Raw genomic sequence first — 60948 nt, forward strand, 5'->3', positions numbered from 1 at the left:
CCGTCAAAAGGTTGCAAAAGGTGCCTTGGTTCATACTTATGACCATGACCTTGGGACACAGCAAGGGTCATAAGTACGAACCAGTTACCAAGCAACTGAATTCTGATCACATGATCATGAAGATGTTGCCAAAGTTGTAATTGTGAAAAATGGTCATGTCACTTTTTTCAGTGCCATTGTAACTTTGATCGGTCATTATATGAACTGTTGTAAATTGAGGACTATCTGTGGTCTTCTTTGTCTCCTAATAACTCCCAAGACAAAATTCACATTGCTCCTAAGGGTAGTAGAGCAGTTTTCTGTTACCATCGTTTTAAGTTTTTTCAACTTCGTAGTGTAACCAGCCTGAGGATTTCCTGGTTCATATTCCATATTAACTATGTCTCAACAGCGGTGAAATTCAAATTTTTTTACTACCAGTTCTGTGGGCGTGGCTTGGTGGGCATGGTGTGGCTTGGTGGGCGTGGCAGGGGAAGGATACTGCAAAATCCCCATTCCCTCCCCTTCCTGGGGGAAGGATACTGCAAAAACTCCATTCCCACCCAGGGGAATGTATCCAGGGGAATGTATCCAGGGGAAGGATACTGCAAAATCCCTATTCCCTCCCCACTCCTGGGGGAAGGATATTGCAAAATCTCCATTCCCACCCCGCTCTGGAGCCAGCCAGAGGTGGCATTTGCCAGTTCTCCGAACTACTCAAAATTTCTGCTATCGGTTCTCCAGAACCTGCTGGATTCCACTCCTGGATCTCACCCTTCAAGAATGCTTAATTTAGTGAAGTGCAAACTTGCTGACAATCTTTTTCATCAAAAATTGTAAGTTGGCTCCTACAATTGGGCAGGAAAAAAAATTCTAGAAGACCAACAGAGGGCAGCAGAGAGCTAGAGTTTTCTGCATCTCTCTCTCTCTGTTGCTATTTTTTTTTATTACTCCATCTATAAGGTAGAGATAGGCAATTAACATTTCCAGAATGGCATACAAATCCCTAACTCTCCAAAAGCTACAACCGAACTGTAATTTGTAAAAGGTTAGGAGGAAAAGTTAATACAGTGGAATCCTTATGTCTACTGCCTTAAATGCAGCAAATGTAATTAAGTCACCTGCATTTGAGACGTTAGAATGAAACGAAGTTCCTTCAGTGTAAGATTGTGGGTTGGCCTAATTCCTTTGATTTGGATCAGGTCCCTTTCCGAACCTCTAACCGAGGCCAGTTAGGTTAGAGGTTCTAACCTAACTGGCGTTAGGTTAGAACCTAAATTATATCTTATATAAGTTAGGTTATATAAGATATAAGGAAGCAGCGAAAGACCGGCCCACGGTGCCTCTGCCAGTGAAAATGGAGCTTGGCACTCCCAAGTTCTGTTTTTGCTGGCAGAGGGAGACTTTTGCAGCTGAAAACGGAGCTCGTGAGCCCATTTTCGTTGGCAGAATGCTCGGGCCACAACAGGTGTCCCCGACACAAGTGACATCAAGCTGGCCATGCTCACCCTGGCCACACCCACCCCGGCCCCCCAAGGTCAAGCACAACCCTGATGCGACCCTCAATGAAATCAACTTTGACACCCCTGGAATAGACTATTACACCTGATCAAGTAAGTCTCCGGCGGTAAGAGCGATCCAGTTCTCCTAGTTGCAAAACGTCTATTGGAGAGGGCATAGGTCATATGTCATATGACTACCTGTACAATAAAAGTAGTCCTGATCTATATGGCATCGGTTTCTTACTTTAAGGTAAAGGTAAAGGTTCCCCTCACACATAATGTGTTAGTCGTTCCCGACTCTAGGGGGCGGTGCTCATCTGTTTCAAAGCCAAAGCGCCAGCACTGTCCGAAGACGTCTCCGTGGTCATGTGGCTGGCATGACTAAACGCCAAAGGCGCACAGAACGCTGTTACCTTCCCACCAAAGGTGGTTCCTATTTTTCTACTTGCATTTCTTATTTGTTTTCGAACTGCTAGGTTGGCAGAAGCTGGGACAAGTCACGGAAGCTCACCCTGTTACGCGGCACTAGGGATTCGAACCGCTGAACTGTTGACCTTTCAATCGACAAGCTCAGCGTCTTAGCCACTGAGGCACCACATCCCTTTTTTCTTACTTTAGTCTACCTTATTTTTTCTTTCTTTTCTTTTTTCTTTTTCTTTCTTTCTTTTTCTTTCTTTCCTTCCTTCCTTTCTCCCTCCCTCTTTCTTTCTTTCTTTCTTTCTTTCTTTCTTTCTTTCTTTTCTTTCTTTCTTTCTTTCTTTCTTTCTTTCTTTCTTTCTATCCTGTGCTGCCCATCTCCTCTACAAGGTGACTCTGGGCCATTGGTGAAATCCAATTTTTTTTACTACCAGTTTTGTGGGCATGGTGTGGTGGGCATGGCAGGGGAAGGATACTGCAAAATCCTCATTCCCAACCCACTCTGGGGTCAGCCAGAGGTGGTATTTACCGGTTCTCCGAACTACTCAAAATTTATGCTACCGGTTCTCCAAACTGCTCAAAATTTCCACTACCAGTTCTCCAGAATCTGTCAGAACCTGCTGGATTTTACCCCTGCTCTGGGCTGACACAAAGATATCGGCATCACAGCTGTTTCCCACCCACCCTTTCAATAGGGACATAGTAATCATGACCATGTATATTGATAGCATTTTCATACCATTTATTTTAAGAAGACAGTTTACCAGCATCAGTGTGAAAATTCTATTAAGCCATTTCGAGGGGGATATAATTAAATCAGACAGCAGTCCCGATCATATTCAGAAGTTAACCATTATAGCCAGTAATACATTGCACATGTAAGATTTTTTTGCACACTCCTTTTATGACCACAATTGCCATAAATCTCTATAAAAAGGAAGAAATAAGAGCCATAAGCCATAGCCATCAATCATCCATTAAAAGCCCTTGGAGAATAAAAAAAAGGGCATTGGAATGTTGACTGAGTAATAAAAATGTTGGTCTTTTGATTTATTTTAAAACCTTCCTTTTAGCTCTGTCTAATTTTAAATGGCCTCAAGTGACTGAAGGTGTAAGGAAGGAGGGAAAAAATGGTAAATGAAAGCAGCTAGAGAAACACCTTTACGCACACTTATCGTACTTTACAAAAAGCGGCCATAAACAAAAGGGGATTTATCTGATAAAACCAGAAAAAGCATCTTCCAGGAATGCTTTCTTGGGAAACTGAGGCCTTAGATCTGCACAGGGCATTTTTAAGACTCTTAAAGATACACAAAGCGACACCTAGAAAAATACGGCATCCTTCACTTAATCCTCCAGGGAAAGATTGAAGGCAAACGAGGCCCAGGTAGAAGAAGAACGTCACAGCTTCAAAACCTAAGGGACTCGTTTGGACAAAACTCAGCAGCACTTTTTCATGCGGCTGTTGACAAAAATAGAATCGCCAACATGATCGCCAACATCCGATGACAGATATGGCAGGAGGAGGAGGAGGAGGAGGAGAAGAGGAGGAGGAGGAGGAGGAGGAGGAGGAGAGGAGGAGGAGGAGGAGGAGGAGGAGGAGAAGAAGACAAAGAGGAAGAGGAAGAGAAGGAGAAGGAGGAGAAGAGGAGGAGGAGGAGGAGGAGGAGAAGAAGACAAAGAGGAAGAGAAGGAGAAGGAGGAGAAGAGGAGGAGGAGGAGAAGACAAAGAGGAAGAGGAGGGGGAGGAGAAGGAGAAGGAGACAAAGAGGAAGAGGAGGAGGGGGAGGAGGAGAAGAAGAAGAAGACAAAGAGGAAGAGGAGGAAAAGAAGAAGACAAAGAGGAAGAGGAGGGGAGGAGAAGGAGAAGAAGAAGAAGAGGAGGAGAAGAAGAAAAAGAAGAAGGATACATTGAATCGTCACTAATTTTTATCTCTTATATCAATTTAATTTTTCCCCCTCCACTTTGTTTCTTATGCATTGAAGTTAATGCCCAATAAAACAAGGGCAAGTAATTGCCATGCAGGGTTTATATGCTGATTGCTTGTTTTCTTGCCTTGAATGAAAAATATGAATCTGTCTGAAAATTGGAGTGAATTCTGGATGCTTCTACCCTCCCCTGGTGCTGGGTGTGGTCTTCATTAGACTTCAATGTCTTCCCACTTCTGGGCTGTGAAAATCTGGATGAACAGTAGATGGCAGCAGCGAAGTGCCCATCTAAGAGTTTGCTGCCATCTACTGTGCATCTGGAATGTTGCAGTTCATCTATGTCCATCCTTTCAGTGTCTTTTGAAATATCTTGCTTAGCCATTAAATATGGTAGCTTTCTTTTACATAAGGATATTTTTAAAATGAGTAAAACCAGTGGCTAAAGTGCTGGCCAGGACACTGTGAGTTCTAGTCCTGCCTTACGCATGAAAGCCGGCTGGGTGACCTTGGGCCAACCACAATCTCGCCCAACCCATCTCAAGGGGTTGCTGTGGGGAAGATAGGAGGAGGAGGAGGAGGAAGGGAATTGAATTATACTTTATTTGGCCACGTGTGATTCAGCTCACAAGGAATTTGTCTCCAGTACAGGAGAACTCAGCGTACATACAAAGCCACGGAATAAACAAACAAACAACAACAACAACAAAAACAATTCCAATTAAATGGGGAGTGAAGAAGATAGTAAGGATAAATAATAATATGGGTAAATATATATAGACATTAGGCAGCACTGTAAGAATGGAATGGAATGGAATGGAATGGAATGGAATGGAATGGAATGGAATAGAATAGAATAGAATAGAATAGAATAGAATAGAATAGAATAGAATAGAATAGAATAGAATAGAATAGAATAATTTTTTATTGGCCAAATGTGATTGGACACACAAGGAATTTGTCTTAGGTGCATACGCTCTCAGTGTACATAAGGAGAATAAAACACATCAAGAATAAAAAGATACAACCTTTAGTGATAGTCAAGGTTATTATTAAATTATTAATATTAAATTAAGAATTAAGTTTTCAGCAGAGTGACGCCTTGGGAGGGGATCTGGGGTAATAGGAATGCTTGCTGCCATGAATTAGAAAGAAGGGGAAAAGAGGGAAAGGGGGGAAAAAGGGAAGAGAAGAGAAAAGGGGAGGGAAGAAAGAGAACGGAAAAAGAAAATTGGGGGGAAGAAAGGAGAAAGAAGGGAAAGGAAGACAGAAAGACAGAGAGAGGGGGGAAGGAAGGAAAGAGCAAAAGACAGAAAAGGAGAGAGAAGGAGAGGGAGAAAGAAAGAGGAGATAGAGAGAAGGAAGGAAAGAGAAAAAGAGAGAGAGAAAGAAAAGGAGAAAGAGGAAGAGGAAGAAAAAAGGAAAGAGAGGAAGGAAGGAGAGAAAGAAAGAAATAGTGAGAGAAGGAGAGAGAGAAGGAAGGAAGGAGAGAGAAATAGAGAGAAAAAAGGAGAAAGAAAGAGAGAAAGAGGGAGGGAGAAAAAAGGAAGGAAGGAGAGAAAGAAAGAAAGGGAAAAGGAGAGAAAGAGGGAAGAAAGGAAGGAAAGAAAGAAAGAGAAGAAGACAGACTTCAATGTAAGTTTTAACCCCCGAGTGCTGCTTTTTTCTCAAGCTGCCTTTGTTCAGGAGCGCTGAATTCCATCCCCCACCCGACCCACCGCGAAATCCTTTGGCTGCGCGCCCTGGACGCGCGATCCAAAGCCGGCAAACCCCCGCTGTGCGCTCCAGGCAAGAGCTCCCCGGGCTTCGGCGCTTCCTCCTTTCGGAGCCTCCCGGCTCCTCCCTCTTCTGGGGGCCGCCGACGGCTCCCTCCGCCGGCAGCCAATGGCCGGGAAGAGGCCGAGAGGAGGAAGCGAAGGAGCGCGGCCCCTTTTCTCTCTCCCTCTCCTGCCAGCCGCGGAGAGGCCGCCGGAAAGCTGCCCCTTCAGGCCGCCTGGGACTCTCCTCCGCGGGGAGACAGCCGGAGCTGCCAAGGATGGGGGTGACGCAGTCCCTCGGCTTGCCCCACGGGAAGGGCGCCTACCCGGTCGGCTGCACCGACGTGATGGTGGGCCAGACCCCCAAGGTAGGTAAGGGTGGGGGGGGGGCCCAAGGGCTGGGAAGCCGCTCCTTTCGGTCTGCCCCCTGCAGAAAGTTGGGTTGTCGGTTTGGGCTCAGCAAAACTGCGTGGACCACAACTCCTGTGTGTGTGTCTTAGCTTAGGGTGGGGGTTTATCCATAAGCCGTGGTTAACTCATGGCTAAGCCACAGGCTGTAAAACTCATGTGGACACTAAGACAGGGGTCTCCAACCTTGGCAACTTTAAGCCTGGCGGACTTCAACTCTCGGAATTCCCCAGAGTTGAAGTCCACCAGGCTTAAAGTTGCCAAGGTTGGAGACCCCTGTGCTAAGAGGTCAAGATATTGCTACTTAAGATTAGACCCACCCAGCTGCTCTGCTACCTATCTTTGTGATGTGTTCTCAGTCCCGTTTTCTCTTTCTTTCTTCCTTCCTTCCTCCCTTCCTTCCTTCCTGTCTATCTTCCTTCCTTCCTTCCTTCCTTCCTTCCTTCCTTCCTGTCTGTCTGTCTTCCTTCCTTCCTTCCTTCCTTCCTGTCTGTCTTCCTTCCTTCCTTCCTTCCTTCCTTCCTTCCTGTCTGTCTTCCTTCCTTCCTTCCTGTCTGTCTGTCTGTCTGTCTGTCTGTCTGTCTGTCTTACTTACTTACTTAGTTTGTCAAACATGTAAGAGATAGCAGGTTATGAATATGAACGTGGACAAAAACGAAGGAAATGAGTACAAATAAATGGGGACAGTAGGACAGGGACGGTAGGCACGCTGGTGCGCCTATGCACTCCCACTTCACGGACCTCTTAGGAATGGGGCTGAGGTCCACGGTAGACCGTTTGAGGTTGAAGCCGTGAGGGTTTGAGGATGTAACAACGGGGTCAGGTAGAGCATTCCAGGCGTTGACCACCCTGTTGCTGAAGTCGTATTTTCTGCCATCGAGTTTTGAGCGGTTTACTTTGAGTTTGTATCGATTGTTTGCCCGTGTGTTATTAAGGTTGAAGCTGAAGAAGTCGTTGACAGGTAAGATGACGTAGCAGACAATTTTGTGTACTATGCTTAGATCAGACCACGGCGGTGCAGTTCCAAATTATCCAAGCCCAAAATTTCAAGCCTGATGGCATAAGGGATTCTATTGTGAGTAGAGGAGTGGAGGACTCTTCTCGTGAAATACCTCTGGGCCTGCTCAATCGTATTAATGTCTGATATACAGTGTGGATTCCAGGCAGACGAACTGTATTCGAGAATTGGTCTGGCAAAGGTTTTGTATGTCCTAGTTAGCAATACAATGTTACCGGAGAAGAAGCTTCGCAAGATTAGGTTTACAACTCTTAATGCCTTTTTAGCAATGGTGTTACAATGAGCTCTGGGGCTTAGATCATTTGAAATGAGCACTCTTAGGTCCTTGACAGAATGAGGGTCGTCTACGAGGTCGTTTCTGCCCAACTTGTATTTGGTGTTCTGATTTTTATTTTTTGGTAAGCACCATGGAACTTTTGAAGCATCCTTCAGCCATCGTCCTTCACAGATTCAGATTTGGAAGAATTTCCGGTCCTCAAAGTAATTTACAGACAACACAATTAGTAGATATGACATTATCTGATCCCCTGTTCAAGTTGGAAGCCAGTCAGTTCTACTGCATTGAGCAAATCCACTCAACGAGGTAGTGATTTAATTCAGCCCCGTGGCTAAACTTAAAACCAAATAACTAATGGTGATTGTTGAACCCTCCTTTCTTCTTAAGCCATTCAGTGATGAATTGTTTAGGCTTGTGGTGTGCTGTGTGAACTGCAAAACGATTTACAGGGTTTCCCAACCATGACAGCTTTAAGATGTGTGGGCTTTAACTCCCAAAATTCTGGGAGTTGAAGTCCACCCATCTGAAAGTTGCCAAGGCTGAGAAACTCTGCCCTAATAGGTCCGGGGATCCAGGATTCTCATAACATGTAGGAGGTTTGCTTATTTTTGTCAACCTGGCCACAATTTTACACATTTCAGTTGTTACCGTTATTTGCCTTTTGCTTTACAAAACTCACAAACTTTTCTTGTGTGATGTCAACTCCGAGCGTTTTCTCTTACCTTTGGGAACTATTGTGTTTCTTCAGAGATGAATGCTGATTTGGTTTAAGTATTGCTGGCCTAAAGAAACGGCTACGTGAAGTGTTAATACCACTTGATAATGCCTTGGTAAGGCCACACTTGGAATACGGCATTTAGTTTTGGTCACCACAATGTAAAAAAGATATTGAGACTCTAGAAAAAGTGCAGAGAAGAGCAACAAAGATGATTAGGGGACTGGAGGCTAAAACATATGAACGGTTGCAGGAACTGGGCATGTCTACTTTAATGAAAAGAAGGACTAGGGGAGACATGATAGCAGTCTTCCAATATCTCAGGGGCTGCCACAAAGAGGAGGGAGTCAAGCTATTCTCCAAAGTACCTGAGGGCAGGACAAGAAACAAAGGATGGAAATTAATCAAGGAGCCTGAGTGGCGTAGGAGGTTAATGCCTCCTAAGGCAGCATTTAACATCCAGCTGCCTGCAATTACTGCGAGTTCAATTCTCACCAGGCTCAAGGTCGACTCAACCTTCCATCCTTTCTAAGGTGGGTAAATTGAGGACCCAGTTTGTGGGGGCAATAAGCTGACTTTGTATAAATATACAAAAGTATGAAGGCTATTGCTTAACGCATTGTAAGCCGCCCTGAGTCTCCGGAGAAGGACTGCATATAAATCAAATTAAAAATAAAAAAAATAAAAAATAAAGAGAGAAGCAATTTAGAACTAAGGAGAAATTTCCTGACAGTTAGAACAATTAATCAGTGGAACAACTTGACTCCAGAAGTTGTGAATGCTCCAACACTGGAAGTTTTAAACAAGAGTTTGGATAACCATTTGTCTGAAATGCTAGAGAGTTTTCCTGCCTAAGCAGGGGGTTGGACTAGAAGACCTCCAAGGTCCCTTCCAGATCTGTTATTCTATAGCCTGTTCAGGAATCTCTTACAGCACTGGGCAGATTGAGCCAGAGTTTCTGTATTTAGGTGTGACTGTTTCTTTACTTAGCTGTTCTGCTGTGTATTCATGGAATTGAAGGGTTGGGAGTGGTCATCTCAGTGCAACTACTATTAAAGCAGTATTTCTCAATTCAGCAATTATAAGTGTGGACTTCAGTTCCCAGAATTCTCTAGCCAGTTCCTGAAATTAAAAAGCAGTGTGCTAGAGCATCTCTGAAAGAAGCCCATCTGCGCTCTCTCTCTCTCTGAAAATTGAACTTCACTTACTCCTAAGTAACCATAGCATGGCAGCCAATCCTGTGTTGATTCAGAGGCAAGGCTTTCCATATTTGGCACGACGTAAGGCATGTTTCTCAAACTTAGTGACTTTAAGGTTGGACTAGAAGACCTCCAAGCTCCCTTCCAACTCTGCTACTCTGTTAAACGTCAAATCCCAGAATTCTGGGACTTGAAGTCCATTCATCTTCAAGTTGCTACGATTGCAAAACATGCACTTAAGGGGTTAGCAAAACCTTATCACGCTCCTTCAGAAATTAATCCAAAGCTTGTACCCCCCAAAGGTGCTTTTTCAGGAGGCGACTGGACTTTCTGTTTTTCTTTGAAGACATTTTGCTTCATATCCAAGAAGCTTCTTCAGCTCTCCGAAACGTCTTCAAAGAAAAACTAGAAAGTCCAGTCGCCTCTTGAAAAAGCACCTTTGGGACAACCATGAGCTGGATGACGGAGAATCTCCATAGATATAGCTTGTACAGCTCAGAAGGCTTAATAATGTAGATTTATTCTGGGATGGTCAGATGTTTTGGGATAGCACCCAAAGCACCTATTACTACTGGTGCTAACTTTACCTTTCTTTTGCCACAGTCATTCTACATCTATTTGCAGGTTTTTGTAGTTTGGATTGTCTCAAGTTCTTTTTCTATATTGTTATGACTCGTCGACAGTCAGCCAGATGTTTAAGTTAGATTTGCAACTTTTATCCACCTATCAAATTCTTTCCAAAGACAGATGTTGATGTTTAACAATGTTAAAAGTATCCTAGCAGGGTGTAAATGTTCTGAGTAAAGCTGCCTTTTGCAATTGACGAATGGGCATTTTGTCAATTGATGTTCAAGTGATGTTCCAGATGTTTTGGGATTGCGCTCAAGGTGCCCATTACTATTTATTAATTTTATAATTGATATTTTAATTGCCTTTAATTTAACCGCATTTTAGAGAATGATTAATAATTTAGTTTAATTTCTTTGAGTTTGATGAATTACGATTCTAAGTGTGAGGCTTTATTTAGAATTGAATCTGTTAGGTTTGATGGGATATAACTCTTAGAAGCGTATGTATTAGAATTAAAACCTTAATTGATAATTAGGTCCACCAAACAAGAGTCTTGGTAGTACAGTGGTCTAAAGCACCCTGTTATTAAGACCAGCTGCCTGCAATTACTGCAGGTTCGAATCTCGCCAGGCTCAAGGTTGACTCAGCCTTCCATCCTTTCTAAGGTAGGTAAATTGAGGACCCAGTTGTGGGGGCAATAAGCTGACTTTGTATAAATATACAAAAGGATGAAGGCTATTGCTTAACGCACTGTAAGCTGCCCTGAGTCTCCGGAGAAGGGCGGCATATAAATCAAATTAAAAAAAAAAAAAGAGTCTACTTCTAAAAGCTACTCTTTTAAGTGCCATCCATATAATCAAAGAAAGGAGAAAAATTTTAAAAAGCCTTGTTCACAGTCAGCATGATACAATTCAAAAGGGAAAAAAGGATCACGAAGAAAGAAAAAAAAAATAAGTTAATAATTTGTGACTTCTGCTTGTCCAAATAGCTGCTTTGGGTTAAAGTTGAAGAAAGAGTTGCATTAGTGCAGGGGTCACCAACCTTGGCAATTTTAAGACTTGTGGACTTCAGCTCCCAGAATTCCTCAGCCAGATGGGAGTTGAAGTCCACAAGTCTTAAAGTTGCCAAGGTTGGAGACCCTGCTGGCATAGTGTTGGTTCCGGACTGTGCGTGAATTCTGAATTTGCAATTATTTCAGATTATGTAGTGTAAAAAGGCTGCAGACTTGTACATATTTCTTGAGGTTGTTTGTTTGGATGACTCATAGTTACTAGGAAGGCCAGATGACTTTTGTTTCTCAGGAATGCAAAACAAACCCTGAAGGGACAATGTGCTAAGTCAGCCTTCTTTGAATCCTGTGCTCTGCCAGTGAATTCAGTCTATCCCTGCAAGCAATGTAGCTCAAAACGGTTCAATGGGATTAGCAACTTGGCCCCTGTGGAGAGCAATGGGCTGTTGAAAGCAGCTGTAAGCCCCTGTCTCGGTGGACGTGGTCTGAACTGCAGTTACGTCTTTACTTGGCACGACTGCTCAATCGATTCAATCAACTCAATTTATTACAACCAGAGACCAGAACAAATAAAAACGCTCAGTAAATATACAATTAAAAATTCTAGAATAAAATAATAAATATCACATTAAAAAAAATCTATGATAAAATCCAGCCCGTCAATTACATATGGCCTACTACCCTGTTTCCCCGAAAATAAGACATCCCCTGATAATAAACCCAATCGGGCTTTTGAGCGCATGCGCTAAAATAAGCCCCCTGTCAGACTTCGATGTTATCTCAAAATAAATGAATTTCCAAACTGCCAATCTTTAAGGAAAACTTCTCTTTATTTGAGCACAGCAACCGGATCATGACTCGATGCGGACAAGACTGACCTTTTGCCCCCCAATCCCTCCCTTTCCGATTCCCAATTATCTGCTTCTCATTGGCTATCTTCCAAGTCACTCCACTGACTTCTTGTCCCATCATTTCACAGGAATGTCCCCTCTCCCTTCATTTCCACGACGACCCAGCTTCAAAGGGATTTAGCAGGCAAAAGTTCAGGGCTTATCTCTCTATGCCAGCGGTGAGACGCTGACACCCCCCCCCAAAATAAGCCCTCCCCGAAAATATTTAAACGCAGAGTTGGAAATCAGGTAAGACGGCAAGAGGAGCCCCATCTTGCTCCACACGCCCCAAAATAATAAGACCTCCCTGAAAATAAGGCCAAGCGCTTATTTTGGGGTTTAAAGACAGGGTCTTATTTTCAGGGAAACAGGGTATACTAAAATTACAATCCATAAACTGTGAGGCCCGTAGTAGTTTAATACTAAAAGGGAAAGGAATGAGCTGTGCAAAGGGTTTGCCACATTGGCTGTATAAAATAGCTATGGTGGATTAGACACATGTTTCCGATAAATCCCCAGTGCTGTTGCGCAGAATCTAGCCACCTGCGCTGTAGTTGTGGACTCTGAACTGCAATGGGAACGAAGAATCACCAGATCCAGATCCTGGATCATTGTTTCTGTTGTGACCGAGGCCCACGTAGTGATTACCAAACACAATTCAGTCCTGAACAAACTTATTTTATTAAAACAGCTGAGAATTAATTCATTCTCACCTTAGTCCAAAATAAATTCTTCATAACCAGTCCCACGGCCTTATCACCAACCTTTGATGTCTTTGGCAACCTGCCAAAGGCTTTTCTTGGCAAAAACCCCACAAAGTTCAAGAGATGCTGACAAGGAGCACTGGAATCAACGTTGCTTTTCTACAAAAAACTCAACGACTCATTGCTGCTCTTTTAAGCCTTACGGGAGGGGCCAATCATCTTCTGGCCTTACTCCCGAGTCGTCCTTTTTCCTTCAGCTGCTCTTGCCTTCTGACAGCTCTTCGCATGCGTACACTAGGAACAGGCTCCTCTTGTTCCTCTGCCTCTCTGCTATCTGCCTCTGGAGGCTCTGGAGTCCACACATCGCTCCAGATGGCCCTGGCCCCATCTCTGCCTCTGATGCAGAGCCCTCGTCCGGGCCTTCCCCTGACTCCAGGACTGGCCCATTGTCCTCCCCAGCCTCCTCACTGTCCGACTCCGCTGCCAGGTCCACAGGCTGTTGGCGGACCACAAAGTTTCCTGCCCCCAAATGGGGTGTAACCTAAGGTAAAAGTAAAGATTTCCCCAGTCCAGTCGTGTCCAACTCTAGGGAGCGGTACTGATCTCCATTTCCTAGCTGAGGGAGCCAGCGTTGTCCGAAGATGCTTCCATGTTTAGGCCAGCATAACTATATGCTGAGGGACACAGAACACTGTTACCTTCCCACCAAAGTGGTACCTATTTATCTACTCGCATTTGCATGCTTTTGAACTGCTAGGTGGGCAGCAGCTGAGACAAGAATGCGAGCTCACCCCGTCGCATGGTACTTGGGTCTCAAACTGCCAACCTTCCAGTTGACAGTCTAAACTTCTTAACCCCTAGGCCACTGTACCTCTTTTTGTAACATGAAAGCCATCCGTTGAAAACAAATACAGGTAATCCTGGACTTACAACCATTCGTTTAGTGACCGTTCAAAGTACAGTGGCACTGAAATAAGTGACTTATGACTGTTTTTCACTCCTACGACCGTTGCAACATTCCCATGGTCACATGATTAAAATTCAGGTGATTGACAACTGACTCATATTTATGACGGTCGCAGTGTCCCGAGGTCATGGGATCCCCTTTTGACCTTCTGATGAGCAAAGTCAATGGGGAAGCCAGATTCACTTAACAACCGTGTTAGTAACTTAACAACTGTAGTGATTCACTTAACAACTATGGCAAAAAAAAGTCCATAAAATGGGGCAAAATTCACTTAACAACTGTCTCACTTAGCAACAGAACTTTTAGGCTCAGTTATTATCGTAAGTCGAGGACTCTCTGTATTTGAAGAGGAAAATCAGAGTCCTTCTGTTACGGATCAGAGCTTTTCCCACAGTAAAACTGCATGGGCTGTCTTAAAGTCTTAAATGCCAAAAGCATTCACATGTTGAGTGTTTTCCTTGTTTTTTTTCCCCTTTGTTTGCTGGCTAATAACCATAATACATTAAATTAGCAATCCTCAAGGTCAGGAATGGAAATTTTATTTCAGTTCAGTAATTATTCTTTCCCAGCTCCGGATTCCCGAGGATATTGACGCACACCAACGGTCCTTATCAAATTTATTAAGTAGGAAGAATAAAATAAAGGAGCCTGAGTGGCTTAGGAGGCTAATGCCTCCTAAGGCAGCATTTAACATCCAGCTGCCTGCAATTACTGCGAGTTCAATTCTCCCCAGGCTCAAGGTCGACTCAGCCTTCCATCCTTTCTAAGGTGGGTAAATTGAGGACCCAGTTTGTGGGGGCAATAAGCTGACTTTGTATAAATATACAAAAGTATGAAGGCTATTGCTTAACGCATTGTAAGCCGCCCTGAGTCTCTGGAGAAGGGCGGCATATAAATCAAATTTTAAAAAAACAAAACAAAACCAAAGTCCGGCAAAGGTTGGCAACCAGCCCAGAAAACAAGATACGATAAGACTTTTCCAAAAATGCTCTGATGTTAATTACAAGTTGTTTCCAGCAAGAAATTACTAACTGCGTGCAATTTAAATAAGCTAAAAAAAGTCCTAACTTTTTTAAAGTTTTAACCCAACTCGCTTAAATCGCCTTAGCAATGATCCCAATCATAGTTGTAAGTCAAAGACTACACTGTAATATGGTGGGCTTTAAACGGATCCCGTTGCTTCCCTTGTAGTTCAAACCAGGAGCTCCAACCTCAACTCCTACATTAATTTAGCATTTATAAGCAATGTTGATTTATTTTGAGTTTGCAAATCCCCCAGTTTAAATGATATTGTACTTTTTGGAAATTGGGTTGCTGGTTGTTGTTTTTTTACTACTTTTATTAAAGTTTTTGCTTGTCGGTGCATTCTAACCCTGAAGTGACTCAGTATTTCCCTTTTATTTCTTCTGCTTTTTAATGATTGCACAATTGTACAAGATAGTATTTCTAAACACTAGTAGCTTTAGATTGTTACATTCCTTGTGTGTATAATATGTGTGTCATTTGCTTGTCCTGATTTTTTTATCTGGGTGTGTTTAAGAAATTAGGGATGAGCAATGCAGCTAACATTGTGCTATAGATATTGCCTTGCAAAAGAAAGGGCTAAACTGTGCTGACATCCTTTTCTCTTTTTCTTTCTTTCTTTCTTTCTTTCTTTCTTTCTTTCTTTCTTTCTTTCTTTCTTTTTCTTTCTCTCTCTCTCTCTTTCTCCTTCTTTCCTTTCTCTCTCTCTTTCTCTTCCTTCCTTCCTTTTTCTCTTTCTCCCTTCCTTCCTTCCTTCTTTCCTTTCTTCCTTCCTTTCGCTCTCTCATTCTCCTTCCTTCCTTTCTCTCTTTCTCCTTCCTTTCTTCCTTCCTTCCTTTCTCTCTCTCATTCTCCTTCCTTCCTTCCTTCCTCTCTCTCTCGTTCTCCTTCCTTTCATTCTCCTTCCTTCCTCCTTCCTTCTTTTCTTTCTTCCTTCCTTTCTCTTTCTCTCTTCCTTCCTTCCTTCCTTTCTCTCTCTTTCTCCCTCCCTCCCTCCCTCCCTTCCTTCCTCCCTTTCTCTCTCTTTCTTTCTTTCTTTCTTTCTTTCTTTCTTTCTTTCTTTCTTTCTTTCTTTCTTTTTTTCTTTCTTTCTCTTCTACACTTGCCTGTTGGCTTTCTTAGAAAATAAAAATAGCGGGGAAGCACCAGACACCTACAGGAATAAAGATCAGAATATGTATGAGTGAGAAGTGGTTTCCATTGTGGAAAAGAATTTTTTTATGAACTATTGTTCCTCGTGACAGACCTTTGGTCAATAAGGAAGTGCCACTTCTTTTTTTTTTCTTTTTTTTTTCTTTTTTGAGAAGGCTCGCAGCATGTTCGCAAAATGCTAATGTTATTTATTCATTACATTTGCATACCTCTGAATCAACTAAGGATTCACAGCACAGTACAATAGACTTGAAACATCCATGATGCTGTCAGAATAAACAACAATTCAAAAACCCTTGTATAATAAATATTGAAATTTATAAGTACAGCACTCACTTGTTGGAAACTTCATTCTATACATCCAACAAGAGTAACAATCTTAAAGAAGCAGTGGTGATGATTGTTTTCTGTGAGCTTTTGAGAATGGAGTACAGGTAGTCCTCCACTTACAACAGTTCACTTAGTGACATTTTGAAGTTACAACAGCACTGAAAAAATGGATTTATGACCATTTTTCACACTTATGACCGTGGCAGTATCCCCATGATCGATTTACATTTGGATGCTTGACAACTGACTCATATTTATGATGGTTACAGTATCACGTGATCCAGTGGTGGGTTCCGCCCGGTTCCGCTGAGCCGGTAGCGGTGATGATATGACGTCACCGAACCAGTTCTCTTTGTTCGGGAGCTGGGCCCTCCCGCCCGCGTTATTCTTACCTTTTATTTGGCCCCGCCCCCAATCTGTTCGCTGCCTCCCGAGTCCCAGCTGATGGCTAGAAGGAAAAAAAACTGTTTAAACTCTTGCCTGGGGCTTCAAAGGGCCGCCCTACAGCTGATCAGTGTCAAAAGGCAGTGTGGTGGTAGACCAGTGCCTCCAAAAACAAATGGGTAGACCAGTGCCTCCAAAAACAAATGGGTAGACCAAGACACTCCGAAAACAAATGGGTAGACCGGTACAGCTCTGCAGGCAGTTAAAAGCCTGGTAGACCAGTACCTCTGCTAAATCCTAAAGAATTGTCACATGACCATCAAGCCACGCCCACAAAATAAGCCACGCCCACAGAACCGGTAGTAAAAAGATTTAGAACCCACCCCTGACGTGATCCTCTTTTGCGACCTTCTGACAAGCAAAATCAATGGGGAAACCAGATTCACTTAACAATCGTGTTACTAATTTAACAACTGCAGTGACCCATTTAACAACGGTGGCAAGAAAGGTCCTAAAATGGGGCAAAACTCACTTAACAAATATCTCTCAGCAACAGAAATGTTGGGTTCAATTGTGGTCGTAAGCCGAGGACTACCTGTATATGAAAATAAATACAGAAATTCGTTTACTGTCATTTTTCTACAGGGAGATACAGTGGATTTTTCTGCAGAATGGATTCCGTGAAAAGTAATCTTTCCAATCAAATTCAGGGTGAATTCTTCACTGTGACGCTGAGAATCAAACTGATTCTGATCTGATATATTGTGGCCTCTCATTCCTGGAAAATATCGTTACTCAGCCTTGATAAAGCCTTAATTGAAGTTAAACATTTGGCATTTAGATTTAAAAAACGACAGAGCCAAAATCACCACAATAATCTGGTGCAATTGCAGGTTCTTTCTGGACAATTCTTAGCTCCCTCTACAATATCTTCCATATTCCACAGGAGATATTTTATCTTGGATCAAATTGGCACATGACCAGGGGTGAAATGCTCCCAGTTCGGACCGGATCGCCCAATCTGGTAGCGATGGAGGCGGGTGGTTCAGAGAACCGGTAGCAAAAATCCCTGCCCCCCCCCCTTGCACAGCTGAGCTGTGCAATCATCAGAGGCTTTTTTTTTTAATTTTTAAAAGCATTTTAAACCTCTACAACCTCTTCGGCCAAAAAAATGCTTTTAAAAGTAAAAAAAAAGCCTCTGACGATCCCAGCTGAGATACTGATCAGCAGAGGCTTTTTTTCTTTTAAATGCCTCTGACGATCCCAGCTGAGTTGCCTAATCGGCAGAGGCTTTTTTTCTTTTAAATGCCTCTGACGATCCAAGCTGAGTTGCCTGATCGGCAGAGGCTTTTAAAAGAAAAAAAGCCTCTGCCAATCAGGCAACTCAGCTGGGATTGTCAGAGCCTTTTGAAAGCATTTTTTTACAACCTCTTCGCCAAAAAGGTTGTAGAAAAAATGGTTTTAAAAGTTAAAAAAAAAATTGGCCACACCCACCCAGCCACATTCCTTTCCCCCCACCGAGCCACGCCCAGAGAACCGGTAGTAACAAATTTTAGACTTCACCACTGCACATGACCTATTATGGAAACCACAGGTAGTCCTTGGTTAACAATGACCGTAGCAATGGAATTTCTGTCGTTAATCAGTGCAGTTGTGGAGTGCACTATAACATGGCTGGGGCACTTAATGATGGCAATTCCAGCCCTTCCGGTTGCTGCTGTTGAATGAATCCCATAACATTTTTAAGTGCGATGTCACACCGTCACCATTTACAATCTCTTGCCAGCTTCCCCATGGACTTTGCTTCTCGGAATCTAGCAGTGAAGGTTTCAAATGGCAATCACATGACCTTTGGATGCTCTGATGTCATAATTGGGTGCGGGGCAGTGCTGGGTTTCAAAAATGTTTACTACCGGTTCTGTGGGCGTGGCTTGGTGGGCGTGGCTTGGTGGGCATGGCAGGGGAAGGATACTGCGAAATCTCCATTCCCACCACACTCCTGGGGGAAGGAGACTACAAAATCCCCATTCCCTCCCCACTCCTGGGGGAAGGAGACTGCAAAATCCCCATTCCCTCCCTACTCCAGAGGAAGGATACTGTAAAATCTCCATTCCCTCCCCAATCCAGGGGAAGGTTACTTCAAAATCCCCATTCCCTCCCGATCAGCTGGGACTTGGGAGGCAGAGAATAGATGGGGGCAGAGCCAGTCAGAATTTTTACTACCGGTTCTCCGAACTACTCAAAATTTTCACTACCGGTTCTCCAGAACTGGTCAGAACCTGCTGAAACCCACCTCTGGTGCGGGGCACTGAGCCTCCAGATTGTGATCACATGATTTTGGGGTCGCTGCGATGGACATCTCTACAAGGACGGGTCATAAGTATTCATTCAACACCGTCATAAATTCAAATGGTTGCTGAACAAGGATAACCTGTATAGACAAATATATTAGTCTCCTATACAACAGTTATACACATATATGCTCAAATAGAGACAAAATCAGCAGCACTTTTTCATGCGGCTGTTGACAAAAATAGAATCGCCAACATGATCGCCAACATCCGATGACAGATATGGCAGGAGGAGGAGGAGGAGGAGGAGAAGAGGAGGAGGAGGAGGAGGAGGAGGAGGAGGAGGAGAGGAGGAGGAGGAGGAGGAGGAGGAGGAGAAGAAGACAAAGAGGAAGAGGAAGAGAAGGAGAAGGAGGAGAAGAGGAGGAGGAGGAGGAGGAGAAGAAGACAAAGAGGAAGAGAAGGAGAAGGAGGAGAAGAGGAGGAGGAGGAGAAGACAAAGAGGAAGAGGAGGGGGAGGAGAAGGAGAAGGAGACAAAGAGGAAGAGGAGGAGGGGGAGGAGGAGAAGAAGAAGAAGACAAAGAGGAAGAGGAGGAAAAGAAGAAGACAAAGAGGAAGAGGAGGGGAGGAGAAGGAGAAGAAGAAGAAGAGGAGGAGAAGAAGAAAAAGAAGAAGGATACATTGAATCGTCACTAATTTTTATCTCTTATATCAATTTAATTTTTCCCCCTCCACTTTGTTTCTTATGCATTGAAGTTAATGCCCAATAAAACAAGGGCAAGTAATTGCCATGCAGGGTTTATATGCTGATTGCTTGTTTTCTTGCCTTGAATGAAAAATATGAATCTGTCTGAAAATTGGAGTGAATTCTGGATGCTTCTACCCTCCCCTGGTGCTGGGTGTGGTCTTCATTAGACTTCAATGTCTTCCCACTTCTGGGCTGTGAAAATCTGGATGAACAGTAGATGGCAGCAGCGAAGTGCCCATCTAAGAGTTTGCTGCCATCTACTGTGCATCTGGAATGTTGCAGTTCATCTATGTCCATCCTTTCAGTGTCTTTTGAAATATCTTGCTTAGCCATTAAATATGGTAGCTTTCTTTTACATAAGGATATTTTTAAAATGAGTAAAACCAGTGGCTAAAGTGCTGGCCAGGACACTGTGAGTTCTAGTCCTGCCTTACGCATGAAAGCCGGCTGGGTGACCTTGGGCCAACCACAATCTCGCCCAACCCATCTCAAGGGGTTGCTGTGGGGAAGATAGGAGGAGGAGGAGGAGGAAGGGAATTGAATTATACTTTATTTGGCCACGTGTGATTCAGCTCACAAGGAATTTGTCTCCAGTACAGGAGAACTCAGCGTACATACAAAGCCACGGAATAAACAAACAAACAACAACAACAACAAAAACAATTCCAATTAAATGGGGAGTGAAGAAGATAGTAAGGATAAATAATAATATGGGTAAATATATATAGACATTAGGCAGCACTGTAAGAATGGAATGGAATGGAATGGAATGGAATGGAATGGAATGGAATGGAATAGAATAGAATAGAATAGAATAGAATAGAATAGAATAGAATAGAATAGAATAGAATAGAATAGAATAGAATAATTTTTTATTGGCCAAATGTGATTGGACACACAAGGAATTTGTCTTAGGTGCATACGCTCTCAGTGTACATAAGGAGAATAAAACACATCAAGAATAAAAAGATACAACCTTTAGTGATAGTCAAGGTTATTATTAAATTATTAATATTAAATTAAGAATTAAGTTTTCAGCAGAGTGACGCCTTGGGAGGGGATCTGGGGTAATAGGAATGCTTGCTGCCATGAATTAGAAAGAAGGGGAAAAGAGGGAAAGGGGGGAAAAAGGGAAGAGAAGAGAAAAGGGGAGGGAAGAAAGAGAACGGAAAAAGAAAATTGGGGGGAAGAAAGGAGAAAGAAGGGAAAGGAAGACAGAAAGACAGAGAGAGGGGGGAAGGAAGGAAAGAGCAAAAGACAGAAAAGGAGAGAGAAGGAGAGGGAGAAAGAAAGAGGAGATAGAGAGAAGGAAGGAAAGAGAAAAAGAGAGAGAGAAAGAAAAGGAGAAAGAGGAAGAGGAAGAAAAAAGGAAAGAGAGGAAGGAAGGAGAGAAAGAAAGAAATAGTGAGAGAAGGAGAGAGAGAAGGAAGGAAGGAGAGAGAAATAGAGAGAAAAAAGGAGAAAGAAAGAGAGAAAGAGGGAGGGAGAAAAAAGGAAGGAAGGAGAGAAAGAAAGAAAGGGAAAAGGAGAGAAAGAGGGAAGAAAGGAAGGAAAGAAAGAAAGAGAAGAAGACAGACTTCAATGTAAGTTTTAACCCCCGAGTGCTGCTTTTTTCTCAAGCTGCCTTTGTTCAGGAGCGCTGAATTCCATCCCCCACCCGACCCACCGCGAAATCCTTTGGCTGCGCGCCCTGGACGCGCGATCCAAAGCCGGCAAACCCCCGCTGTGCGCTCCAGGCAAGAGCTCCCCGGGCTTCGGCGCTTCCTCCTTTCGGAGCCTCCCGGCTCCTCCCTCTTCTGGGGGCCGCCGACGGCTCCCTCCGCCGGCAGCCAATGGCCGGGAAGAGGCCGAGAGGAGGAAGCGAAGGAGCGCGGCCCCTTTTCTCTCTCCCTCTCCTGCCAGCCGCGGAGAGGCCGCCGGAAAGCTGCCCCTTCAGGCCGCCTGGGACTCTCCTCCGCGGGGAGACAGCCGGAGCTGCCAAGGATGGGGGTGACGCAGTCCCTCGGCTTGCCCCACGGGAAGGGCGCCTACCCGGTCGGCTGCACCGACGTGATGGTGGGCCAGACCCCCAAGGTAGGTAAGGGTGGGGGGGGGGCCCAAGGGCTGGGAAGCCGCTCCTTTCGGTCTGCCCCCTGCAGAAAGTTGGGTTGTCGGTTTGGGCTCAGCAAAACTGCGTGGACCACAACTCCTGTGTGTGTGTCTTAGCTTAGGGTGGGGGTTTATCCATAAGCCGTGGTTAACTCATGGCTAAGCCACAGGCTGTAAAACTCATGTGGACACTAAGACAGGGGTCTCCAACCTTGGCAACTTTAAGCCTGGCGGACTTCAACTCTCGGAATTCCCCAGAGTTGAAGTCCACCAGGCTTAAAGTTGCCAAGGTTGGAGACCCCTGTGCTAAGAGGTCAAGATATTGCTACTTAAGATTAGACCCACCCAGCTGCTCTGCTACCTATCTTTGTGATGTGTTCTCAGTCCCGTTTTCTCTTTCTTTCTTCCTTCCTTCCTCCCTTCCTTCCTTCCTGTCTATCTTCCTTCCTTCCTTCCTTCCTTCCTTCCTTCCTTCCTGTCTGTCTGTCTTCCTTCCTTCCTTCCTTCCTTCCTGTCTGTCTTCCTTCCTTCCTTCCTTCCTTCCTTCCTTCCTGTCTGTCTTCCTTCCTTCCTTCCTGTCTGTCTGTCTGTCTGTCTGTCTGTCTGTCTGTCTGTCTTACTTACTTACTTAGTTTGTCAAACATGTAAGAGATAGCAGGTTATGAATATGAACGTGGACAAAAACGAAGGAAATGAGTACAAATAAATGGGGACAGTAGGACAGGGACGGTAGGCACGCTGGTGCGCCTATGCACTCCCACTTCACGGACCTCTTAGGAATGGGGCTGAGGTCCACGGTAGACCGTTTGAGGTTGAAGCCGTGAGGGTTTGAGGATGTAACAACGGGGTCAGGTAGAGCATTCCAGGCGTTGACCACCCTGTTGCTGAAGTCGTATTTTCTGCCATCGAGTTTTGAGCGGTTTACTTTGAGTTTGTATCGATTGTTTGCCCGTGTGTTATTAAGGTTGAAGCTGAAGAAGTCGTTGACAGGTAAGATGACGTAGCAGACAATTTTGTGTACTATGCTTAGATCAGACCACGGCGGTGCAGTTCCAAATTATCCAAGCCCAAAATTTCAAGCCTGATGGCATAAGGGATTCTATTGTGAGTAGAGGAGTGGAGGACTCTTCTCGTGAAATACCTCTGGGCCTGCTCAATCGTATTAATGTCTGATATACAGTGTGGATTCCAGGCAGACGAACTGTATTCGAGAATTGGTCTGGCAAAGGTTTTGTATGTCCTAGTTAGCAATACAATGTTACCGGAGAAGAAGCTTCGCAAGATTAGGTTTACAACTCTTAATGCCTTTTTAGCAATGGTGTTACAATGAGCTCTGGGGCTTAGATCATTTGAAATGAGCACTCTTAGGTCCTTGACAGAATGAGGGTCGTCTACGAGGTCGTTTCTGCCCAACTTGTATTTGGTGTTCTGATTTTTATTTTTTGGTAAGCACCATGGAACTTTTGAAGCATCCTTCAGCCATCGTCCTTCACAGATTCAGATTTGGAAGAATTTCCGGTCCTCAAAGTAATTTACAGACAACACAATTAGTAGATATGACATTATCTGATCCCCTGTTCAAGTTGGAAGCCAGTCAGTTCTACTGCATTGAGCAAATCCACTCAACGAGGTAGTGATTTAATTCAGCCCCGTGGCTAAACTTAAAACCAAATAACTAATGGTGATTGTTGAACCCTCCTTTCTTCTTAAGCCATTCAGTGATGAATTGTTTAGGCTTGTGGTGTGCTGTGTGAACTGCAAAACGATTTACAGGGTTTCCCAACCATGACAGCTTTAAGATGTGTGGGCTTTAACTCCCAAAATTCTGGGAGTTGAAGTCCACCCATCTGAAAGTTGCCAAGGCTGAGAAACTCTGCCCTAATAGGTCCGGGGATCCAGGATTCTCATAACATGTAGGAGGTTTGCTTATTTTTGTCAACCTGGCCACAATTTTACACATTTCAGTTGTTACCGTTATTTGCCTTTTGCTTTACAAAACTCACAAACTTTTCTTGTGTGATGTCAACTCCGAGCGTTTTCTCTTACCTTTGGGAACTATTGTGTTTCTTCAGAGATGAATGCTGATTTGGTTTAAGTATTGCTGGCCTAAAGAAACGGCTACGTGAAGTGTTAATACCACTTGATAATGCCTTGGTAAGGCCACACTTGGAATACGGCATTTAGTTTTGGTCACCACAATGTAAAAAAGATATTGAGACTCTAGAAAAAGTGCAGAGAAGAGCAACAAAGATGATTAGGGGACTGGAGGCTAAAACATATGAACGGTTGCAGGAACTGGGCATGTCTACTTTAATGAAAAGAAGGACTAGGGGAGACATGATAGCAGTCTTCCAATATCTCAGGGGCTGCCACAAAGAGGAGGGAGTCAAGCTATTCTCCAAAGTACCTGAGGGCAGGACAAGAAACAAAGGATGGAAATTAATCAAGGAGCCTGAGTGGCGTAGGAGGTTAATGCCTCCTAAGGCAGCATTTAACATCCAGCTGCCTGCAATTACTGCGAGTTCAATTCTCACCAGGCTCAAGGTCGACTCAACCTTCCATCCTTTCTAAGGTGGGTAAATTGAGGACCCAGTTTGTGGGGGCAATAAGCTGACTTTGTATAAATATACAAAAGTATGAAGGCTATTGCTTAACGCATTGTAAGCCGCCCTGAGTCTCCGGAGAAGGACTGCATATAAATCAAATTAAAAATAAAAAAAATAAAAAATAAAGAGAGAAGCAATTTAGAACTAAGGAGAAATTTCCTGACAGTTAGAACAATTAATCAGTGGAACAACTTGACTCCAGAAGTTGTGAATGCTCCAACACTGGAAGTTTTAAACAAGAGTTTGGATAACCATTTGTCTGAAATGCTAGAGAGTTTTCCTGCCTAAGCAGGGGGTTGGACTAGAAGACCTCCAAGGTCCCTTCCAGATCTGTTATTCTATAGCCTGTTCAGGAATCTCTTACAGCACTGGGCAGATTGAGCCAGAGTTTCTGTATTTAGGTGTGACTGTTTCTTTACTTAGCTGTTCTGCTGTGTATTCATGGAATTGAAGGGTTGGGAGTGGTCATCTCAGTGCAACTACTATTAAAGCAGTATTTCTCAATTCAGCAATTATAAGTGTGGACTTCAGTTCCCAGAATTCTCTAGCCAGTTCCTGAAATTAAAAAGCAGTGTGCTAGAGCATCTCTGAAAGAAGCCCATCTGCGCTCTCTCTCTCTCTGAAAATTGAACTTCACTTACTCCTAAGTAACCATAGCATGGCAGCCAATCCTGTGTTGATTCAGAGGCAAGGCTTTCCATATTTGGCACGACGTAAGGCATGTTTCTCAAACTTAGTGACTTTAAGGTTGGACTAGAAGACCTCCAAGCTCCCTTCCAACTCTGCTACTCTGTTAAACGTCAAATCCCAGAATTCTGGGACTTGAAGTCCATTCATCTTCAAGTTGCTACGATTGCAAAACATGCACTTAAGGGGTTAGCAAAACCTTATCACGCTCCTTCAGAAATTAATCCAAAGCTTGTACCCCCCAAAGGTGCTTTTTCAGGAGGCGACTGGACTTTCTGTTTTTCTTTGAAGACATTTTGCTTCATATCCAAGAAGCTTCTTCAGCTCTCCGAAACGTCTTCAAAGAAAAACTAGAAAGTCCAGTCGCCTCTTGAAAAAGCACCTTTGGGACAACCATGAGCTGGATGACGGAGAATCTCCATAGATATAGCTTGTACAGCTCAGAAGGCTTAATAATGTAGATTTATTCTGGGATGGTCAGATGTTTTGGGATAGCACCCAAAGCACCTATTACTACTGGTGCTAACTTTACCTTTCTTTTGCCACAGTCATTCTACATCTATTTGCAGGTTTTTGTAGTTTGGATTGTCTCAAGTTCTTTTTCTATATTGTTATGACTCGTCGACAGTCAGCCAGATGTTTAAGTTAGATTTGCAACTTTTATCCACCTATCAAATTCTTTCCAAAGACAGATGTTGATGTTTAACAATGTTAAAAGTATCCTAGCAGGGTGTAAATGTTCTGAGTAAAGCTGCCTTTTGCAATTGACGAATGGGCATTTTGTCAATTGATGTTCAAGTGATGTTCCAGATGTTTTGGGATTGCGCTCAAGGTGCCCATTACTATTTATTAATTTTATAATTGATATTTTAATTGCCTTTAATTTAACCGCATTTTAGAGAATGATTAATAATTTAGTTTAATTTCTTTGAGTTTGATGAATTACGATTCTAAGTGTGAGGCTTTATTTAGAATTGAATCTGTTAGGTTTGATGGGATATAACTCTTAGAAGCGTATGTATTAGAATTAAAACCTTAATTGATAATTAGGTCCACCAAACAAGAGTCTTGGTAGTACAGTGGTCTAAAGCACCCTGTTATTAAGACCAGCTGCCTGCAATTACTGCAGGTTCGAATCTCGCCAGGCTCAAGGTTGACTCAGCCTTCCATCCTTTCTAAGGTAGGTAAATTGAGGACCCAGTTGTGGGGGCAATAAGCTGACTTTGTATAAATATACAAAAGGATGAAGGCTATTGCTTAACGCACTGTAAGCTGCCCTGAGTCTCCGGAGAAGGGCGGCATATAAATCAAATTAAAAAAAAAAAAAGAGTCTACTTCTAAAAGCTACTCTTTTAAGTGCCATCCATATAATCAAAGAAAGGAGAAAAATTTTAAAAAGCCTTGTTCACAGTCAGCATGATACAATTCAAAAGGGAAAAAAGGATCACGAAGAAAGAAAAAAAAAATAAGTTAATAATTTGTGACTTCTGCTTGTCCAAATAGCTGCTTTGGGTTAAAGTTGAAGAAAGAGTTGCATTAGTGCAGGGGTCACCAACCTTGGCAATTTTAAGACTTGTGGACTTCAGCTCCCAGAATTCCTCAGCCAGATGGGAGTTGAAGTCCACAAGTCTTAAAGTTGCCAAGGTTGGAGACCCTGCTGGCATAGTGTTGGTTCCGGACTGTGCGTGAATTCTGAATTTGCAATTATTTCAGATTATGTAGTGTAAAAAGGCTGCAGACTTGTACATATTTCTTGAGGTTGTTTGTTTGGATGACTCATAGTTACTAGGAAGGCCAGATGACTTTTGTTTCTCAGGAATGCAAAACAAACCCTGAAGGGACAATGTGCTAAGTCAGCCTTCTTTGAATCCTGTGCTCTGCCAGTGAATTCAGTCTATCCCTGCAAGCAATGTAGCTCAAAACGGTTCAATGGGATTAGCAACTTGGCCCCTGTGGAGAGCAATGGGCTGTTGAAAGCAGCTGTAAGCCCCTGTCTCGGTGGGCGTGGTCTGAACTGCAGTTACGTCTTTACTTGGCACGACTGCTCAATCGATTCAATCAACTCAATTTATTACAACCAGAGACCAGAACAAATAAAAACGCTCAGTAAATATACAATTAAAAATTCTAGAATAAAATAATAAATATCACATTAAAAAAAATCTATGATAAAATCCAGCCCGTCAATTACATATGGCCTACTACCCTGTTTCCCCGAAAATAAGACATCCCCTGATAATAAACCCAATCGGGCTTTTGAGCGCATGCGCTAAAATAAGCCCCCTGTCAGACTTCGATGTTATCTCAAAATAAATGAATTTCCAAACTGCCAATCTTTAAGGAAAACTTCTCTTTATTTGAGCACAGCAACCGGATCATGACTCGATGCGGACAAGACTGACCTTTTGCCCCCCAATCCCTCCCTTTCCGATTCCCAATTATCTGCTTCTCATTGGCTATCTTCCAAGTCACTCCACTGACTTCTTGTCCCATCATTTCACAGGAATGTCCCCTCTCCCTTCATTTCCACGACGACCCAGCTTCAAAGGGATTTAGCAGGCAAAAGTTCAGGGCTTATCTCTCTATGCCAGCGGTGAGACGCTGACACCCCCCCCCAAAATAAGCCCTCCCCGAAAATATTTAAACGCAGAGTTGGAAATCAGGTAAGACGGCAAGAGGAGCCCCATCTTGCTCCACACGCCCCAAAATAATAAGACCTCCCTGAAAATAAGGCCAAGCGCTTATTTTGGGGTTTAAAGACAGGGTCTTATTTTCAGGGAAACAGGGTATACTAAAATTACAATCCATAAACTGTGAGGCCCGTAGTAGTTTAATACTAAAAGGGAAAGGAATGAGCTGTGCAAAGGGTTTGCCACATTGGCTGTATAAAATAGCTATGGTGGATTAGACACATGTTTCCGATGAATCCCCAGTGCTGTTGCGCAGAAACTAGCCACCTGCGCTGTAGTTGTGGACTCTGAACTGCAATGGGAACGAAGAATCACCAGATCCAGATCCTGGATCATTGTTTCTGTTGTGACCGAGGCCCACGTAGTGATTACCAAACACAATTCAGTCCTGAACAAACTTATTTTATTAAAACAGCTGAGAATTAATTCATTCTCACCTTAGTCCAAAATAAATTCTTCATAACCAGTCCCACGGCCTTATCACCAACCTTTGATGTCTTTGGCAACCTGCCAAAGGCTTTTCTTGGCAAAAACCCCACAAAGTTCAAGAGATGCTGACAAGGAGCACTGGAATCAACGTTGCTTTTCTACAAAAAACTCAACGACTCATTGCTGCTCTTTTAAGCCTTACGGGAGGGGCCAATCATCTTCTGGCCTTACTCCCGAGTCGTCCTTTTTCCTTCAGCTGCTCTTGCCTTCTGACAGCTCTTCGCATGCGTACACTAGGAACAGGCTCCTCTTGTTCCTCTGCCTCTCTGCTATCTGCCTCTGGAGGCTCTGGAGTCCACACATCGCTCCAGATGGCCCTGGCCCCATCTCTGCCTCTGATGCAGAGCCCTCGTCCGGGCCTTCCCCTGACTCCAGGACTGGCCCATTGTCCTCCCCAGCCTCCTCACTGTCCGACTCCGCTGCCAGGTCCACAGGCTGTTGGCGGACCACAAAGTTTCCTGCCCCCAAATGGGGTGTAACCTAAGGTAAAAGTAAAGATTTCCCCAGTCCAGTCGTGTCCAACTCTAGGGAGCGGTACTGATCTCCATTTCCTAGCTGAGGGAGCCAGCGTTGTCCGAAGATGCTTCCATGTTTAGGCCAGCATAACTATATGCTGAGGGACACAGAACACTGTTACCTTCCCACCAAAGTGGTACCTATTTATCTACTCGCATTTGCATGCTTTTGAACTGCTAGGTGGGCAGCAGCTGAGACAAGAATGCGAGCTCACCCCGTCGCATGGTACTTGGGTCTCAAACTGCCAACCTTCCAGTTGACAGTCTAAACTTCTTAACCCCTAGGCCACTGTACCTCTTTTTGTAACATGAAAGCCATCCGTTGAAAACAAATACAGGTAATCCTGGACTTACAACCATTCGTTTAGTGACCGTTCAAAGTACAGTGGCACTGAAATAAGTGACTTATGACTGTTTTTCACTCCTACGACCGTTGCAACATTCCCATGGTCACATGATTAAAATTCAGGTGATTGACAACTGACTCATATTTATGACGGTCGCAGTGTCCCGAGGTCATGGGATCCCCTTTTGACCTTCTGATGAGCAAAGTCAATGGGGAAGCCAGATTCACTTAACAACCGTGTTAGTAACTTAACAACTGTAGTGATTCACTTAACAACTATGGCAAAAAAAAGTCCATAAAATGGGGCAAAATTCACTTAACAACTGTCTCACTTAGCAACAGAACTTTTAGGCTCAGTTATTATCGTAAGTCGAGGACTCTCTGTATTTGAAGAGGAAAATCAGAGTCCTTCTGTTACGGATCAGAGCTTTTCCCACAGTAAAACTGCATGGGCTGTCTTAAAGTCTTAAATGCCAAAAGCATTCACATGTTGAGTGTTTTCCTTGTTTTTTTTCCCCTTTGTTTGCTGGCTAATAACCATAATACATTAAATTAGCAATCCTCAAGGTCAGGAATGGAAATTTTATTTCAGTTCAGTAATTATTCTTTCCCAGCTCCGGATTCCCGAGGATATCGACGCACACCAACGGTCCTTATCAAATTTATTAAGTAGGAAGAATAAAATAAAGGAGCCTGAGTGGCTTAGGAGGCTAATGCCTCCTAAGGCAGCATTTAACATCCAGCTGCCTGCAATTACTGCGAGTTCAATTCTCCCCAGGCTCAAGGTCGACTCAGCCTTCCATCCTTTCTAAGGTGGGTAAATTGAGGACCCAGTTTGTGGGGGCAATAAGCTGACTTTGTATAAATATACAAAAGTATGAAGGCTATTGCTTAACGCATTGTAAGCCGCCCTGAGTCTCTGGAGAAGGGCGGCATATAAATCAAATTTAAAAAAAACAAAACAAAACCAAAGTCCGGCAAAGGTTGGCAACCAGCCCAGAAAACAAGATACGATAAGACTTTTCCAAAAATGCTCTGATGTTAATTACAAGTTGTTTCCAGCAAGAAATTACTAACTGCGTGCAATTTAAATAAGCTAAAAAAAGTCCTAACTTTTTTAAAGTTTTAACCCAACTCGCTTAAATCGCCTTAGCAATGATCCCAATCATAGTTGTAAGTCAAAGACTACACTGTAATATGGTGGGCTTTAAACGGATCCCGTTGCTTCCCTTGTAGTTCAAACCAGGAGCTCCAACCTCAACTCCTACATTAATTTAGCATTTATAAGCAATGTTGATTTATTTTGAGTTTGCAAATCCCCCAGTTTAAATGATATTGTACTTTTTGGAAATTGGGTTGCTGGTTGTTGTTTTTTTACTACTTTTATTAAAGTTTTTGCTTGTCGGTGCATTCTAACCCTGAAGTGACTCAGTATTTCCCTTTTATTTCTTCTGCTTTTTAATGATTGCACAATTGTACAAGATAGTATTTCTAAACACTAGTAGCTTTAGATTGTTACATTCCTTGTGTGTATAATATGTGTGTCATTTGCTTGTCCTGATTTTTTTATCTGGGTGTGTTTAAGAAATTAGGGATGAGCAATGCAGCTAACATTGTGCTATAGATATTGCCTTGCAAAAGAAAGGGCTAAACTGTGCTGACATCCTTTTCTCTTTTTCTTTCTTTCTTTCTTTCTTTCTTTCTTTCTTTCTTTTTCTTTCTCTCTCTCTCTCTTTCTCCTTCTTTCCTTTCTCTCTCTCTTTCTCTTCCTTCCTTCCTTTTTCTCTTTCTCCCTTCCTTCCTTCCTTCTTTCCTTTCTTCCTTCCTTTCGCTCTCTCATTCTCCTTCCTTCCTTTCTCTCTTTCTCCTTCCTTTCTTCCTTCCTTCCTTTCTCTCTCTCATTCTCCTTCCTTCCTTCCTTCCTCTCTCTCTCGTTCTCCTTCCTTTCATTCTCCTTCCTTCCTCCTTCCTTCTTTTCTTTCTTCCTTCCTTTCTCTTTCTCTCTTCCTTCCTTCCTTCCTTTCTCTCTCTTTCTCCCTCCCTCCCTTCCTTCCTCCCTTTCTCTCTCTTTCTTTCTTTCTTTCTTTCTTTCTTTCTTTCTTTCTTTCTTTCTTTCTTTCTTTCTTTCTTTCTTTCTTTCTTTCTCTTCTACACTTGCCTGTTGGCTTTCTTAGAAAATAAAAATAGCGGGGAAGCACCAGACACCTACAGGAATAAAGATCAGAATATGTATGAGTGAGAAGTGGTTTCCATTGTGGAAAAGAATTTTTTTATGAACTATTGTTCCTCGTGACAGACCTTTGGTCAATAAGGAAGTGCCACTTCTTTTTTTTTTCTTTTTTTTTTCTTTTTTGAGAAGGCTCGCAGCATGTTCGCAAAATGCTAATGTTATTTATTCATTACATTTGCATACCTCTGAATCAACTAAGGATTCACAGCACAGTACAATAGACTTGAAACATCCATGATGCTGTCAGAATAAACAACAATTCAAAAACCCTTGTATAATAAATATTGAAATTTATAAGTACAGCACTCACTTGTTGGAAACTTCATTCTATACATCCAACAAGAGTAACAATCTTAAAGAAGCAGTGGTGATGATTGTTTTCTGTGAGCTTTTGAGAATGGAGTACAGGTAGTCCTCCACTTACAACAGTTCACTTAGTGACATTTTGAAGTTACAACAGCACTGAAAAAATGGATTTATGACCATTTTTCACACTTATGACCGTGGCAGTATCCCCATGATCGATTTACATTTGGATGCTTGACAACTGACTCATATTTATGATGGTTACAGTATCACGTGATCCAGTGGTGGGTTCCGCCCGGTTCCGCTGAGCCGGTAGCGGTGATGATATGACGTCACCGAACCAGTTCTCTTTGTTCGGGAGCTGGGCCCGGTTCTCTTTGTTCGGGAGCTGGGCCCTCCCGCCCGCGTTATTCTTACCTTTTATTTGGCCCCGCCCCCAATCTGTTCGCTGCCTCCCGAGTCCCAGCTGATGGCTAGAAGGAAAAAAAACTGTTTAAACTCTTGCCTGGGGCTTCAAAGGGCCGCCCTACAGCTGATCAGTGTTAAAAGGCAGTGTGGTGGTAGACCAGTGCCTCCAAAAACAAATGGGTAGACCAGTGCCTCCAAAAACAAATGGGTAGACCAAGACACTCCGAAAACAAATGGGTAGACCGGTACAGCTCTGCAGGCAGTTAAAAGCCTGGTAGACCAGTACCTCTGCTAAATCCTAAAGAATTGTCACATGACCATCAAGCCACGCCCACAAAATAAGCCACGCCCACAGAACCGGTAGTAAAAAGATTTAGAACCCACCCCTGACGTGATCCTCTTTTGCGACCTTCTGACAAGCAAAATCAATGGGGAAACCAGATTCACTTAACAATCGTGTTACTAATTTAACAACTGCAGTGACCCATTTAACAACGGTGGCAAGAAAGGTCCTAAAATGGGGCAAAACTCACTTAACAAATATCTCTCAGCAACAGAAATGTTGGGTTCAATTGTGGTCGTAAGCCGAGGACTACCTGTATATGAAAATAAATACAGAAATTCGTTTACTGTCATTTTTCTACAGGGAGATACAGTGGATTTCTCTGCAGAATGGATTCCGTGAAAAGTAATCTTTCCAATCAAATTCAGGGTGAATTCTTCACTGTGACGCTGAGAATCAAACTGATTCTGATCTGATATATTGTGGCCTCTCATTCCTGGAAAATATCGTTACTCAGCCTTGATAAAGCCTTAATTGAAGTTAAACATTTGGCATTTAGATTTAAAAAACGACAGAGCCAAAATCACCACAATAATCTGGTGCAATTGCAGGTTCTTTCTGGACAATTCTTAGCTCCCTCTACAATATCTTCCATATTCCACAGGAGATATTTTATCTTGGATCAAATTGGCACATGACCAGGGGTGAAATGCTCCCAGTTCGGACCGGATCGCCCAATCTGGTAGCGATGGAGGCGGGTGGTTCAGAGAACCGGTAGCAAAAATCCCTGCCCCCCCCCCTTGCACAGCTGAGCTGTGCAATCATCAGAGGCTTTTTTTTTTAATTTTTAAAAGCATTTTAAACCTCTACAACCTCTTCGGCCAAAAAAATGCTTTTAAAAGTAAAAAAAAAGCCTCTGACGATCCCAGCTGAGTTGCCTGATCGGCAGAGGCTTTTTTTCTTTTAAATGCCTCTGACGATCCAAGCTGAGTTGCCTGATCGGCAGAGGCTTCTTTTCTTTTAAAAGCCTCTGACGATCCCAGCTGAGTTGCCTGATCGGCAGAGGCTTTTAAAAGAAAAAAAGCCTCTGCCGATCAGGCAACTCAGCTGGGATTGTCAGAGCCTTTTGAAAGCATTTTTTTACAACCTCTTCGCCAAAAAGGTTGTAGAAAAAATGGTTTTAAAAGTTAAAAAAAAAATTGGCCACACCCACCCAGCCACATTCCTTTCCCCCCACCGAGCCACGCCCAGAGAACCGGTAGTAACAAATTTTAGACTTCACCACTGCACATGACCTATTATGGAAACCACAGGTAGTCCTTGGTTAACAATGACCGTAGCAATGGAATTTCTGTCGTTAATCAGTGCAGTTGTGGAGTGCACTATAACATGGCTGGGGCACTTAATGATGGCAATTCCAGCCCTTCCGGTTGCTGCTGTTGAATGAATCCCATAACATTTTTAAGTGCGATGTCACACCGTCACCATTTACAATCTCTTGCCAGCTTCCCCATGGACTTTGCTTCTCGGAATCTAGCAGTGAAGGTTTCAAATGGCAATCACATGACCTTTGGATGCTCTGATGTCATAATTGGGTGCGGGGCAGTGCTGGGTTTCAAAAATGTTTACTACCGGTTCTGTGGGCGTGGCTTGGTGGGCGTGGCTTGGTGGGCATGGCAGGGGAAGGATACTGCGAAATCTCCATTCCCACCACACTCCTGGGGGAAGGAGACTACAAAATCCCCATTCCCTCCCCACTCCTGGGGGAAGGAGACTGCAAAATCCCCATTCCCTCCCTACTCCAGAGGAAGGATACTGTAAAATCTCCATTCCCTCCCCAATCCAGGGGAAGGTTACTTCAAAATCCCCATTCCCTCCCGATCAGCTGGGACTTGGGAGGCAGAGAATAGATGGGGGCAGAGCCAGTCAGAATTTTTACTACCGGTTCTCCGAACTACTCAAAATTTTCACTACCGGTTCTCCAGAACTGGTCAGAACCTGCTGAAACCCACCTCTGGTGCGGGGCACTGAGCCTCCAGATTGTGATCACATGATTTTGGGGTCGCTGCGATGGACATCTCTACAAGGACGGGTCATAAGTATTCATTCAACACCGTCATAAATTCAAATGGTTGCTGAACAAGGATAACCTGTATAGACAAATATATTAGTCTCCTATACAACAGTTATACACATATATGCTCAAATAGAGACAAATCAGTGAACAACAAGTTTTGTCAGGCCGCAAAACCAGGATTAACACACGTTGGTTCTTCCAAGTTGAATTCTTTGTTGTTTCCACACCTATAGACAGAATCTTGCCAGACTAAGCACTTTACTATTTACATCTACCATATACTCTGGGAATTATTAGGGAGGGACTGTCCTCGCCTTCTTTCTCTCCCACAAAATATCTGGATTGGGTTGTCTCTTAGTTCCTTCGGAATGTACCCCTCCCTCCTGGGAATCCACCTCCCTACTACATTCCATCACAGCTGTTCAATGTTTGTAGAAGTCTTACGCTAGAGGTTGTGAACAACACTGTACTAGGAATAGTACAGCTGGAGGCTCCAGCTGGTCCAGAATGTAGCCACGGGGGTAATTATGGGGGCGACATGGCGCTCCCATGTAACACCTCTCCTGCGCGAGCTGCACTGGCTCCCGGTGGTCTTCCGGGTGTGCTTCAAGGTATTGGTTCTCATCTTTAAAGCGCTCCATGGCTTAGGGCCCGGATATTTACGAGACCACCTTCTGCCACCGATACCCTCCCACCGGCCAATCCGCTCCCACAGAGAGGGTCTCCTCAGGGTGCCGTCGGTCAAGCAATGTTGACTGACGACCCCCAGGGGGAGAGCCTTCTCTGTGGGGGCACCCGCCCTCTGGAACGAGCTACCCCCAAGGATACGACTGATCCCGGACCTCCGTACTTTCCGCCGAGTGTGAAGACCTTATTTCAGCAAACCGGGCTGGCTTAAAATTTTAATGGGCTATTTTATGGGTAAAGGGTTTTAAAATTTAGGGAAGCCAAACTGATCTAATTCTGTTTTAATTTATTTTAATTTTTATACTGTATGTATTTTAATTTTGGCTGTTCACCGCCCTGAGTCCTTCGGGAGAAGGGCGGTATACAAATTTAATAAACCATAAACCATAAACCAGAGAGACTCAAGTGCCAGACCCTGCTCAGCCACAGAAACTCCCTGTGGCTTTGGGACAGTCCCTTCCTCTCAGCCCAAGAACCTGGTGATCTAGTGGGGAAGGTAGTGGATTAGGAGCGGGAAGATCCAAGTTCTAATTCCCCATCAGCCCCAGAACTTCCTTGGGGGGATTTCGGCCGGATGCTTCCTCTTAAGGTAAGAGGTTACCCATGAAATATGTTGTTTCTCTGGTAGCTGAAGAATTTCAGGAATTGCAGTCCACCTCATATTGAGGAAGGCAGATGTGAATGATATCATGGAGAGAAGTTGAGTCATTGCAATTGATGTGAAACCCGTTGGCATGTAAACGAGGAAGCACCGGAAGTTGGAAAAGTTTCTTTCTGCTTTCCAGAAAGAGCCAACTGGGGGGAAAAGGTGTGTCAGTCCACTCCTTGTGTAAAGCCTGGTAAAGAATGACGACAAATATAACCATCCAATGAATGAGGCTGGCACTTATCAGCTGGAAAATTGAAAATCCCTCAAATGAAATATCCCAGAAACCTTGAGCTGGCCAAACCTTAGATCTGATCCCAGATTTTTCTCTTTTAATGTTTGATTTTCATTTACTATTTCAAGGGTCTCTAATCTACCCTATATCTGCCTATTCTAAAGGTAAAGCCTTCCCCTGTCCAGACATGTCTGACTGTAGGTGATGGTACTCATCTCCATTTCTTAGCCAAGGGAGCCAGCAGGGTCTAAAGACATTTCCGTGGTCATGCGCCCAGCGTGACTATATGCCTATTCTACTTCTACAATTAGCATGTGTGATCGTCTGCAATGAAAAAACACTGCATCTGGCAATACTACCTGGGCTCATCTGCAAAAATATTGGAGTGGCAGTGGGGTAGGGGAAAATGAGGGGCTGGGGCAAGGAATTCACAGAAAAGAGGCATTAAAAAGGGAATTGAGAGGCATAAGGGAAATGATGGAGTAAGGATGTTCTCAGAGGTAGTTCTAAGGTACCGTAAGGGAGACGGGCTGAAGTCTGCCAAAGATGGATTGTGTAGGACAGGGATCAGCAACCTGTGGCTCTGGAGCCGCATGTGGCTCTTTCACCCCTCTGCTGTGGCTCCCTATCACTCAAAATATGCGTCACCACCACCAATGTGCGACACACGCCAGCACACGATTTATTGAACTTTTCAACCCCCGGTCAGCCAACCATGGATAAATCCAAGAAAAGAAAAGTTTCAGAAGAAAACAGAACGTTTAATTCAACTACATATGCTAGTTTTGTGGCCGCTCAAAAAATAGTCAGGCACAGGAAGGGTTTTGTGGCTCCCGGTGTTTTCTTTTCTGTGGGAAACTGGTCCAAATGGCTCTTTGAGTGTTTAAGGTTGCAGACCCCTGGTGTAGGAGAAGAGCAGGCTCAGCTGGAAGGGGGAGTCAAACGTGTCATAAGTTTGGAATCACTGTGTTGCCACAAGAGACCCAAATCCAGCCCTCTCCCCATGAATTCTGTTGACCCTTATCTACTAGTGCCAATTTAGTTTTGACTGTAAATTGACTAGATTCTTATATATAGATAGATAGCAGTAATGAACTCTTCTGCAGTTTGAAATCAAGAGTTGGGGTCTATACTAACTTGACCCTTCTTTTCTTTAGGGCCTCTTCTTCCGCCTCTTCTACCCTTGTGTCCCTCAGGGTGAAGCCAAGGAGCCTAACTGGATTCCCCGCTATGAATATTACTCCGGATTAGCTGACTACATGAGCTTGAATAGTAAATGGTTTGCTCCACTTCTCAGTGTTACATTTGGTAAGATAACCGTTTCTTGTGAGTTACTGAGTGAAACGTACGTTGACCCCACAACTGTTCTTCTGCCTCATCCACTGCTTTTCAATCAAGGTGGTTTTAAGATCCATGGACTTCAACTCCCAGAATTCCCCAGCCAGCATTTTGAAGTCCACAGATCTTAAGGCCACCATGGCTGAGAAACACTGGCCTAACCAAGCTTGAGATTGGGACACTTCCTCAAAAAGCACAAATATGTTCTCTGATCCACTGTCTTGCAGTGTAGAACCTTTAGCTGATTGCAAAATATCATATTAGATCAGAGGTCTTCAAACTTGGCAGCTTTAAGACTTGTGGACTTCAACTCCCAGAATTCTCCAGCCAGCTGTGCTGGTTGGAGAATTCTGGGAGTTGAAGTCCACAAGTCTTAAAGCTGCCAAGTTTGAAGACCTCTGTATTAGATCATAATAAATCATGTTCATATATTTTTTCATTGTTAATATTATCTATTGTCCCATAAATGTGGGATCATGGTCTTGATGATATCTCCCCCCAAATAATAATCCATCCATTTAAAGCATATTTTTTAGAAATCATCAAGCAACCAAAAGTAGATGTTTGATGATTTTTTTAAAAAAGATGCCTTAAATAAGTGAAGCGATTTAGCCAGTTAGCTTATTTCCGCACCATGTTTACTATTTAAATCTAAAGAGCGTCTATTTCCCCCCAAAATAAGACATCCCCTGATAATAAGCCCAATCGGTCTTTTGAGCGCATGGCAATAAGACCAAGTGCTTATTTCAGGGTTCAAAAAAAATATAAGACAGGGTCTTATTTTCGGGGAAACACGATATGTACATACAGTACCTACTGTTTGTCTTCTGGACATGTGTATCCAACTAATGTGCTAACTGATAGGAAAATATTTTTGGTTTCCAATTTTACAGTTTTACAGTAGTTTTTGACTGTACAATTCAATTTGTTCATACTGAACTACAGTCTTCCTTTCTAATTGTACTTTCCAAGCCTTGTTCAAACTGAAAAAAGAAACCCCAATGTTTTCGTAAAGCATGTTTATCATCTTTAGGGAAGTAGGTTAGAAATTTCTCAATAACTGCCTTGATAAAGTCATACTTCTACAACCCAAGGGAACACATATTATCTTTAGTAACCTTTTGCCGAGAGAGATGGGCAGTTGAGAAATAGCATATACAGCAGAGGTGAAATGTAAAATTTGTTACTACCAGTTCTGTGGGCGTGGGTTGGTGGGGTGGGTGTAATGTGATGGTGGGCGTAGCCAACTTTTTTTCTTTTTAACTTTTCAAAGCATTTTTTCTAATGCTTTGAAAAGCCTCTGCCGATCAGGCAACTCAGCTGGGATCATCAGAGACTTTTCAAAGCATTTTTTCCCCACCTTTTCGGCCAAGAGGTTGCAGAAAAAAATGCTTTGAAAAGCCTCTGACGATCCCAGCTGAGCCGCGCGATCATCAGAGGCTTTTTTTTTTTTTTTTACTTTTAAAAGCATTTTTTCATCGGAAGAGGTTGTAGAAAAAATGCTTTTAAAAGTTTTTTTAAAAAAGCCTCTGATGATCATGTGGCTCAGCTGGGCATGGTGGTGGGGGTACAGGGATTTTTGCTACCGGTTCTCCGAACCACCCACCACCATTGCTACCGGATCGGGCAATCCGGTCCAAACCGGGAGCATTTCACCCCTGATATACAGGTAGTCCTGGACTTACAACAGTTGGTTTAGTGACCATTCAAAGTTACAACAGCACTGAAAAAAGGGACACGACCATTTTTCACACATATGACTGTTGCAGCATCCCCACGGTCACGAGATTTACATCCGATGCTTGACAAGTAGTTCATACTTATGACGGTTACAGTGTCACGGGGTCACCTGATCCCCTTTTGCGACCTTCTGATGAGCAAAGCTGATGGGAAAGCCAGATTCACTTAACAACCGTGTTTCTAATTTAAGTAATTCACTTAACAAATGTGGCAAGAAAAGTTTTAAAACGGGAAAAAACTCACTTAACAAATTTCTCACTTAACAATGTAAATTTGGGGGCCGCTTGTGGTCGTAAATCAAGGAGTACCTGTATGCAGAGGTGGGTTTCAGCACCGGTAGCAGAAATTTTGAGTAGTTCGGAGAACTGGTAGTAAAAATTCCAACTGGCCCCGCCCCCATCTGTTCTCTGCCTCCCAAGTCCCAGCTGATCAGGAGGAAATGGGGATTTTGCAGTAACCTTCCCCTGGATTGGGGTGGGAATGAAGATTTTACAATATCCTTCCCCTGCCATGCCCACTAAGCCACGCCCACCAAGCCACACCCACAGAACCGGTAGTAAAAAATGTTGAAACTCCTGTATGTATAAATAAACATGTGTTTCATTTTTCACAGGATCGTGTAAGATCCCTGTAAGCTGGGATGCACCTTTCCGACCCTCTTCACACAAATATCCATTGATCATATTCTCCCATGGACTAGGAGCCATTCGGTGAGTTTGTACATGTGGGGTGGAAAACCAGTTCAGGAAGGCCAAGGATGAGGATGCTGGTTTTGGTACGCGAGTCTGAGATCTTTGAATGATATTCATGGAAATCTAGTAGATCCTATATGACTCTTATCCGCTTTATAGCAGAGGCCTTGATCTCCTTCTCTCTGTCTCAGTAGGATAATCAGCAGGGCTCAAATCTCTTCTTTTGCCATTTCCAAACCTCCTTTCTGACTTTGTCACTAACTTTGGGCAGGAGGTGACCAAAAGCGGGTGACCAGTTTTCCTCCATATATCCTTGCATGCAGACTTCTCATTTAATAATACAGTCAATCCCTCTCCCCAAAACAGGGGTAGGAAAGCTAAATCTCATAGGGAGAGCAGAAGTTGGCCACACTGGAATATCGCCCCAACTCTCCTGCTTCAGGTTTCAATTACTGATTCACATACAATGACTATGCTATATCTCAGTTTACCCAAGCTCAAGAGATCATAGTAGGCAGACCAATATAGAATCTTGGATGCTTGCCTGGATGAATTGCTTTTAAATAGAAACATACAGTAGAATAGTTCAGAATCAGTCTAAATTTCCAAAATCCAGATCAGGGTAGTCACCCACTCCTAAGATTCAAGGTTCCTTATACCACACACGAGCTGGAATTCAGATGTTGTTTCCAGGAAAGAACATGGTTCAGGACTGCTTCTTAAATCAGGATGCAGTCAACTGTTGTCAATCAAGAGATATATAAAATAACAAGCCCTTCCCTCTACTTGCTGGATATGGCGACGGGGAGGCCCCATGTCATCAAAATTATCTGACTGCCAAGCTCCTCCGGAGTTTGATCAGCCTGAGGTGACTTTTGGCTTTGTGTCTCCTGAGACTGACATTCCACAAGTTGTGCTGAAGCCTTCTCTTGAACACCTGAGTTTTCTCAGTCCTGGGCCATGACCCCTACCTAGTAACAATGCCTCCATATAGTGCTCCATAGCCCTTTACAGCACTCTCTGAGTGGTTTACAATGTAAGCATTATTTCCATATTGAGCCAGTCAAGATTGAACTCCAGGCAGTGGGCAAAGTTTGCTTGCATTATTGTATTTAAACCACTGCACCCCCTGGGCTCCTAAGTCTTCAGTCATCCCGTGAAGCATTAAAAAGTTACAGGCCACAGCCACCCTGAAGCTATCCCTGATACCCTGTTTTCCCGAAAATAAGACATTCCCTGATAATAAGCCCAATCAGGCTTTTGAGCACATGCGTTAAAATAAGCCTCCCCCTAAAAATAAGCCCTCCCCGAAAATATTTAAACGCAGAGCTGGAAATCAGGTAAGACGGCAAGAGGAGCCCCGTCTTGCTCCACGCATCCCAAAATAATAAGACCTCCCCGAAAATAAGGCCAAGCGCTTATTTCAGGGTTCAAAAAATATAAGACAGGGTCTTATTTTCGGGGAAACACAGTATATGCCAATGAAATGACTCTACTTATTATTATTATTATTTTTTAATTTGATTTATATGCCGCCCTTCTCCGGAGACTCAGGGCGGCTTACAATGCGTTAAGCATTAGCCTTCATACTTTTGTATATTTATACAAAGTCAGCTTATTGCCCCCACAAACTGGGTCCTCAATTTACCTACCTTAGAAAGGATGGAAGGCTGAGTCAACCTTGAGCCTGGTGAGATTCGAACTTACAGTAATTGCAGACAGCTGGTATTAATCACAATGGTATCAGTCTGCTGAGCCACCAGGCCCTACTTATGCAGTTTACTTGCTGCTCCTCTTTTGGCTGTTGTGGGATATCCCCCCCCCCCCCCCGTGATATTTGTAGGGCTCCCCTCTTAGAGCGGTTCTGAAAGTCACTAAAAACATGGCTATGATATCTGGGTTAAGGTGGAGGCTGAGCCTTTTTTTTTTAATGGCTTGAGGTATATAATACAGGCTTATTTTTCTGTATGGACATGTTTTAATTATTGTTTAACAGATTAACAGATTAATAGAGCCTTGGTAGCACAGTGGACTAATGCACTGTTATTAACATCTGCTGCTTGCAATTACTGCAAGTTCAAATCTCGCCAGGCTCAAGGTTGACTTAGCCTTCCATCCTTTCAAAGGTAGGTAAATTGAGGACCCAGTTTGTGGGGGCAATAAGCTGACTTTGTATAAATATACAAAAGTATGAAGGCTATTGCTTAGCGCATTGTAAGCCGCCCTGAGTCTCAGGAGAAGAGCGGCCATATAAATTAAAGCAACAAAAAAAAAAAGGTTGGAAGGGACTTTATAGGTCATCTAGTTCAACCACCACGGACCCACCCCACTCAAGCAGGAGACCCTACACCATTGTGGGGATGTCTTTGTGTGTATTGTAAGCTGCTCGGTCTTTTGGGGTGCAGGTGGCCTCCAAAAGAAATAAAATGGTTCTCAAAGGGAAACCTCAGGCTAACCAACCAGCCACATCTTGGGGCTCTTCCTAAGAGATCTTCTCCAGCCGTCCTGCCTGAAATGCTTCTGATAGCAATAGCATCTTCTAAGCCAGGGGTCTGCAACCTTAAACATTCAAAGAGCCATTTGGACCCGTTTCCCACAGAAAAGAAAACCCTGGGAGCCACAGAACCTGGGTGGGCGTGGCCAACTCAATGTCACTCACTTCCACCAGCCACATGACACACACCCCAGCCACGCCTACCCAGCCAGTCATTAGGGCAGAGAACTGGTTGTTAAAAAACACTGGGAACCACAAAATTCTTTTGACATCTCTTTCTCTCTCCCTCCCTTCCTCCCCCCTCTCTCTGTATCTCTCTCTTCCTTTAATGACCATGACAAAACCACCATAAAATTGAGCGTGTCCCACATTATCACTGCATCGCTTAATGACAGACGTTCCGACCCCAATTGCGGTCATAAATTGAGGATTACTTGTAGTTTCATTTTGCTTAGAGCTAGAGTACTGTTTTTCAATCTTGGCCACTTTAAGATGTGCGGACTTCAAGGAATTCTGGGAGTTGAAGTTTATATATCTTAAAAGTGGCCAAGTTTGAAAAAGTCAGGGCTGGAGCAGTGGTGGGTTCCTCCCGATTCGGCCCGGTTCTGCCGAGCTGGTAGCGGTGACGATATGATGTCACCGAAGTGGTTCTGCACCCCCCACCCCACCCCCGCATTATTCTTACCTTTTATTTGGCCCCACCCCTGCCTCCTGAGTCCCAGCTGATCAGCTAGAAGGAAAAAAACTGTTTAAACTCTTGCCGCTGGGATTCAAAGGGCCGCCCTACAGCTGATCAGTGGTAAAAGGCAGTGTGGTGGTAGACCAGTGTGCTCGAAAAAGAAATGGGTAGACCGGGACGCTCAAAAAACAAATGGGTAGACTGGTACAGCTATACAAGCAGTTAAAAGCCTGGTAGACCAGTACCTCTGCTAAATCCTAAAGAATTGTCACATGACCATCAAGCCACGCCCACAAAATAAGCCACGCCCAAAGAACCGGTAGTAAAAAAATTTAGAACCCACCCCTGGGCTGGAGGATACCTAATTAAGGAAACATCTGCAAGAAACATCTGAAACCCTGGAACTGGCTGAACAATAATCCTCTAAAAATCCATCTGGTCCTTCAATTGTGTACTTCACAATCACCATCTTGATTTTTGTATCTACTGCTACCGCCTTATTTTTTTTCTTCATCTTTGCTGATGTGTTCATTTCAGGACCAAATAATTTGAAAGAAGTTGCATTCCTCAGTTTTAATTATCTGCTTTCTCCTTCAATTTTCAGAACCGTATACTCAGCTATCTGCATTGAGATGGCTTCTCGGGGGTTTTTGGTGATGGCTCTTGAGCACAGGTGAGACTGAATCCCTTCAGAGAAGGCATTTTAAGATTAGATTTGTGAATTTATGGTGGTTTTTTAAAAAAATATTTGCCTTTGATCAGGGGTGAAATTTACTTATGTTCCCTACCGGTTTGCAAGTGTGTGCGCGTCGTGTGCGCACTTTGCTCACACGCACTGCTGTCCGTGCATGCGCAAAACCTACGCATGTGCAGAGGCCGAAAATCATCGCAAAAAAGGGACATCATCACGTCCGCGCTGGTGGGCGGGGCTTGACGCAGTCGGCTCTACCGTATCGCATGATCCTGTAGGAACCGGCTGAATTTCACCCCTGCCTTTGATGCATCTATGCACATCAGGGGTGAAATCCAGCAGGTTCTGACAGGTTCTGGAGAACTGGTAGCGGAAATTTTGAGCAGTTCGGAGCAAATACGACCTCTGGCTGGCCCCAGAGTGGGGTGGGAATGGGGATTTTGCAGTATCCTTCCCCTGGAATGGGGTGGGAATGGAGATTTTGCAGTATCCTTCCCCTGCCACGCCCACCAAGCCACACCACGCCCACCAAGACACGCCCACAGAACTGGTAGTGAAAAAAATTGGATTTCACCACTGATGCACATCCTAAAATTTCATTTCTTGATAGCAGTGGCCATTATTTTCAAGAAATCATTCTTGCAGTTTTGTAAGAGGAAGGGGTATTATGGATGTTCGCTGCCTGGAGTTACTTTTACAGTAATAAAGGCAGAATAAAAATCAAATCAAATCAATCAATAATTGAGGAAGACAGGAGCTGGGACCGATCAGTTATGAAGTTCAACACATTTAATTTCAGTAATTTAATGATTTGCCTACAGATATTAGGCTTGGATGCAAATTCCAAAAGCCCTTTTTTGAATTGTTCTTTGATTTCAGAATTACAGGATCATGAAACTAAGATTAGATCATCCCTCCTTTCCAGGAAAGTGTTGTCACATAGAGCCCGAGATTGTAATGACATACTGAAAAACTTGACTTCAGGCGGGAGCTTAAAAACAGTAAAGTAGGGGTGCCAAACTTGTTTTCATTGAGGGCCGCATCAGAGTTGTGTTTGACCTTGGGGAGGGCAGGGGGGCGTGGCCAGCTTGACATCACTCATGTTGGGGCACCTGTGGTGGCCCGAGTGCTCTGCCAACGAAAACGGGCTTCCGAGCTCCGTTTTCGGCTGCAACGGCCTCCTGCAACCCTCTGCCAACGAAAACGGAGCTCACGAGGGCTGCGCATAGCTCTCCCGAACTCCATTTTCACTGGCAGAGGCGCCACGGGACGGTCCTTCATTGTTTCCAGGGTGTCCCCGTCGGCCAGATCTAAGCACCCTGCGGGCTGGATCCGGCCCCCGGGCCTGGAGTTTAATACCTCTACAGTAGAGGAACTGTAGGAGATTCCTTTTCTTCTTTGTTTTCCCATCTGTTCTTGCTCTATGCTGATGCTCACAGTACCTGCTCTTTTCAGAGACCGCTCAGCTTCTGCTACTTACTTTTGCAAACTGGATCCCGAAGCACCAGATCTACAAGAAGGTCAGATGCATGAAGAATGGCTCACTTACCGCAGGGTACCCAGAGATCAGAAGACGTTTCCGTTCCGGAACCCGCAGGTATTGACTATCTCGGACAGTAAAGTTCCTTAACGCGGTCTTGAATATCACAAACTTCCATCAATTCATCAGATCTCTCTGTCAACCCTGAAGCTGATCTGACCGAAGGCATTTTGGAGCTTCAGTGTTGACACACTGGAGCTGAGAGACCGGGGGGGGGGGGGGGATTTGAGATAGTTGGGACTTTGTAGCCAAAATAAAATACTTGGGAACCAAGGACATTCTGGCACATCTGGTCAGAGGAAGGAGGAGTGATGTCCCCAGGCAACCAGACAGAGCCGTGATTGGACCATGTGACTGATTGTTTAGAGCAGTGGTTCCCAATGTGGGGCCCACACCCCAAAGTGGGGCAATTTGATTTTTAATGGGGGCAATTGGAACCTTGTTTAAACCAAGTTAATTGCCTTTTAGGCTTCCTCCACATGAGTAGGAGTTCACTTTTTGAATAGTAAGACTTATATGTCACGGGGGGGGGGGGCATTAGGATTTTAGAGATGCTTAGGTAGGGCATGGCCCAAAAAAAATTGGGAAACTGGTTTAGAGAAAGTGAAAAACTTTTAATTAGGTGAAAACCGCGGGAGCTTTCAGAGTCGGCTTTCACCAGATCTCCCAATATGATATATCCAATAATGCTATTCTTTGAGGAATCTACCTGCCTCGGGGTTTTGCTTGCTACGGGTGTATTACTTGGAACCCTGACACTCTCTCTGCATCCTGCTGTAATGTTGGCCTTAACCCTGTGTGTGTGTGATAGAGAGAGTTGAGGAGCCAAAGGGTAATTCTAAAACTTTTTTCACTGCAGCTCCATCAAAGAGCAAACGAGTGCAAACGCGGATTCAGGCTGATCCAAAGCATCAACAGTGGCAAGGCTGTTAGAAACCTTCTGAGCTCGGATTTTGACCTCTCTACTCTGAAGGTAAACATGCTGAGCCTCCACAGGCTCCGCCCCTTTAGAACACATGCACAGTATTTGGTTCTCACCTTTAAAGCGCTCCATGGCTTAGGGCCAGGGTATTTACGAGACCGCCTTCTGCTACCGATAACCTCCCACCGGCCAATACGCTCTCACAGAGAGGGCCTCCTCAGGGTGCTGTCGGTCAAGCAATGTCGGCTGGCAGCCCCCAGGGGGAGAGCCTTCTCTGTGGGAGCACCCGCCCTCTGGAACGAGCTACCTCCCGGTAGCTGATCCCGGATCTCCGCACTTTCCGTAAGGCCCTGAAGACGTTTTTATTTCAGCAAGCCGGCCTGGCCTGAATAGGTTTTATGGGTTAGTTTTTTAATTGTATAGCTTGAGGTTTTAAATTGGGAGGCCGATTAATTTAATTTATTTTTAGTTATCTTAACTTTTATATTGTATGTTATTTTAATTCTCGGCTGTTCACCGCCCTGAGTCCCTTCGGGGAGAAGGGCGGGATATAAATTCAATAAATAATAATAATAATATTTAGATGGGTTATTTAGGAAAGAGGTGGGACTTGGGTCACCAGGGTACGATGCTATTTTTGTCCGATGGGCCCACTGGACTTCCCATCCATCCCCCTACCAACACAGCAGAGGTCTTCCTAAGGGGAAAGGAATTTTGGAAACCCATCTATCAAGGTTAAACACTATTGTATGGATGTCTGTGGAGATTCTCAGTCATCCAGGTCATGGTTGTCCCAAAGGTGCTTTTTCAGGAGGCAACTGGATTTTCTTGTTTTTCTTTGAAGATGTTTTGCTTCTCATCCAAGAAGCTTCTTCAGCTCTGACAGGATGGTGGGGAATGGAAGGATTGATATTCCTTGTAGACGGAGCTGGTCGTTTGCATCTTTTTAGAGGGTCGTTGAAGCCCTGGGTGATTTATCTGTGTCCTCAGGGTCACCTGAGTAGTGCAAATGGTTCCTGAAATCTGCAACGTTTTTTCTTCTGGAAATCCATTCCTACTCCCACACCATTCAAAGGGTGTTCATCTCAAATTGCATAGCTAAAGGGTCTGTAGAGATTCTCAGTCATCCAAGTCATGGCTGCCCCAAAGGTGTTTTTTCGAGAGGCAACTGGACTTTCTGGTTTTTCTTTGCAGATGTTTTGCTTCTCATCCAAGAAGCTTCTTTAGCTCTGACAGGATGGTGGGGAATGGAAGGATTGATACTCCTTGCAGACACCTGGTCCTTTTCATTCCTTTAGAGCAGGTGTCCCCAAACTTGGCAGCTTTAAGACTTGTGGACTTCAACTCCCAGAACTCTCCAGCCAGCATAGCTGGCTGGAGAATTCTGGGAGTTGAAGTCCACAAGTCTTAAAGCTGCCAAGTTCGAAGACCTCTGTTTTAGAGAGTTGTTGAGGCGATTGGGGAGGGATTGTCTGTGTCCTCAGGGTCACCTGAGTGGTGTAATTGGGTGTGGAGCCTTCTTGGAACTGTTGAAAGGAATGTGTTATAGATGGGGGATAGGTGATGTCGTATCCTTCCCCCTCTGTTGAAAGAGGGCCATTCAGTTTTGACGTAGATGGCCTCTTTGACCTCTCTTTCAAACCAATTATCCTCTCTGTCCAAAATGTAGACTTTGTTGTCTTCGAAAGAATGGCTTTTGCATTTTATTGTATCAGTGCTTTTTTCTGTCTTGTATCTGAAATGTATTTTCCTGAATGTGTGAGATACTTCGCTTTTGTTTTAAAGCCGACTTGCCTTTTGCTTTCTGGCAAAGAAGGAGCTGGCATCTTTTTATGGGCTTACCTCAGTGGGGAAATTCAAAAATTTTCCCTACCGGTTAATGGGGGTGGCTTGGTGGGGGGTGGGTCATGTGACTGGGTGGGCGTGGCCAACTTTTTTTCTTTTACTTTTTAAAGCATTTTTTAACTTTAAAAAGTTTTTTAAAAGGTTTCGATGATCACGATGATCAGCTGATTGTCACAGCTGATTGTCACAGCTGATCGTCAGAAACTTTTTTTTACTTTTTTAAGCATTTTTTTACTACCGGTTCAGGTGAACCAGCCGAAACCGGTAGCATTTCACCCCTGGCTTACCTCCCCCTTCCCCGGCAATCCCCCAGTTTATAAATCTAAACCAGAGGTTGCAACTGCTCCTGTCTCTCAATCCCAAAGGAATCCCTGTGATTTCAATCAGCCACCAGGGGGCGCCAGGACCTGTTCTTCTCATAGAAAGTGAACCCATGTGTGCATATGGAAAATATATATGAGAACAGAACCAGCAGAGAAATGAGATGATGATGATAGAAGAGCATATCTATAGCTCAGGGTTGAACTGAGTTTGGTGGCTTGCTTGCAGATGTTTCCTTATCCAACTAGGTAAGTGATGGTGTTACCTAGTTATGAAACATCTGCAAGCAAACCAAGCTCAGATAGCATCAAGGACTTCTCACATTATTATTGCTGGTCGCACAGTCAGCCAGATGTTTAGGTTTGGCACGTTTATCCACTTTTTGAATCCTTCCCAATGACCTGGGATGGGCAAGTGTTGTTGTTTGATGGTGTTAAAGGTATAATCTCAGAATGTAAACTGTTCCAAGTAAAGCTGCCTTTTGCAATTGACTGATGGGGATTTTGTCAATGCCTCGGTAACTGTAATTTCTAAGAGAAAGGGTGAAGATTAAAGGGAATTTAGAGACAGAGTTTTGAACTTTGGCTTGGAATGTATATACTTATTTATTATTTATTTATTTATTTATTTATTTTATTTCTATACCGCTCTTCTCCCGAAGGACTCAGGGCGGTGTACAGCCTAATTAAAAACACAAAGACAGACAAAATTTAAAAATAATTGAAATTATTAAATAGTAGGCCCAATTTATAAAACCCCAAATACTTGTATTTGTGTGCATGTAAATGTGCATTCTGTAAACCACCAGGAATTATTAGTACAATACTGACAGCCAGTGGTGAAATCCAAATTTTTTTTTACTACCGGTTCTGTGGGCGTGGCTTGGTGGGAGTGGTGTGGCTTGGTGGGCGTGGCAGGGGAAGAATACTACAAAATCTTCATTCCCACCCCACTCCAGGGGAAGGATACTGCAAATTCCCTCTCCACTCCTGGGGAAAGGATATTGCAAAATATCCATTCCCACATCCCACCCTGGGGCCAGCCAGAGGTGGTATTTGCCAGTTCTCCGAACTGCTCAAAATTTCTGCTACCAGTTCTCCAGAACCTGTCAGAACCTGCTGGATTTCACCCCTGCTGGCAGCTGGAAGATGTGCTTCAGCCTTCACAGATCTGATGCCTTCCAGAAGTGTTGTAGTATAATTCTCTGATTTTTCCTGTGGGAACATTGAAATGGGTTGGGGATATAATAGTTCTCTCTCTTCCATAAAAATGAGATATCCTATTTTTGATAGAATCCTAGATCTCCCCTTGTTCTTGTAAATGGATGGCCAGTCTGAGGTTTTCCCTAACTACAGTTCCCAACTTTCCTCACTATAGGTAGTCCTCGTTACAACCATAATAGAGCCTGCTCATTACAGTCTTAAGTTGTGACGGTCATAAAATAGTGTTTTTTTATGTTGGTCAAATGCAATTTTTTTGGGTAAGACTTTGTTTGCGGCACTCATTAAGCAAACACAGCAGTTGTTAAGTGAGCCAATGATTCACTATGGGCATGCTCTTTGCAGAAAACAGGAAGTAAGTTCAGGTTTTTGAGAAAACGGAAGAATCACATAACTGTGAATCACATACTGCAAATACCATAATGCAATTCTGTTGCTGAGCACTGAATAGAGTCACATGACTGGGGTTGTCAACTTTTAGAACATCAGATCTGGGCCTTAAGTCCCCCTTTTCAGGCAGATGGTAGCTTCAAACAGTTGCTAAGCAACCTGTTGTAAGTTGAGGACTACCTGTAATGGACAGCTGGCTGGGTTTCCTGGGACCTGTAGTTCCCAGTAGCAGAATGGCAGATTTCATCACCATCCCTGGAGCCTTCCAATGTTGCCCACTTTGGAGATTCTTGGTCCATGACATTAATGAGCTGGTTTCCTTAACTGTCTCACCCCATCCCTTGCAGGACAATGTGGATCTGACCAAAGCCGTTGTCATGGGTCATTCTTTTGGAGGCGCGACAGCTGTGCTAGCTCTGGTCAAAGAAGCCCAATTTAAGTGAGTATCTTCCAGAACATCTTCTATGTTAAAGAAAATTGCAACCTCAAAAGAGCTTATTAAGAACAAACAACAAACAAAGGAGCCGTGATGGTTAGAATGCAGTACTGCAGGTTAACTCACTGCTCACTGCCAGCAGTTCGATTCTGACCGGTTCAAGATTGACTCAGCCTTCCAGCCTTCCGAGGTCGATAAAATGAGGACTCAAGATTGTTGGGGGCAATATGCTGACTTTGTAAACTGCTTAGAGAGGGCTGTAAAGCATCGTGAAGTGGTATATAAGTCTAAGTGCTATTGCTATCAGGAGCCCTGGTGGCACAGTGGTTAGAATGCAGTATTGCAGGCTAACTGCCCACTGCCAGCAGTTTGATCCTGACCGGCTCAAGGTTGATTCAACCTTCCATCCTTCCGAGGTCAATAAAATGAGGACTCAAGATTGTTGGGGGCAATATGCTGACTTTGTACATTGCTTAGAGAGGGCTGTAAAGCACCGTGAAGTGGTATATAAGTCTAAGTGCTATTGCTATGTGGGAAGCCAAGGTTTTTGGTCTCTTGCTTCACTAGGTGCCCTGTGCTTATTTCCCTCCTGTAGATGCGCTGTTGCCCTTGATGCATGGATGTTTCCTTTGGAAAATTCTGCTTACCCAAAAGTGACCAAGCCGGTGCTGTTTATCAACACAGAATCATTCCAGACGGCAGAGAGCGTGGCCAAGATGAAAAAAATCAGCACTACCAGCAGTGAAAGCAAGATCATTACAATCCTGTGAGTCTGCCCGGTCTCCAACTGTGATCAACGCCTTTGCGTAGTAGTAGAGAATACACAATCAGAGGAGGTGTCATTCACAGATTAGACACACACACACACACATATATACACACAGCCTCTCCCTGCAGGCTTGCAGTCTAAGAAGATGTGACACAAGTAATGGGGGGGGGATGGAAGGGAGATGTTAAAAATAAGGTGGTATCTGAAATGAGAAGAGGGAGGGACCATTTAGGGGAAGAAAAGGGGAGAATCAGTAAGAAAAAGATGGTAAGCAACAAAGGACAGCATGGATTAGCAAAGCCTACAGAGTTGCATCCTTGTTAAGATAGCCTCTTTTTTTGGTAAGTCGTATAAAATTAATTTGGGATTTGGCATAGCCCAAAACCAGAGAATCGTTTTGACTCGAGAGGTGAAATGAATGCAAACTGGCCCCTTAAAACTGAGAGCCTTTGAAAGGAAGATGCTACCAGATGGATGTGTCTGTGTGTCTGGTTTCCCCCCCACCCCTGTTTTCCGTGCTGGTGCTGAAGGATGAAACACTCATAGAATGGTTTTGACGCTCATTTCAGGCAGGAATGCAAAGGCAGCATCAGGTCTGCTTCTTAAAATAGCACTGGCAAAGCTTTTTTGGCTGATTTTTGAAGAAGAAGAAGGAAGGGGAGGAAAAATCTCTGTCGTCTTGCTAAATAGTCAGAATCCCTTGTCCAAAAAAATCCCCTATATAGAGTTGCTTTATCTGCAGACAATGGGTGGTTGTCTGAAGATGACAAAAACACATCGCTTTCTCTCTTTCCCCCCCTTTAAGCTCTGCTAAAACAGATCCAGTGTTTTGTCTCATCTCTCTGTCTTTCCCAAAGAACTCTACTGCTAACATGGCGAAGGGAGTGTCTCAGGGGTGAAATTCAGTAGGTTCTGACAGGTTCTGGAGAACTGGTAGCGGAAATTTTGAGCAGTTTGGAGAATCAGCAAATACCACCTCTGGCTGGCCCAAGAGTGGGGAGGGAATGGAGATTTTGCAATAACCTTCCCCCAGGAGTGGGGAGGGAATGGGGATTTTGCAGTATCCTTCCCCTGCCACGCCCACCAAGCCACGCCCACCAAGCCACGCCTACCAAGCCACACCACGTCCACCAAGCCACGCCCACAGAACCGGTAGTAAAAAAAAATTGGATTTCACCACTGATGCACATCCTAAAATTTCATTTCTTGATAGCAGTGGCCATTATTTTCAAGAAATTGTTCTTGCAGTTTCATAAGAGGAAGGGGTATTATGGATGTTTGCTGCCTGGAGTTACTTTTACAGTAATAAAGGCAGAATAAGAATCAAATCAAATCAATCAATAATTGAGGAAGACAGGAACTGGGACCGATCAGTTATGAAGTTCAACACATTTAATTTCAGTAATTTAATAATTTGCCCTGCCTACAGATACTAGGCCTGGATGCAACTTCCAGAAGCCTTTTCTTGTATTGTTCTTTGATTTCAGAATTACAGCGTCATGAAGCTAAGATTAAATCACCCCTCCTTTCCAGGAAAGTGTTGTCACATAGAGCCCGAGGAAAATTAAGTAGAGATTGTAACCGGTACTAAAAGAATTTGGATTTCACCACTGGGATATCTTAGTGCTGCAGTGTTTTCCTTTGTTTCACAAAGCACCAGAAATGGACATATTTATTTATTTTATTTTATTAAATTTCTATACCGCCCTTCTCCCGAAGGACTCAGGGCGGTGCACAGCCAGAAGATAAAACACAGAAATACAAAAATTTAAAATAGATTAAAAACGAATTAAATAATTTGGCTGAATTTAAAATACCCCATAATTTAAACAGATTAAAATTTGTATTTAAAATTTATATTTAAAAGGGGAGAAGATTTAGGCCAGGCCAGCTTGATGAAATAAAAAAGTTCATAAGGCAGTGTCCCTCCATTGCTCTCCAAGGCAAATGCTTGGAAGCTAGGCTGCCTTCAAACATGGGAGTTTCATGCCGAGATTAAAGAAAAATTGGAAATTTCAGACGGTTAAGACCTCTTTCCAGCCACTGGATTTCACAGTGTCTTCTGAAACTCCAAATTGCCAGCTGGGTGTTCTTTCATTGCATAGACTTTCCCAGCAGATGTTGAAATGACCTTTTTTTAATTGCTAAATCTGGGAGATGTCCCATCTTTGGACCTGGGGATCCATTTTGGATCCTGTTCTTCTCAGTGATTCACTTTTAATGTTGATATATTTTTTCTCCTAGGGGTACCGTCCACCAGAGTCAGACTGATTTCACCTTCTTAGCCGGGAACCTTGTCAATCGGATCTACAAGACAAGGGGTACCACTGATCCATACAAAGGCCTGAATATCACCAACCAGGCTGCTCTCGCTTTCTTACAAAAGCATCTCCGTAAGTCAATATCATGAAAGTTGTTTCTTCCTCTAAAAGAGACATCATCCTATGAAGAACAAGACACCCATCAGATAAAAGGCAAAATCAAACTAGGTTAATGGACAGCATTCAGGATGGGGACTGAGAAGAGCCAATTTCAGAATAACAGAGTTGGAAGGTACCTTGAAGGTCTTCTAGTCCAGGGGTCACCCAGCTTTTGGACCTCAGGGACCACTACATTCATAATTTTAAATCCCGTGGACCACTAATATGAATTAGTGACGGGATGGGGTCCTTCAGGCACTTAATTTGGCCGCCTGTTAGCAGAGAGAAGCATCCCGGTCAACCCTAGCTTTGCTGTCCATTGCAGCTAGGAATCTCAAATACGGCCAAGAATGAACGTTTGTCTTGTAGCCAGCCCGGACACTAGATCATCCCCCTGCAAACTCTGTCTTTCGAGGAGCCCAGCTGAAGTTTCGTGCACCACTCACTGAAGCACCTGACTCCCAGGGAGGGAGGGAGGGGCTGGAGCTACTAAACAGGCAGCCAAGCTAAGTGCCTGAAGGACCCCATCCTGTCAGCAAGCGGGATTAATTGCTTTGGTGGGCCATATCCGACCCTGGGGGCGTAGTTTGAGGATCGCTTATTTAGTGCAATATAAAAAATGCAAAGTTTTTCTGCGGACTACTAAAATTTTATCACGGACCACCAGTGGTCCACGGACTACCAGTTGTTGACTGCTGTTCTAGTCCAACTCGCTGCAGAAGCAGAAAACTCTACATCATTTCAGATAAATAGCCATCCAATCTCTTCTTAAAAACTTCCAATATTGGTGTACCCACAATCTCCGGAGGCAAGTCGTTCCACTGATTAATTCTAACTGCTCTAACTAATTCTAACTGTTAGGAAATTCCTCCTTAGTTCTAGGTTGCTTCTCTTTTTGATTAGTTTCTATCTGTTGTTTCTTGTCCTGCCTTCAGGTGCTTTGGAGGATAGGTTGACCCCCTCTTCTTAGTGGCAGCCCTTAGATTTTGGAACACTGCTATCATGTCTCCCCTAGTCCTTCTTTTCATCGGATTAGACATACCCAATTCCTGCAACCGTTCTTCATATGGTTTAGCCTCCAGTCCCCTAAACATCTTCGTTCCTCTTCTCTGCACTCTTTCTAGCATCTCAACATCTCTTTATATTGTGATGACCAAAACCGAATGCAATATTCCAAGTGTGGCCTTACCGAAGCATTATAAAGTGGTACTAACACTTCACGGGATCTTGATTCTATCCCTCTGATAATGAAGCCTAGGACTGCGTTGGCTTTTTTTGCAGCTGCAGCACACTGCTGGCTCATATTGAAGGGATTGTCCACTAGGACTCCCCAGATCCTTCTCACAGTTACTGCTATTGAGCAAGGTACCACCATTTCACCAGTTTGCCTTCTCCTAAGTGCGTGTGCTCACTCTGCATGGCACAGTAACTCTTTTATGAATGGGCAAATCCTTCCATGCTATTTCTAGAAAGTGTCACCAGATGCCTTTAAATTTCCAAATAGGTCAACTGATGAAAAAGGGTGTTCTATCCCCTATTGAATTTCATTGCATAATGCACTGGAAGACTCAAAAATGGTGAGGGTGACAACAGTTAGTCGTTAGAACTTAGCACCATAGCCTCTTGATCAGTGGTAGAATTCAATTTTTTTTTTACTACCGGTTCTGTGGGCGTGACGTGGCTTGGTGGGCATGGCAGGGGAAGGATACTGCAAAATCTCCATTCCCACCCCATACCAGGGGAAGGATACTGCAAAATCCCCATTCCCTCCCCACTCCTGCAGGAAGGATACTGCAAAATCCCCATTTCCACCTCACTCTGGGGCCAGCCAGAGGTGGTATTTGCCGTTTCTCCGAACTACTCAAAATTTTCACTACCGGTTCTCCAGAACCTGTACCTGCTGAATAGCATCCATGCTCTTGATGCAATAACACTTTGATTTCTCCATCTAGAGCTCAAAGAAGATTTTGACCAGTGGGATAATCTTCTGGAAGGCATAGGAGACTCGGTGGTCCCGGATAGTCCCTTGGCAAAGCCTAGCCTCTAGGCAAGAAATATCTCTCCCCAAATTGTTTTGGGGCACCTTCTGGATTCCCCTCCCCCCCCTTTGTTTGAGGGGATGGAAAGCATCCTTGATCTAAAATTGCTCTCCAGATGTTGGACATTCTGCCGAATTGCTCTTCATGATGATGGACATGTTGCTGAGACCTCCTGCTATGACGGCTTCACCTCTTTAGAAAGCATCATCTGCCTAGAAACAGTTTGAGTTATTGCCTTAAATGTGCCTCTCCTTCTACCAGGACTACAGCAAGAGCTTAAGAAAAGGATGGATCTAATTGCGAGTGAAGAAATGGAAATAAATTGGGGTGGGTGGAGGTGTAATCCTCGGGAAAATCTGCTTGCACTTTAAAGTAAACTGTAGCAGGAAAACCACAATTTCACTGCCTAGAATCTGCTGTCTTGCTATCCTGCTTGCATCTTTTTCCAACTTGCGTGCCAAGAACCAGAAAAAGAAGAACTACCATGGTTTAAAGCAGCGGTGAAATCTAAAATTTTTCCCTACCGGTTCTGTGGGCATGGCTTGGTGGGCGTGGCAGGAGAGGGATACTGCAAAATCTCCATTCCCACCCCACTCGGGGGCCAGCCAGAGGTGGTATTTGCCGGTTCTCCGAACTACTCAAAATTTCCGCTACCGGTTCTCCAGAACCTGCAGGATTTCACCCCTGGAAAGCTATTAATTGCAGCTATGAAGCTGGATTGAAAAGATCCTTCCTTTACTACCTTGGTAGAGTAGGCAAAAAGGAATATATACCCACCCAACAATATTGTGGCAGAAAATCTGTAAAGAACATACGCGATGCAAGAGCTTAAATCATTTGGAGGTCTGAGCATCAAACCGTTAAATCTTCATTTGGACCCATTTCCCACAGAAAAGAAAACACCGGGAGCCACAAAACCTGGGTGGGTGTGGTCAACTCGATGTCACTCACTCCCACCCAGTCACATGACACACACCCAGCCACGCCTACCCAGGTTTTGTGGCTCTCAGTGTTTTCTGTGGGAAACAAGTATCTCTCTCTGTGTGTGTCTCTTTCTCTCTCTCTCTCCTCTCAGGCCAGGTGAAGAGTGACTAGAAGGGGAGGGTGAGGGGTGGGGCCAGCCAGTAGTGGGTTCAGCCGATAGGGAGCCACATCAGGGAGATGAAAGAGCCGCATGCGGCTCTGGAGCCATGGGTTGCTGACACCTACTCTAGAACAGTGTTGGTGAACCTTTTGGGCACCGAGTGCCGAAACAGGAACGCGTGCCGGAAACCGGAAGAGCAGCTACCTGGTGCACCTGCGCGTGCCGGGAAGATGATCTTCCGGTTTCTGGTGCGCGCATGCACACTACCCACATGGTCTTCTGGTTTCTGACACTCGTGTGCACGAGGAGACCAGCTGGCCGGTGTGCATGCACACACCAGAAACCGGAAGAGCAGCCGCCTGGTGCGCATGCGCGCACTGGAAAGATGATCTTCCGGTTTGCAGTCAGCTGGTCTTCGTGTGCAAATGTGTGCCAGAAACCAAAAGACCAGGTGGCCGGTGCATAGGTGCATGTTGGAAACCAGAAGATCATTTTCCCGGTGCGCGCATGCATACCAGGCAGCTGCTCTTCCGGCTTCCAGCATTCCCACGCATGTAAAGATCAGCTGGCTGGCGTGCTGGAACCCGGAAGAGCAATGGGCGATAGCTCACATGCCCAGAGAGATGGCTCTGTGTGCCACTTCTGGCACACGTGCCACAGGTTCGCCATCTCGGCTCTAGAACATGGTCTGATGTACTTCAGATGAACAGGTGAGCTTACACTACAGCGTACAAACAATTCCTTCACATGCAGTTCAAAGCGTTGGTTGTTATCACTAAAATCCTTCGTGGCATTGAACCTGGTTATCTAAAGGACCATCAGACTTCTGTAGCTTGCATCCAGCCTGGGTAATTGGGCAGAGTGACCATGTTCCAGGTCATCTATTAAGCAGTGTCTTCAACATATCTTCTCCATCACGGTGCTTGAATGTGGGACACCTTCTCTCTGTCCCCTAGTTAAGCCACGTTCAAAAGGCCTCTGAAAACCTGAGACTTTCTCCAGGGTTTGGGTTAGAGGCCGTGTAGCAGCCTCCATGTGTTGGATGGTCTTTTAATGGTTATTTTCCTTTCTGGCATTGGGGGTGAGAAGTAGGGTTTGCTTGTATTATATGATTGTTTTTACTGTACACTTCCAGACTCCTCGTAGAGTTGAGCAGCTGTGCACATTTCTAAAATAAATAAAAATGAAACTCTGTTCTTTTATTCAAAGGCTTTGGCTAAAACTATCCCAGCTGTTCCAGCCACACACTACACCCCCAGCCTGGGACGAGACAGTGTGCAGGCTATTCAGTCCTGACAGAATAAATCAAAACTGGATCAAGTGGTTATTTTTGAGGCCACCAGTTCAACCATTCTGGGCTCAAACATTCCCCAGACTTCAGTTAAATACAGATTTCGAGTCGACCGTAATTAGCTGTGTTCACTGCACAAGGCTAAGCCATAAAGCAGTTTGCAAACCAGATAGCTGGGCCTATGCACACCGTGCCAAACTACATTGTGGCTTGACACAATGCTTGAATCTGGCAAATTATTTTCCATGGCAAAAGTGATTAAAATAAGCAAGACTGTTTGCTGGGAGGGGTGTTTATCCTGGAAAACTGATTCTGCATGGGCCACTTTCCTAGAAAGTTAAATATACAATTTGGCAAAGTTTCTGGATTCCATAGGAGCAGTGTGCATAGATCCATTTTTGGAAGAAAACAATCTAAATTAATGAAGTTTTGCTGATAATCTCCATTGAAAGGCATTTTGCAGGGACTTCTTTTGTACATTGTTTAGACATTTAAGCTTGTACTGTATAGAACTCAACTGCCAGCTGTTGATCTGCAGAGACCATATTGCTTCTTTCCCTGTTCTGCTTCCATGCAAACTATTTAGCTTTGGTCAACAGAAAGTTCATGACCTCTGGCTGAACAAAAAGCCCAGCTATGGTTGGATTAAAGTTTGGCTTGTTTTAACTATGGTTAATAGAATATACCTGTGATGGTGAACCTAAGGCACAATGCTTGAATCTGGCAAATTATTTTCCATTGCAGAAGTAATTAAAATAAGCAAGACCGTTTGCTGGGAGGGGTGTTTATTCTGGAAAACTGAGTCTGTGGCACGCGGAGTCATGTCACCTGGCACATGCGGCATCAGTGTTCCTCTTCTAGGTTTCTGTCGCACATGTGCGTACGATGATCAGCTGGCCTTTTTCCATGCGGCAGTGCCGGAAACTAGAAGAGCTGGTCTTCCATTTTCCTGTGTGAGTATGCACGCCGACCAGCTGATCGTTGCGTGCGCATGCACACCAGAAACCCGGAAGTAGCTGGCTAAAACCGGAAGTTCAGTAGCTGAAACCGGAAGTTCATTTTCAGGTGCGCGCATGCGCCCTGGGCAGTTCCTCTTCCGGGTTGCGGCCCAGACGAGTGTGAGCGCTCCTTTTTCAGCACTCAGTGCCGAAAAGGTTCACCATCACTGGAATATACCATAATTTCCCAGGTAAATATAAGATGCTAAACTGTAAACCATGACTCAGAATGGCTGGATTCACACACCATACTACAGTGAAGCCAAGCAAGCAACATTATAGCATAGTACATGAGTACAAGCTATCTCAGGAATTCTGGGAGTTGAAGTCCACAGGTTGTAAAAGGGCCACAATTGCCCACTCCTGGCATAGTATGTTGTTTGAAAGAGAATAACAAAATGCTGGAAGGGACTTTGGAGGTCTTCTAGTCCAGCTCCCTGCTCAAGCAGGAGACACTATACCAGGGGTGTCAAACTCAATTTCATTAAGGGGTGCATCAGGGTTGTGTTTGACCTTGGGAGACGAGGGTGGGTGTGGCCAGCTTGACATCACTCGTGTCGGGGGCACCTGCATGGGCCCGTGCGCTCTGCCAGTGAAAATGGGCTCTTGAGCTCCGTTTTTGGCTGTGATGGCTTCCTGCAACCCTCTGCCAGTGAACACAGAGCTCGGGAAGGCTGCCCACAGCCCTCCTGAGCTCCATTTTCGCTGGCAGAGGCACCGTGGGCTGATCCTTTGCTGTTTCCATGGCGGCCCCACGGGCCATATCTAAGCACCCCACGGGCCGGAACTGGCCCGTGGGCCTTGAGTTTGACACCCCCTGCTCTACATCATTTCAGACCAATAGCTGCCCAATCTCTTCTTAACAGCAACAACGGAGTTGGAAGGGACCTTGGCGGTCATCTAGTCCAACCCCCTGCTCACGCAGGAGACCTGTACTAGGGATTCGAACCGCCGAACTGCCGACCTTTCTGATCGACAAGCTCAGTGTCTTAGCCACTGAGCCACCTAGTCAGGCTTAAAAACGTCCAGTGAAGAGGCTGTGGAGCATTTAACGGTCTGTTCAAGAACACTGTGCCGTGTGAAGGAATGTATCCAACAGTTGTGTTGCACCAGAAACAAGCAGCAGCCGAAATATTTGGTAAGGTAGATGGTTCTTCCTCAGACTGAAGGGTGTTTACAGTTGGAGACGTTGCGTAAGAACCTTTATGGAAGATCTCCAGAACCGGAATGGTTGCGAATGGACTGCTGGGTGCGGCAAGAAGAGTAGAAAGATAAGATAAATAAAAAGATACCTTGGTTGAAAACAAGTCTGACAATGGAGCTTCTCAACAAAAGGCAGCCTAGTCATTTCCTTTTTTTAGCCGCACCAGAGGACGCGAAGTCCCATTTCCAGTCTTGCTTTCGCATTGCTGGGGATTTGTTCTGACAGCCACACAATTGTTCAGGGAATCTGTTATGTCTTGTCCCGTCTTATCCTCAGGGCGGTCACGTGCGAGAGAAAGACACGCTTCAGAGGAAGCCATTCAGTTACGGTTACATAACAGGAAGATGGAGAAAGGAAGGAAGGGAGCATCAAGGCCTCAAAAGCAGATGACGTGGTGACCCCTGGAGCTGTCTTTGCAAAGGCTGAAGCTCCTTTTAGTGCTTCTTAACTCTGACTGTTCTGTGCAATTGTTCCCAAACAGAGTTTCAGGGTTTCTTTTCACGTAGCATACTGGGAAAGGTTTTGCAGCTGTAGGAGCGCACTTGAACATCCAAAATAGACTGTTTCTTCAGGAGAAACGTCCTTCTCAAGGGAGACAAAGACGGCTGCTAGCAAAAGCTTTATCCTACTGTGAGCATCTGCCTCCCTTTGAGAACCAGTCTCCATGGGTCTTTAAAGACAGCAAGCAGCAGCAGACTCTGGAGGAGAGAGGTTTTGCTCTATCCAGAGGCCAAAAGGAACAAGCCCTCAACATCTGGAAAAAGACCATTTCTTTCCGTTGGAAGATTTTCCTCTTTGAAAAACCCAACCTCCAAGGAACGGAGGAAGCCTGGTGATGGTGTCCCCTTAACTCCATTCCTTGACTAGTGCTGAAATGTTGGAACTCTTCTCCATTTTTATTTATTTATTTTGGATAGGAGTAAAGAATAGGGGGATAGAATTTTTAAAAGTTAAAATAGGTGCCTTGAGCTTGAGCTTAGAGGTTGAATGTATCTCTTTTTAAAAAATAATAATAATACAAGCATTGTGCTAACCATAGGTTCCTCTTTTTCTGACAGCATGAGCTTGGATGTTATGATTGGTGAAACATGGTTTGTTTGTAGTACAGCATGTGGTGTGAATCCAATCCGTTTTGGTTTATAGGTAGTCCTCTACATGATCACAGTTGGGAGCAGAATCCTCATTGCTAAGGAAGGTGGTTCTTAAGGGCTTGATTTTATGACCTGTTTTGCCATGATTGATAAGCAAACTGTCGCAGTTGTTAAATGAATTATG

The 60948-nt window shown here is 44.1% G+C and overlaps 1 protein-coding gene across 1 annotated transcript; it reads left to right on the forward strand.

Moving 5' to 3' along the window:
* The first annotated feature begins 20928 nt into the window (after nucleotides 1-20928).
* PAFAH2 (platelet activating factor acetylhydrolase 2) lies at nucleotides 20929-57382 on the forward strand. Its single transcript, XM_060691454.2, has 10 exons — nucleotides 20929-21340; nucleotides 36718-36868; nucleotides 39252-39348; nucleotides 43108-43176; nucleotides 44650-44791; nucleotides 45594-45707; nucleotides 49780-49871; nucleotides 50464-50634; nucleotides 52882-53030; nucleotides 55010-57382. The coding sequence occupies exons 1-10, from the start codon at nucleotides 21251-21253 to the stop codon at nucleotides 55102-55104; spliced, it is 1170 nt and encodes a 389-aa protein (XP_060547437.2). The 5' UTR covers nucleotides 20929-21250; the 3' UTR covers nucleotides 55105-57382.
* The last annotated feature ends 3566 nt before the right edge of the window (nucleotides 57383-60948 follow it).

This window comes from Pantherophis guttatus, chromosome 10 (assembly GCF_059756535.1).
Source record: "Pantherophis guttatus breed Tessera chromosome 10, ASM5975653v1, whole genome shotgun sequence".
Lineage (NCBI taxonomy): Eukaryota > Metazoa > Chordata > Lepidosauria > Squamata > Colubridae > Pantherophis > Pantherophis guttatus.

Coding starts and splice junctions, on each gene's coding strand:
- PAFAH2 (XM_060691454.2), top strand. CDS start 21,251: ATGGGGGTGACGCAGTCCCTCGGCTTGCCCCACGGGAAGGGCGCCTAC. Junction 49,872..50,463: donor GTCAAAGAAGCCCAATTTAA/GTGAGTATCTTC, acceptor TCCCTCCTGTAG/ATGCGCTGTTGCCCTTGATG. Junction 53,031..55,009: donor TTTCTTACAAAAGCATCTCC/GTAAGTCAATAT, acceptor TTCTCCATCTAG/AGCTCAAAGAAGATTTTGAC.